The 72,089-nt window shown below is 42.4% G+C and overlaps 3 protein-coding genes and 1 non-coding gene across 5 annotated transcripts; 3 read left to right on the forward strand and 1 right to left on the reverse strand.

The window, feature by feature from the left end:
* Window positions 1–7,290: 7,290 nt before the first annotated feature.
* On the forward strand, window positions 7,291–11,205 carry LOC119277115 (factor of DNA methylation 2-like). Of its 2 annotated transcripts, none has more exons than XM_037558337.1 (8): window positions 7,291–7,503; window positions 7,699–7,886; window positions 8,243–8,397; window positions 9,257–9,439; window positions 9,558–9,773; window positions 9,865–10,124; window positions 10,473–10,524; window positions 10,777–11,205. In XM_037558337.1, the coding sequence occupies exons 2-7, from the start codon at window positions 7,712–7,714 to the stop codon at window positions 10,501–10,503; spliced, it is 1,020 nt and encodes a 339-aa protein (XP_037414234.1). In that variant the 5' UTR covers window positions 7,291–7,503; window positions 7,699–7,711; the 3' UTR covers window positions 10,504–10,524; window positions 10,777–11,205. The 2 variants fall into 2 exon arrangements, with proteins under 2 accessions (XP_037414234.1, XP_037414235.1); XM_037558338.1 differs by having other exon boundaries at window positions 9,260–9,439.
* Window positions 11,206–14,318: 3,113 nt separating this feature from the next.
* Window positions 14,319–19,332, forward strand: LOC119277118 (TLC domain-containing protein 4-like). The gene is made up of 9 exons (XM_037558340.1): window positions 14,319–14,479; window positions 15,819–15,982; window positions 17,184–17,272; window positions 17,361–17,496; window positions 17,590–17,664; window positions 17,774–17,895; window positions 17,989–18,064; window positions 18,702–18,761; window positions 18,851–19,332. The coding sequence occupies exons 2-9, from the start codon at window positions 15,845–15,847 to the stop codon at window positions 18,977–18,979; spliced, it is 825 nt and encodes a 274-aa protein (XP_037414237.1). The 5' UTR covers window positions 14,319–14,479; window positions 15,819–15,844; the 3' UTR covers window positions 18,980–19,332.
* A 41-nt stretch (window positions 19,333–19,373) lies between these two features.
* Window positions 19,374–21,770, reverse strand: LOC119277117 (uncharacterized protein At4g15545-like). The gene is made up of 9 exons (XM_037558339.1): window positions 21,424–21,770; window positions 21,262–21,330; window positions 21,126–21,179; window positions 20,935–20,998; window positions 20,753–20,839; window positions 20,282–20,602; window positions 20,115–20,160; window positions 19,940–20,018; window positions 19,374–19,852 (listed from the first exon to the last, which is right to left on the reverse strand). The coding sequence occupies exons 1-9, from the start codon at window positions 21,736–21,738 to the stop codon at window positions 19,760–19,762; spliced, it is 1,128 nt and encodes a 375-aa protein (XP_037414236.1). The 5' UTR covers window positions 21,739–21,770; the 3' UTR covers window positions 19,374–19,759.
* Window positions 21,771–22,314: 544 nt separating this feature from the next.
* Window positions 22,315–22,386, forward strand: TRNAD-GUC. Its single transcript has one exon. It is a non-coding gene; the product is annotated as a tRNA-Asp (tRNA).
* The last annotated feature ends 49,703 nt before the right edge of the window (window positions 22,387–72,089 follow it).

The following is a 72,089-nucleotide window of genomic DNA, read 5'->3' on the forward strand; positions in this document are numbered from 1 at the left end:
CTTATGTCAAAAGGCTTCAGCCTGATAAGCTCGAACCCAAGTCAGAGAAGTGCATCTTCATAGGATACCATACGGAAACAATTGGGTACACCTTCTACCATAGATCCGAAGGCAAGATTTTTGTTGCTAAGAATGGATCCTTTCTAGAGAAGGAGTTTCTCTCAAAAGAAGTGAGTGGGAGAAAAGTAGAACTTGATGAGGTAATTATACCCTCTTGAAAGAAGCGAGCAGATGGGAATGGTTTTATGTGGGGTCGGATGGGCTAGGTCCGATGTGACAGGCGTGCCCGGGCGCCCCATATCCGCCCTATATTTGGGCTGGATATGGAGGGTGCCGGTCAGCCCGGGCGTTTGAGAGCCGTTTGAGGGGTCACCTTGGTCAAAAAATCATGACCGGGCTGCTCGCCTAAACATATGAGGTGGGTTTGAGGCGCCGGGCTGTAGATGTTGTTGGAAATATGAGCAATTTTCCGAATGATTTTATTACCAGAAATACTAGATAAAGCATGACTAATATAGCAAATATAAAGCAAGTCATGCAATCTGACAAAGAGAAGGTAAACATTGTCTGCATATATGAACTTGAGGTAAACATATCTAGAACAGACACTAGATGAAGATGCTTATACCACATAGAACCTAACATATGTAGGGCAGAGACTAGAGCCAAGAACTCTAACAGAAAGGATAAGAACACGTACGGCACAGCAACAGCAGAAGCGCTGGACTTGGGGTCGATGTCCTTGCCTGCCATGTCGTCGAGGAGGTCGTGGACGTCAGGGAAGAAGTCGTCGTCGGGGAAGTAGTCGTCGGCGACCGGATCGTCCGTGATGAAACAACCAGTAGTCATGTTGAGCGCTCCCCAAAAACCTTATCACCCTTCTCCCATACAGGACTCAAAAGGTGCGGTCTCGGAGGCCTACTGTCCCAACGCGCGGTGCACGCCGCAAGCCGGGATGAGGAAGACAGCAGTAGCACAGAGTTTGGAAATATGTGGCGAGAGGAAGAGAACCTTCTGATGTGTCTCTCGGGAGAGGAGAGACTTCTCTTATATAGGCACAGCAGAGGGACGCGAACAGGCTGCGCCGGGAGGTGAAGCAACGGAGGGAGACGAAGTGAACAGGCAGCACGCGAAGAGGTGTGCCGTTCGTATTCATTATCCACTACCGCAAAACTTTTCAGCTCCCAGGTGACCTTTCGTATACCCATAGTGCGTGGAAAAAATTAGACATCGGCTCGGCTCATTCCCGCAACCCGCGGCGCGGCGCGGCGTGGCGTGTCGTGTCGTGCCGAGGCGTGGCGTGGCGAGGCGGGCGGCGGAGGAGGAGCGCGCGTGGATGTCCCTCTTGTTCTCATGCTCATACAAGTGGGGAAGGAGCCTTCCTTATAAAGAGGTCCAACTCCCTCTAAACTAGCAAGGTGGGACTAAACTTTAGTTCCACCTCTTGCCTTGCACAAATGGGCTGCGTGGGCCTCTAGGATTTATTAGGAATTTCTGAAACTACTATTGGGCTAGGCCTAAATAGGCAAAAATTCCAGCAATCCCCCACCAGATCCCAGAGGCACACAAAATTTGCCTTTGGTTCCAAAACATTGTTTTATATACCGGTGCTGTAGTGGAGACTGTTAAGTTGAACTTCCACCTAGAACTCTATGCTACACTAGTAAGCAACTTGAATAGTGGGCTGGGCCTTGAACTGCAAGTTTTCTGCGAAACTAGCTTCACATAAAGCCTTGACCGATAAGTGGCTACCGTGGGTCTTCCCCGCGGGTGGAGCTTATGCATCATACTCCGTGACCTTTCATGAGTTTACTAGAGAGAACCCTACTCTCATAGATTGGGACGTTTAACAATCAGACTCATATAGGTGCGTTCTTCAAAAGATGTTCTGCAGGACAACATTTCTGCTTCAAAGAGCCACTTAGAACACATTAAGATATACATCAACCTGCCATGCAGATTAGGAGAGTATTGCATCTTCATGGAGTGGTATTTTATCAGTAGGAATACTCTCCTCCCAGTTGACCAACAGCTTGTCTTCCACATCTAATTCACGGGATCTCCGATCACAAAGAATAGGTTACCACTGTGAACAACTCATATTGTGGGTCTCATACCCATCTCCCTCGATGCATTATCTATCACATTACGTGATAGACCCTTAGTAAAAGGATCTGCCAGATTTTTAGACGTTTGGACATAATCCAATGCAATAACTCCGGAGTTTTTCATTTTCCTGACAGACTTTAACCTTCTCTGAACGTGTCTTGATGACTTCATGTTATCCTTTGAGCTGCTCACTTTAGTGATCATAGTTTGATTGTCACAGTTCATAAGGATACCCGGTACAGGTTTCTCAACTACCCGCAAGTCATTCAAGAGCCGGCGAAGCCAATCTGCTTCGACCAGCTGTATCTAGTGTTGTGAGTTCTGCTTCCATTGTTGACCTCGTTAAGATGGTCTGCTTGCAAGACTTCCAAGAAACAGCGCCACCTCCATGAGTGAATACAAAACCGCTCATGGCCTTTATCTCATCAGCATTTGAGATCCAGTTTGAGTCACTATACCCTTCAAGCACCTTTGGATGCCCAGTGTAGTGAATTCCATAATTCGCAGTGCCTTTCAAATAACGCAAAACTCTCTCTAGAGCTTTCCAATGCACATCTCCTGGTTTTGAAACAAACCAACTCAGTTTGCTAACAGCAAAAGAGATGTCAGGTTTTGTAGCACTTGCTAAGTACATAAGCGAGCCAATAATCTGAGAATACTTCAATTGATCTCTAGCAATTCTTCGATTCTTTCAAAGTAGCACGCTAGCATCATATGGTGTTGGAGAGGGCTTGCAGTCACTATAGCCAAAGCGACTCAAGATCTTTTCCACATAGTGAGATTGAAGCAATGTAATCCCACCATCATCATCTCTCAACAACTTGATGTTCAGAATGACATCAGCCACTCCTAAATCCTTCATCTCAAAACAGCGAGATAGGAAATCCTTGACCTCCTTAATAACATTCAGATTTGTTCCGAAAATCAGTATGTCATCAACATACAAGCAAAGCATAACTCCCTCGCCCCCACCATGGCGATAGTACACACATTTGTCAGCTTCGTTCACAACAAAGCCTGCAGCAGTTAAAGTTCTTTCGAATTTCTCATGCCACTGCTTGGGTGCTTGCTTGAGTCCATACAAAGACTTCAGCAACTTGCACACTTTCCCTTCCTGACCATCTACTACAAACCCATCTGGTTGTTCCATATAAATTTCCTCATCCAACTCTCCATTTAGAAAAGTAGTCTTAACATCCATTTGATGAACGAGAAGACCATGTGAGGCAGCTAGTGAAAGTAGAACTCGAATAGTGGTCAGTCGAGCCACAGGTGAGTAAGTATCAAAGAAGTCTTCTCCTTCCTTTTGGGTATAACCCTTTGCCATGAGCCGAGCCTTGTACTTTTCAATAGTACCATCAGGCCTAAGCTTCTTCTTGAATACCCATTTGCATCATATAGGTTTGCACCCATAAGGACGATCAGTTATCTCCCAAGTTTGATTCGCCAAGATGGAATCCATCTCGCTACGAACCGCTTCCTTCCAGTAGTCTGCATCTTCCGATGCATAGGCCTCCGAAATAGAACTGGGAGTGTCATCTATGAGATACACAAGAAAATCATCACCAAAGGACTTTGCAGTCCTCTGTCTCTTGCTCCTAATAGGAACTTCATTGTTCTCCTCCACAGGACTTTCAAAGTGTTCCATCGAAATGGCAGGTTCGGTAATTGTAACTGGTTCCTGATTCGATGAACTAGGCATCTCCTGATTAGATGAGGTAGCCATATCCTTCATGGGAAAGATATCTTCAAAGAAAGTCGCATCATTCGACTCCATGATCGTACCGACATGCATGTCAGGTATCTCAGATTTTACAACCAAGAATCTATAGCCAATGCTATGAAAAGCATATCCCAGGAAAACACAATCCACAGTCTTTGGTCCAAGTTTCCGCTTCTTTGGAATTGGAACATTGACTTTCGCCAAACAACCCCATGTTCGCAGATAAGAGAGTTTTAACCTTTTCTTCTCCCATTCCTCGAATGGAGTTATCTCTTTGTTCTTTGTGGGGACTCGATTTAGGACATGGCACGCTGTCAATATCGCCTCCCCCCCCCCATGCCTTGGAGAGAACCGATGTGTCTAACATGGCGTTAACCAAATCAGTTAGAGTGGTTCTTTCTTTCGGCCACCCCATTTGACTGAGGTGAGTAGGGAGGCATCCTCTCATGGATTATACCATGTTCCACACAAAAAGCATCAAATTCATTGGAAAAATACTCTCTACCACGGTCAGACCTAAGCCTCTTGATTTTTCGATCAAGTTGGTTTTCCACTTCAGCTTTATAGATCTTGAAAAAGTTCAAAGCCTCATCCTTAGATTTCAGAAGATACACACGGCAGTATCTAGTGGAGTCGTCAATTAACGTCATGAAATATTTCTTTCCACCTTTTGTCAAAACACCATTCATTTCACATAGATCTGAATGTATAAGTTCTCGTGGTGCAAGATTTCTCGTCTCCGCAGTCACATGAGACTTACGGGGTTGCTTAGCTTGCACACACACTTGACACTTAGATCCCTTGACAGTGGTGAAACTAGGGATTAAGTTCAACTTCGCTAGTCGCGACATGCAACCAAAGTTAACATGACAAAGACGTGAATGCCACACATTTGATTCACTATTGTTGCAAATATGATTAACAACTTTATTGCAAACGTCTGATAAGGATAAACGAAACAGGCCTCCTGACTCATAGCCTTTACCAACAAAGGTTCCATACTTGGATATTACAAATTTATTTGACTCAGAGACAAGCTTATAGCCATCTCTACACAGAAGAGATCCGCTAACAAGATTTTTATTGACGGAGGGGACATAATGCACGTTCTTCAGCCGCACGATCCTCCCCGAAGTAAACTTCAGATCGACCGTGCCAACACCACGAACAGAAGCACTTGAACCGTTGCCCATCAGCACGGTTGAAGTCCCTGCGGTCTGATAAGACGAAAATATGGAAATATCACCGCATACATGCACATTAGCACCCGTGTCAATCAACCAGTCAGGAGAATGACATACTGAAAGAATAGTGGGAAATATACCATACCCAGCATTCTTCATGTCAGTGTCTCCAATGACAACATTAGCGGTCTTGCCGCCTTTCCCAGGATGACGCTTGTCATAGCGATTAGGGCAACTAGGAGCCCAATGATCAGGATCTCCACACACATGACAAGCACCTTTCTTCTTACCATTCTTCTTCTTGAAGTTCGTGTGTTGCACAACCTTGTTCTTCCCATCAAACTTTGCTTTACCATCAAACTTGCCCTTGTTCTTGAACTTGTGGGGTTGGAAGTTCTGCTTCTGTACCACATTGGCACTAGATCCTCCCTCAATACCTCGAGCACGTGTGTCCTTTGCTCTCGCCTTTTCTTCCACATCAAGAGTACCAATGAGATCTGGAATGGAAAACTCCTGTCTCTTATGTTTCAGTAAGGTAGCAAAGTTCCTCCATGAAGGAGGAAGCTTAGTGATGATACCCCCGGCAACAAACTTGTCTGGTAGCATGCAATTGAAGTGCTCAAGTTCTCTAGCAAATGACTGTATCTCATGAGCCTGCTCAACCACGGAGCGCTCTTCAGTCATCCTGTAATCATAGAATTGCTCCATGATATACAGCTCAGTGCCGGCATCCGAGACCCCAAACTTGGCCTCGAGTGCGTCCCACATATCTTTTCCATTATCAGTTGACACATAAGCATCAACTATGTTCTCTCCAAGAACACTCAAGAGCGCAGCCTTAAGCAAGGTATCCATTTTTTGAAAAGCTTGTGCCTGTTGGGCATCTTGCTCTCCTTCAGGTTTGCCAAGAGTGACGTCATAGCAGCTCATGGTCTGAAATCATAAGACTACTCTCACGCGCCACCTCTTATAGTGGATACCCTCAAACATAGGAGGTCTCGTGGAAGCAGCAAAACCACTCGGGGTAAATTGCCTATCATAAGGTTTTTGGATTGTTGGAAATATGAGCAATTTTCCGAATGATTTTATTACCAGAAATAATAGATAAAGCATGACTAATATAGCAATATAAAGCAAGTCATGCAATCTGACAAAGAGAAAGTAAACATCGTCTGCATATATAAACTTGAGGTAAACATATCTAGAACAGACACTAGATGAAGATGCTTATACCACATAGAACCTAACATATGTAGGGCAGAGACTAGAGCCAAGAACTCTAACAGAAAGGATAAGAACACGTACGACACAGCAACAGCAGAAGCGCTGGACTTGGGGTCGATGTCCTCGCCTGCCATGTTGTCGAGGAGGTCGTGGACGTCGGGGAAGAAGTCGTCGTCGGGGAAGTAGTCGTCGGCGACCGGATCGTCCATGATGAAACAGCCAGTAGTCGCGCTGAGCGCTCCCCAAAAACCTTATCACCCTTCTCCCGTACAGTACTCAAAAGGTGCGGTCTCGGAGGCCTACTGTCCCGACGCGCGGTGCACGCCGCAAGCCGGGATGAGGGAGACGAAGTGAACAGGCAGCACGCGAAGAGGTTTTCAGCTCCCAGGTGACCTTTCGTATACCCGTAGTGCGTGGCAAAAATTAGACATCGGCTCGGCTCGTTCCCGCAACCCGCGGCGCGGCGAGGTGTGCGGCGGAGGAGGAGCGCGCGTGGATGTCCCTCTTGTTCTCATGCTCATACAAGTGGGGAAGGAGCCTCCCTTATAAAGAGGTCCAACTCCCTCTAAACTAGCAAGGTGGGACTAAACTTTAGTTCCACCTCTTACCTTGCACAAATGGGCTGCGTGGGCCTCTAGGATTTATTAGGAATTTCTGAAACTACTATTGGGCTAGGTCTAAATAGGAAAAAATTCCAACAGATGCTCTTAGGGCTTTGATGCTCTGTCTGGTCTCGTTTTCCTATCTTCCTCCCGAAGACAGGAAAAGCGATTTAGCTTTCCGCCGCCAGGAACTCATGCTCGGCCGCCATTCTCCGTCGACGACCTCGGTCGTCAGTGGTGAGGGGGTCATCGTATCCATGCGTGTGGATAGTTTTAGGCCAAAGTAGCTTAGTTCTTTGGGTTGTTCATCGTCTTTTTTTTTTTTGAGAAAAAAGAAGACAACATACGAGGCTGCCAGCTGTTTCTCCGACTGACATGTGGGTCCCCAACGAGCGCCACTTCCGGGAAGGCAGCGAGCCCTCACCCCACGTTTACACGCACGCGCTTCTCCCTCGCCTTTCCTTCCCCTCCTCTTCTCCGTCTCGAGGAGAGAGACGAGAACTCAACCCCGAGCAGAGAGTACCAAACGCACAATGCAGTGAGCAATCAATCATACTCCCTCCCTCCCGGCGCCGTAGAAGAAGCAAGATAAGAACCAGGAGCGTCCGTCCTTCCGGCGAAGCCGCGCGGCATCTCTCCACTAGGCTGATTTCCTCTCTTGGTACGGAAGCCCTAACCTTTTCCCCCCTCCATTGAAAAAATTGCAAGAACCTGCATTTCCCCCCTCTTTTCACTAGGAATCCTGAGGGTTCCCGCGTTTGGTCATTTACTGAAGCGAGACAGTCGATTTCCACTCTATCCAGTGGATAAAACTCGAATTAATCTTTGCCGTGGCACTATGCTCGTGCACCTGCAGACTATCGGCGCTCATGGCAGAGACCGGAGATGCAAGTGGTGACTGGCTTGCGCGCCTCTCTGGACTCGGTTCATATGTTTGCTCCAAGATGAACTACCACGAGAATTGCAGTCTTCAATACGCCGGCATCCACACCGCGCTTCACGGAGTCCTCGAAGAAAAGGAGAAGGTGGAGCAAGAATATAAGGGTAACCGCTGCTCTGTTTGCTTAGGATCATCCTCATATGTTGTTTGCGCTATAATAACGGATTTTGTTGGCTTTTTTAAGCACCATTTCTCTGAGGGCAACATTTTAATCCTAGCCATCAAATCGAACAGCCGACGTTGCTCCAATGATGTTTATTCCAATCAGTTATTTGTTATCTGAAGCCCCCAAATAGTTACCAGCCAATCCTACCGATCTGTAATTACTCGCATTGTTTAGAAATCTCCTGTCACACACGCAAACAAAACTGTGCATTGGTCGAAAGCGTGCATTGCACTTGCACTAGTGATAAGAAAGCCGTGGCATCATTCTTACCATCTTTGATAATATCATGGACAGCAAGGCTTCACCTTATCGCTGCGAAGGAGGAGCTCGTTAGAAGGAATGAAGAGCTGGAAGCAGAGATTCAATCTTTAAAGAGAAAGCTCCAAGCAAGTGAGGCAAGTGATACGCCGGCACAGGGAAGTGGTCGTGAGCATAACCAGTCTGGAAGGGTAAGTAAATACTTATCTGTGAATGTGATAATTCTAAGTCAATGTGTTCAGTGATCTGATTTCTTATCATACTAGGGATACTGTTTTACTGGTCTTTACTGCTTTGGAAGAATGTGATGCCATGAATGCTTATAGATCCTTTGCAAGATAGTTCTGCTCATCTAATTACAGCAACTATTTTGCAAAACAATTATTCTGCACATTTTGAGTTGCACTTTTATGCCTTGTTGGCTCCCTCGTGTGATCGTGTCTATGCTCTTTTAGAAGTGTTCTTCATTTTACTGATTGCAATTATCATCTTGTTGGATATTTATGTGAAGTACTGTAAAAAAATTGAGTGCATTTTGGGTCACTCATTGCTAGACTAGTATAATGAGTGGCCATTCTCGGAAGCGGATTTGTAGCACCCGGGTGCTCCACACCCCTATACGAACATTAAATTCAAAAAAAAAAACCCGAGAAATTTGGAAAAAATTCTGAGATTTTGGGATATCAAACCTGGGTTCCCGATCTGCTCCTGTGTGAAATTTCGTGAAAAATACCAGAAAATGTATTCGTGGCAAAAAAGACAAAAATTTCCTATGTATAGAAAAAAACTGGTTGGATAGATTTTTGTTCGGACAGTATTTCCTTCGCCATGGATACGTTTTCTGGTATTTTTTCATGAAATTTCACACGGGAGTAGATTGAGATACCAGGTTTGATATCCCCAAATTTCAGTTTTTTTTATTTTTTTGGTATTTTTTACATTTAATATTCGTATAGGGATGTGGAGCACCCAGGAGCTCCTGTGTATTTTCCGGCCATTCTCTTGCTTTTTCTATTCTGCCATACTTACCCCGCTACATCACAATAAAAGCAGGTGCAAATAACATCAGTGCAGAAAAGAAAACGGCAATCTGAGGGACATGCTGGTGAAGATGCTGAGGAGCATGAGGCTGCGGAAATTCTGTGTGTTATGAACAATCATGAACAAGGTTTGAGTGCTGAGCTTCGCGATGTTAGAGAAGAAACTTCAAATATCAACGCTGAGCTCATCAAGGTTCAGTCATATCCATAATCATTTTCACCCTCTTATCAATATTAGATACTACACGCATTCCTGTCAAACCATGCGGAAGATTACGAAATTAAAATTGACATTATAAGTTGATGTCCAGGGATTTCTTGATATGGGTGGTGTTGGTAGACAGAATATCACCGTAAAGTACATGGGGCAGTTGAGTGAGAGGCCATTCCTACTGGCATGCCTTCGGAAGTTTCTCTGCAAAGAAGCCGAGGCGGAAGCTTCTCGGCTGTGCAAATTTTGGCAGGAGCAGCTCATGAACCCAGACTGGTATCCCTTCAAGAGTGACACAATTGGAGGCATTTCTGAGGTATGCTGAGTTCTTGTGCAGACTATAGCTTATGGTCCACCGGTTCTTGGAGGTGACAAGTTATGTGCTACATCGCTACTTGTGTGATTAGGAGACTATTAATGACGATGACGTTAAACTACAAGAGCTGCGGGCTACGTGGGGGGAAGAGTCTTACAAGGCATTGGTGAAGGCTTTGGTGAATAGTTTCTTGGAGTTAAAGGAATGTGGCAAGCTGAGTGACAGAACCATTGTAGCCCAGCTTTGGAATTTCAAAGAGGACAGGAAGGCTACTCTCAGTGAGAGTGTTGAGTACGTGTGCAGCAAAGTGAAGAGCCTCAGCAACGAGAATGTCAGGACCTCGACTTGCGGGTACGTATGATTGTATAAGATTCAGTTTGTTAAGTGTACCTTTGCTAGAATCATACAGGCATGCAGCGCCAGCAGTCCTGATTCGATTGGAGCATTGAAATCATAGTTGTAGGTTTCTATATCTGTAATCAGCTTAATGAAACAAAAATCCTACTGGTCCAATGTATTTCAATGGCCTTTTTAAAGGCATGGTACAGAGACTTATTATATGGCCAAGAAAACAGACTTGGTTGGGTGTATATATACCGAGAAATGGACTTTATGATGCATGCAAACTTTGTTATAACTACTGTAGTACTTATGTGAATTCACACAAAAATTCATTAGAACTTGTTTCTGTATGTGCAGGAAAAGGGGCCGTGGTGGTGGACGAGCATGAAGACACTAACAAAAAGAATAGGTGCTGTACTTTGTACTTTTAAAGACGCTATTATGAGTCATCGTACCTTTTAAGAAAGTGTTTTTCTGTAGAAAAAATTATCCGAAGCTGAGTCCAGAAAGAACATTTCAACTGAAATTTTGGTGTCCACCTCATGGTAACCTCAGTAGCAATGCAGGCACAAGTGCCTTAGTTGATGCTGTTGTATGTTGCAGATAGATTGTCCCTGTCTACTGAATTATCACCATGCCAATTTTATTTTAAATTGCGCAGGGAACTTACTCAGGCTGTCAGTGTCTGGGTACAAAACATAGAAGCGCTAACTCATGGTGAAGAACTGAAGACTGAAGAACCTTTTTCTTATTTTGGCAAACAAAGACTGAAGAACCTGACCTTAGCAAGGAAGGAAGCCCGAAAAGAGCATATCGCAGAACAACGCTATGGTTGTTTCGATGTTTTCTTCTATCCGTTTCGAACCATCTAGAATGGCCTTGTACTCGGCATGTTTCGAATTTCATCTCAGCTTCGGTATCGTGTTAAGCTCTGAACTTACTATGGATTCACACCGATGGCTGAATGTCGGATGCATAACAGTAAACCTGAATAGCATATACTAGGATGTGCGTATCATTGGACGACTATTTGTTGCAAGCACGTGCTGTTTTTTCAGGGAAAACGTCGGGGTAGTTGCATGTTGCAGAAGTTGTGGTGTTTTCCTTTTCGCTGTAGTTTTGCCTGTCCCTGTCATGTTTTTTTAGATGAACACGGAGCAGATCGTCGTGTTTGTCAAAGTGGTTGGCGGAGTTTATTGCACAGATGCTATAAAAATGTTGCACCCCGAACTTCTGGGTATTCGGCTCTGATGGGAAATATCGACCCAACTAAGCAGTGGCCGGGGGAAATCCTCCTCGAGAAAACTAAGCAGTGGCCGCATTTTTTCTCATGAACAGCCCTGGTGATTGCCTTGCCCCCTGTCTTTCTAGTACAATTTACTGAAAACGACTAGCGATTGAAAATGACAGAGAGCTGATAGCATCCAATTCGTACAGGAGAGGTGTAGTTGCGCAAGTCAGAACTCCAATCAGATACCACGACAGAGGAAAGTGAGGCACATCTTCTCGAATCTCCAATGCTTTAGCTTGAAGCGAAGATCCTAACCAGGGAAGTTTACTGACGGAAGCCTACTGACTTATGTGTCCCCATGAAAAAGAAGACCCGAATGACACGCCGGCGGCAGCTCAGGAAAGTTATTCGAGCGAACTCCGTGTTCTGGGAGTGTACCCTCAAGAAGCTACTATCACTTTCGGACGCAGCTATTCTCAGCTCGACCTTATATGCTCCCTAATAAACAGTAAAATCGAAAAAATAGTAAAAAAAATCAAAAAATTCTAATTTTTTTATGTGCAAACTTTGACAAATGTTCTCGGTTCTTGGAAATTTTCATCCCGAAATAACATTTGTGGAGGTCGTGGTAAAAAAAAAATCAACACTCCAAATATGCTATTTTTAAAAGCATTTTGGAGTGTTTTTTTTGCCATGACTTCCACGAATTTTATTTCAGGATTAAAATTTACAAGCGCTGAGAACATTTGTCAAAGTTAGCAACCAAAAAATTTCAGATTTTTTCAAATGGTTTTTCATTTATTTTTTCTGAATTTACTGTTCATCGAGAGTAGAAGGGGACTTTCGTTTTCAGTCATGCTAAAAATGGCATGTTAGCAGAAAAATTGTCAGGAATTTACTATGCTGTAGGAGAGTAATTGCCATGCATTTCCACGGATTTGCCATGATGCAACATGAAGAATTGTCAGTCAAAAAAGAAAATTTCCAACTTGTTTGGATTTGCCATGCTGGCAGAAGAAAAAAATCATGCTACATCTAAGGAAAACTGATTAAAACCATCATGCTCCAAAAACAGATTTTGTCATCCCAAATGTGTTCGCTCATACTGCCATCCTCTTGAGCGAACCGTTTAGTGTCGTCGGCTCGTAGTTTATCCAGAGGGGTGCACGTGAGCGAATAACTGACACGTGCCTCGCCAAAAAACAAACAAGCTGAGCTGCCGTCTTATCGTTAACATTCAGAGAAAAAAGGCTTATGTGTTCACGGTGAGCCCTACCTTGAAAATGACCCTATCCATCTACCCGTGCCTCTAATATATTTTCGTACGATAGGTGTAGCATATTTCAATTTGAAGAATGTAATGATTTGCTATGACATTGCAGCCAATTCATAAATATTGATTGAGTGCATGGTGGAATGGTGCCAAGGAGGAATGTTGTAACCAATATAGATTGAGTGCCAATACCACATTTTTTAACCTTTAGAGACAGTGTTAGCCGCAGAGCATGTAAGTTCCAATTATTTCCAAATACACTATGAAGTCCGATTCTATGATTTCCCTCTATGAATGGACGACTAGATAGCCCATCTCTTGCAAGGCTTAATTTTACGGACTATAGTGGTTGTGAAGCTTTAATCTATAGGTCAGTTTTGCCCTATCTTTTTTCGAGATTTCAAATTTGAGTGCATGCCAATCCCCCAAAGTTTATGCGGGGATAGCTACTCACCCATTCAAAATCCTTCCTGTCCAACTTTGTTTGAGTCTTCGCTAAGGTGGAGTTGTGTCGTCTGATCTGGGCCATGGAGTAATTTTTTCCTTACGCATTTCTTCCTTATGTGGTTATGTTGGTCCCGCCTGATACTGGTCCCATAGGACAGACATGTCGTGGTGGCCTCCAGATCTAGGTGATGGTGGCGGGAGCGAGGACTGGAGAAGGTAAAATGAGGAAACGACCATTGGGGACCTTCAGACCCGGTCATTGGCGGGGGAAGTCAATCTTTATGGATGTGCATGAAAAAAGTAGGTCATAGAGAGCTCGATAACTAGGCGGCGGGCAACGTCTAATTAATAGTAAGGGTGGCGGCCCGCTGTAGAAGGAAAAAAAGAGAGCGAGGATGGCGGGTTTGTGGTAGAAAAAATCGGTGAACAAGGTGGTGATGGCATCCATCCATGGTGGGTGGTATGAAGCGAGTTATAGACCGGGAGGTGGCTCAGAGGAGGGTGAATTGAGGAATAGATATATATTTCAAGATTATACAAAGAAATTGTATGTCATCCATAAAATATTGTCTTTTTCATCAATTCAAGGGGGTATGGATGAAATGGCTAGGAGTATGCAACTTACAACTAAAAGGTTCTGGGTTCATCTAAGCTGAAGAGGAAGGGTCATGATAATGTTGTCGATGAGCTTGACAAACATATAATGAACAAAAAGACCACCCACTATTACAATCTGCCATACAATTCCACCCAACTATTAATATCGGCTTTGCAAAAGATCATCTGAATGTGCCCTAAAGTATTGCACATCTAAGTCACATGTCATTGATTTTATCTGGAGATCCGTGCGGGTATTAATGTGCCCTAGGCAGACCCTATTAATATTCCTCCTTCAACATCAAAAACCATTCTTACCCGGAAAAATAAAAACATCGAAAACCATTCTTGCCCCCTCAGCTCAGTTCTTTATATGAAAAATTATCATGATGCTAACTTATACTGATTTTAATTCCTAATTTAAAAAAAGACCATTCAATTACGGCCGTCTCATTTTTTTCATCACAGGTCATTTTTAATCTCCACTGACATTTTGATTTTTGACGCCCCCCCTTGAAATGCATCTGCTACAACACTGCTTGCCCCCTCGGCCCAGCTCGAAATTATTTTTTCTCTCCCCCTCCCATGGCAGGGCATCCTAAATATAAATTGGCCATTTATAATCCCGTCAGGCCATCTCCCTCTCGCCCCCGTCATTCTCCTTTTCCTTTGTGGCTTGCGCAACGGGCGAGGCGAGGCGAGGCGTGGTGCCGGAGGAGGCGAAATATAGCCACCCTCTCCATCCAATCCACCCGGCCCCCGATTGCTTTGCACCGCCGGAACCTCGCCCTCCCGGCCGACCGCCGTAACCGCAAGGTACTAATGCCTTCTCCTCCCGCTCCCGCTCCCGCCTGCTCTGCCCGCCCGCCGTCTTGTCGATTTTCCCCGCCGATCGATCATGTCCCGCCGCAAAAATCGTGGGGCGCGACGTGGTTCCGAGGTGCGTCCCGCTTTCGTCCCGGCCCCTGCTTCGGGATGCCACGTTCGGGATATGGCGAGGGTTGGGGGTCGGCCGTGGTCGCGTAGATGGTGTACGCCCTCTGTTTTCCGGTGGGCTTGATGGCTCCGATGATGGAGTTTTGGGCGTCGATCGCGTGCCCCCGCCGCCCCTGCGCAATGCGACGACGGGAGGTTTCGCCTGTTTCGCTCTCTCTCTCTCTCGCCGTTTCCTCAGATTTTTGGTTTCGGTTATTATCGGTCGCGCGCGGCGGCGTGCCTTCCTGGACTCGGGGCTGTTTCCTTTTGATCGCTCTGGTGTTTTCTTTCGGGCGACGGTGCGTGCCATTGTCGTCCGGGCATCGATTCCGTGCCCCAATTGGTCGCAACGTGCGGATGTTTTCCGCCGAGCTGGCGGTTTGAGTGACGCTGCAAAAGGTTGCCCCTCTTGCGCACCTTTTCTGACCCCCATCCCTTCTTGATTCCTTCGTGCGCTTTGTGCGTTGCCTTATTTAGTCAGGTTTATGGACGTACCTTCTCCGTGTTACTTATCCTCGAGTACTATTTTCGTGCGAGTTGTTGCGCGTGATTACAGGTGCCACACGCTGTTATGAGTTGTTTTGGATTCGATACATTCTCCAATATAGTACCTGAATTTTAGTGTTTAGAGGGATGGCTGTCAAGCATGCAATTAGCTGCTATCGTTTTGGATTCGTAGCTGGCTCCATGTTGACGGGGACCTCAACCATTATCTTACTTAAACTGTGGCTCTAGCAATTGTTAATAGGATCCATTCATTGGCTTCGGCAGTACGCTGTTGCTTTATTCACAGCTTCCAGTCTTTCAGTATAGAGTATAGAGTATAGACTCAATCTCTGGTGCATGCTTCTGCTTGCTATTTTATTCTAGTGAAAGTGACACATGACAGGGATTGATTATTTATTTGGCTTCAGTGTCGCATTTTAAGACATGGATGGCTTCTTCATGTGGTCGGGTTCGTCTACTTTACCATTATGCATTCAAGTGACAGTTGGGTGTTGTACTTCATGGAAGATTATTCCGAGTACTGTTTAGCAATGACCCATATCTTGGTTGTTCTTCTACGGTCAACTGGATGTCACACAAAAACTATTTTTAATCTTAGCGTGGACATTTTATAATTCTGGCTTCTCTATTGCTCAAAATGTACCTTGTTATGTGACTTTGTCTCTTTCATCAGGTTGCTGAGTCAAGATATAGGAATTGATGGATCTGTCCACAACCTCTGTTATGGCGGCTAAGGCCTACTCGTACAAAGCAGAGTCACTGGTTAAGGAATACCTTCTTGCAGATGCATATGTTTCGTACACTGCTATGCTTGGTGGGATCCTGATGTGCAAGATGGTATTATTTGCTCCCCTCTTATTTGTTGACATTTATGATCATGTCACCTGTGAATTTAGTGATGCTCACATGATTCATGTATTTAGATGGAAGAAACAAATAGATGTTAGTTTTTGCATTTTTGCTTAACTTCACTATGTGAAAATTGTGGACTACCGAACACCATTTGTACTATATACTCCCTCCGTTCCTAAATATAAGTCTTTGTAGAGATTTCACTACGGACTACATACGGAGCAAAATGAGTGAATGTAAACTTTAAATGCATCTATATACATCCGTATGTGCTTCATAGTGGATTCTCTACAAAGACTTATATTTAGGAACGGAGGGAGTATATGGCTATTAGTATAAGCAGGTTTCTGTAAAGATCTAATGTAGGATATGCAAATTCTCAGTTTAGCCTGAGAGGCTGAGATCTAATTAGGAATATGTCGATGGCTACCCACCACATCCGATCCTAATCCGCGTATGCATCTGAAATCAGTTGAAGTTATGTAAGTTTTAAACTCACATGCAAGCTGTGATGAATTTTCAGATTAGAGTCATGAAATAGATTTAAAAGTTTGTTTTGCTTGTAACGTTTTTGTTTTTGTTTAGTATGAGCAGTTAAGTTCTTCAGTAAAATTTGGATACTCAATACAAGATTTTCAAAACCAAGCATGTTACAGTTTAGCTAACAAAAATCAACCTAATCCTATCAATATAATAACCATTTTTTAATCAATATTTGGCTACCATGGGAAACAGAAGTTGAATCAAAATGTATATATGTTTTTAATCTGTATTATACAGGTTACCTCAGTGTATTTCCATATATATGTAATATTGCAATAATTTCCTTTTATTTGCCCTTTGTGTGTGCCTGTGTATGCCAGGATCCCTTACAATACCTTGTGTACCATCTGTATCCTTTAGGCAATAGTGGTATGTGTATGTAGTAAGTTATTAACTATTCTGCGATGTAAAAAAGTAGATAGCAGCATGCAGATGATAATCATCAGTTCTACCATTGTTTTCAGAGTTTGACTTTTCAAAACCCTTTGCACTCACTCACTCACACTACCACCTATGAGTTTCTCTTGTTTTATTTTACATTTATGTTAACCCTGAAATTCTTGCATGGAACAAGTTATGATTGATCTCAGTGTACCAGAACTCTAGCTACTTTCTTGGCTACAAATTCCCTTTTGGTTTGCAGGTCTATGACATCACACACTTAGTCAGCTCATTCTTCTACAAGTGTTATGCTTCTCTTACAAAAGCCCAAAAGCTTGAGTGGAACAACAGGTGAAGCCTTCTGTCTGCAAAATTTATGTCCAATTTCACCCTGTGCTTATTGACATATCTACTTAGACCGATCTTTTACCTATTCTAGGGGCATCTCCACTGTCCATGCAATTTTCATCACATTCATGTCAGTGTACCTAGTATTCTTCTCCGACCTATACTCTGATAAGCTGGATGGACCAGTAACTTTCCGGAGTTCAAACCTCTCTAATATTACACTAGCGGTAAAGTACTACTATTTTGTTCCCATTCAAGAAATGCCTATGTTGGCATGCATTTTCTATTTGCCTCATATCGGCCTAATTTCATTTGTCCAGGTATCTGTTGGGTACTTCATCACTGACATTGCTATGATATTTTGGGTTTATCCTTCCCTAGGTGGAATGGAGTATGTAAGTGCCCTTATGTGATATTTCTTCCTTGACACACGTTAATATTCATTGTATTTGTTCAATTGTCGTTGCTGCATTTTTGTATTCACTATGGGTTGACCATTGCCAGGTTCTTCATCACTTCCTGTCACTTGTTTCCATAGTCTATTCTGTGAATTCTGGGGAAGGCCAGTTGTATACATACATGGTTCTCATCTCTGAAGGAACCACACCTGGAATTAACCTCCGCTGGTATTTGCTTTGATTCAATGAATGCACAATATTTCTGGGTCATTATTGTTATTTCATTCGGTCTGATCTTTCCGGTTACCTTCTGTTATGAAGGTATCTTGATACTGCTGGACTGAAAAGATCCAAGGCCTATGTTGTGAACGGTAGCTTTATGGTTGTTGCATGGCTGGTAAGTGGAAGTTTCTACAAAGTAGTTATAGGATTCACGGTATTTCACGCAACTGATCACAAGTTAATTAGTCTTCACTCTTCAGTATGCCTCAATGTGTGCATACATGAATGAACATTTCAAATTGTATAGCCAGATCAAAACAATTATTTTGTTATGTGAATTTGCTTCAAGCTAAGGTTTGTCTACTCCTTTATACACTCTATTCCACTATGCCCTTTTTAAAATTACAGCTAGTGGAATACCTCAAGCTTCTTTATAATAGATGAAGTCTTTTATTGTGTTTGTGTTCTTCATAACTCACATCGGACATTTGCTAACTCGTCTTGGGGACTGGGATACAGTATTAGCAATTGGTCTTGTGATTTTAGAGAAACTTATCGTACAAGTTGAAATATTAATGCTATTGTACCCCCAGATGTTTCTGTGCCGAGGCCATACTGTAATTTAGTTTAGCAATGCTCTCTTCAGTAGGTTTTCCCTAGGTTGTTTGGCTTTGTCTTCGGTTTCTGTTTCTTGCTAGGCCCTTGGTGTGTAACTGTTTCTGCTTCCGTTTTTTTTCTTTTGGCTTGCTTTACTTTGGTCTTGTTTTACCACAATTTTCTCTCTAACGTAGTCAACCATTTGTGTAATACAGGTGGCACGGATAATTCTATTCATCTACTTGTTCTACCACATCTACTTCCACTATGATGACGTAATTCCTACTTGTGTGACAGCATGTAACTATGTGACAAATATCACATCGATGACTCTGAAACTAAATTTGATCTGAATTATTGACAGGTGATGCAGATGCGGACCTTCAGCCGCGTTCTGATATTTGGCGTGCCCACAATACTACTCATCATGAACACGATATGGTTTGCAAAGATCTTGAGAGGCCTTAAAAAGACGCTAACTAAGAGGGAGTGAGGAGGAGAAGAATAGCAGATGCAAGCTCATGGCAGCCCATCTACAAAAACCATCATCCTGCCTTACAGTCACATAAAATTACATATACTCCCCGAGTAAAACTAGATAGTGCGACTCGCAGCACAAACTAAAACCCCATGTACATAATCCAGAAGTATGCTTGAGCACGGCCTCAAATTTTCCACGGATATTCTCCGTCTTGTACATATACCGGTCTGGATATTGCTTAGGAAGCTTCAAACTGCGTGTGCATTGGGTGCTTCTAAGCCTCCGTCGACCACTGACACTGAGATAGTCGTTGGTCATCAAAAGTGACCTTTGAAAGGTTGAAATCTGGCATCTGCTTCTAGTTACGACTTACGACTCTGAATGTGAAGACGGTATTCTTCTTGACTTTCAGAATCTGAATTGTAGTGGTTCGTTCTCTTATCATTGCAAGTAAACCCTGTTCAATCTTGGTGCGTGGCTCTGTAGCCAACTGCTTGTGATCACTACCATGTGTGACGCACATGACCCCCTTTGATCTGTTTTCCATTTATAGTGCAAAAAAGTGTCTGATTACAACAAGGAGCGTAAAGCACAACCTGTCTGGAACGCAGGAGAGCTGCTCCAGGGGTTTATGTTTGACGCGTGCAGTTCTTCGTATGATAAAGAAATGATGATTATTCTTTTCTTTTGCGATGAGCAGATGATTATTCTGCATACAAAGTGCACATAACTTTCACTTGCTGCATTGCATTCAGCTCATGATCAGCTGTGGTATATATTGGTGTGTGTGTGTTACGTGAGGCTGCGGCTAAGTAGGCCCTGAAATGAGAGGAGGAGGTCCTTGTTTTCTGCGCCGAAGATCTGGTCCGCCTTCTCGAGGGTCTCCTGCACCACCACACCAATATAGTACACCTCAAGATCTGTATCCGAAAGAAACCACGGATCCAGCTGGAAACTGAAAGTGAGGGTTACCTCTTGGGATTGCCTGTGAGCGTTCAGCTCCTTGATGTTGGCGAGGAAAGCAGCAAACTGTTCGTATGACAGACGGCTCCTGCGGATGAAGCAAAAAAAAAAAAAGAGGAGGGAAATAAGTTGTTGCCATGCCATGTTTTTCTGTCAAAACAAAACGAGAGGTACCGAGTGGTACCTTGCTTGACGGAAGAACTCCTTGCCATCTATCCTTGTCGTGCGTCCTGAAAAAACCCCAGAAGAACAACGTCCTTATGTGTGGAGAAAATGAAGAACAATCTCCAGATGAACGAGCTGAATGCTGAACTCCTGGAACAAAAAAAAGAAGAACGTTCGTTCGAGTACCTGAGACTGAGTGCCCACGAGGGGGTGAATTGGCCGCAGAGGACATCTTGCTGGAGGGGAGCCACGCCGACATCGCCATGTGGCCTTCGAGCCGCGGGGAACTGGCGGTGCCGGCGCCGCTGCTGCCGGACGACAGCTTCGGCGACACGGCCGTGGAGTACCGTCTAGGGGACGAGGCGCGGGACGCCAGCTTCGGGGACACGGCGGTGGAGTATCTCCTGGTGGAGGCCGCGGAGGAGGACCTCTGCTTCGGCGACGGGTCGGCCATGAGGCGCGGGGTCATGTGCGTGATGGTGAGCTTCTGCTCGAACGGCCTTGCCACTGTCAACGTGCACACAAGAGAAGTACCGTATAGCTGTTCAGAACTCTGTCGTTGTGCTTCACTGCAGATAATATTATAGTAGAATGTTGTTGATCGTAACTACTTCCTCCGTTTCAAAATAGATGTATTTTGGAACGGAGGTAGCGTACCTTCCTGGTTTACGCTTTCGGCTTCGGAAGATCCGTCGGCTCGTGTGGTGGATGCAGGAGCAGGATTATTGCTCGCGGACGCGTCGTCTTCGGGGAGGTCGATGGGCACAGATGGAACACAATGAGCTGCTAGAGATGAAAATTGTCCACGAGGGAGAGCAGTGATCATGATGTATATATACCTCTCCAGGAACTTGCTTTGGCGACCGATTGCTCACATGTTCTGATGTCGACTGTCTCCTGACTCTGCAGAGAAGGACACATCATGACTAATACTAGCAATACATACATACACTGTCACTGATCTTCGGTTACAGAGCACGGCAACAGAGGCCATTGCCTGGCAGAAACGGGGGACAGAGGAGGAACTTACTGAAGAATTATCGTCCCCCAGTGACTGCATCAGGTGCCTCTTGAATGTCTCCAGCTGCAAGTGTGATCGCAGAAAAGTTAGTAGTAACCGCGAGCACAACAGCCGTGTGATCGCAGACGATCACAAATGGCGTCACCTTGGCGAGGTCCCTGGCCAGCTTCCTGGACGTCTGGACGAGCGAGTCCCTCTCCTTCACCAGCTTAGCCTACGCGACAAGAAGAAGAAGACCAACGACAAAATCTCAGCACCAGCTGGCAACCGGCAAAACCGGAGCGGCGAGGCGATCGGGGTCACGTACGTTGTCTTCGAGGACGACGCGGAGGCGGGCGTCGGCGTCGTGGAGGGCCTGGTCGAGCGCGCCGGCCCTGTCGGCGAGCTCCGCGGCGAGGCGGTCCTTGTCGGCCAGCTTCTGGCGGAGGCGCGCGGCCTCGTGCTCCAGGCGGGAGGCGCGCGCGGCCACGGCCACGGCGGTGATCTTGCGGGCCACCTCCAGCTGGTCGTACGGGTCCGGCGGCAGCGCGGCCACGATGGCCTCGGACAGCCCGGCGCCCTCGGCGGGGGGTGGAGGCGCCGGCGCGGCCGGGGCGGCGTGGGCGCCGGGAGTCTGCGTCATCGGGCGACTGGGGTTGGAATGGAGTGCCGGACGTGGTGGTGGTAGTGGTGGTGAGATCCGAAGCGGGGAGGAGGAGGTTATCGGGGGGCGGGAAGGAAGGAATGTGGTGCTGCTGCTAGTGGAGGTGGCGGTCGAGGAGAGGAGCGCGGCCGTCGCTTTGCGTTTGAATATGCATCTTGCACGTCGAGTTCCGTCTTGGCTCTTGGAAAGCGCCAGCCACGTCCCATCCGGGGAAGATACGAAAAATCCCTTCGAAACAGCTAGATATCATATGTTCCCGTACGTTTAGTATTTCCGCTCTCGATGAAGGCTCGGTACGTGCCGGCGCTGGATGTACTGCTGGTCGCTCCCGAAAGGCACCGACGACCGTGGCCACCACGAGGTTCCTGCCGCCGGTGAGGCTCGCTCTTGGCTCTTGAGCGTCCGGGCATGCCATTCATGGAGACACTGCTGCAGCTGGTCCCAACTGGCAACAGGCATGGCACGGGTAGGAGTATGTATGTACAGTACACCGAACCAAAGCCGAGTTCGAAATTGATTTCTATAGTACACGGAATTGACGATTTGAACAATTCAGTCGTTGTAGTATAGTGGTAAGTATTCCCGCCTGTCACGCGGGTGACCCGGGTTCGATCCCCGGCAACGGCGTTAATTTTTTCGCTTGATGGCGGTTTAGTTCCTTGTATCCAGTTTTTGTCCCTCGGTCTTTTTTTTTTGCCCGCTCGGTCGATGTGGGCTCATTGCTCATTGGGCCATACACTGGAGCCCGGGTACTCCTCACGTGACTTCCTCAAAACGTGTATTTGTCTTTTTGCTATATAAAATTCCCTTAAAAAATACTCCCTCCGTCCAGAAATACTTGTCGGAGGAATGGATGTATCTAGACATATTTTAGTTTTAGATACATCCATTTTTATGCATTTCTCTGACGAGTATTTCCGGACAGAGGGAGTACTATATAAAACCCCCTAAAAAGTACTATATAAAAATAGTAAATTTATTTCAATAATTCATATAATCATTTTAATGATTTGTAAAATCTTAGCCTGTTTAAAAATATACTTTAGAGAAAAATTATTGTATGTGGAAAAAATTATACTCACATACATCAAAATAATATTCGTGCATTCAAATATGATGTTCATATATTTAAAATTATTCTTGTGAAATGTCCATATAATTCAAAAAAATGTCTGTGTTCAAAAATTAATAAACGTTAACATGTTCAAAAAAGTGATCATGTAAAATAGTACTCCCTTCGATCCAAAATAAGTAGTGTCGCAGTTTTGAACTACCTTAGTTCAAAATTGCAACACTTATTTTGGAGAAGGGAGTATGTTTTAAAGTGTGGGACCTAGCAAAGGAGAAATCACCACAGCGACGTCTTGCGAACGTCTAGTGTCACTTTTGTTCAGATGCTCCCGCTCAGAAAAAAATTCAAAACAAATACTTAAAAAATTCAAAAAAATTCAATTTTTTTTGTGTAGTAGATAATTTGTTGCCTAAGGTCCGCTGCAAAATTCAACTCATTTGGACATTTGAGCAGCTCTCGGCAAAAAAAGATAAATTTGGTCAGAACAGTTCGTGAATAGTAAACTTTTTTACAGACCCCGATTTTGTCTTTTTTGCCTAGAGATGCCCAGATGTCCAAACGAGTTGAATTTTGCAGCGAAACTCACGCATCAAATTATCTACCACAAAAAAATTGAATTTTTTTAAATTTTTCTAGTATCTGTTTTGAATTTTTTTCTCAGCGCGGGTGCAGCTGAGCCCGGGAACCAAATTGGCCTTCTCCGAAAGTAGCAGTGATCTCGACCAAGAAAGTAAGGACTCACCAAACTCACTCCGCCTGCTTCCCTAAGTACTTTGCAAGTGATAAGCGTGAAAGTAAAGACCAATGGCAGCCAACAAGCAAAGCGGCATATGTGCAACATGTTTTATGAAGGATCCACGAAGGTCTTCTGGCACCCTACATGGCTTTGAATATCCGCAAATACAACCATGAAAAAAACCGTATGTGTAACCACATTAACAAACTTATGTACGTACATTATAACAATGGCAGAGACGTATACACAAGTACACGACTGCAGGCATGGTAGCCAAGCACGAACGTGATAACAAACATGGATATATACGTGTCAGAAAGGTCAAACACAATGACCCCGAAATTATCCTTAGCCAGGACATTGAAGTTAAGGAAGTACATGCTACAGCTTATCTGAAAATGTGTATCCATTAATTTCATACCCCGTGTGCAGTCATGATGGCCTTCTCTAAAAAACAGTGTGAAATGGGGAAGGGTTGGGACACATGGGGCACGTGGGCCTCGGTTTTCCAACTAAATCATCTATCTACAGCCTTAGGCTGTGCATAAAAACAAACAAACAAAAAGAATCAAAAACCCAACCAAACCCAAAATAAATAAACTGAATTCATCAGTTTTTGAGTTTGCAACTGAAAATTTGGTTTCTAGATTTGGCTACCCGTTTTAGTAAATCGGATTTGGTTTCTAGCCTCGGTTAGCCTTTTTTTAGCTTCGGTTAGCCGCAAGACTGAAGAATCCCATGTGTGCCCACATGAGCGGGCTTTCAGGCCGTTGATCGTGTAGGACTTGAGGCCCAGTACTCCAATAGACCTAGTCCATCCCCAAATATGAATTTGACCCAGAAGTAATTAGGAAAGCTATTGTTGAAATGACCATCGAAGACGAGCATCCTTTGCTCATACGAAAAGGTTGAGTTTTACCGAAAAAGGGTTTCCTCCCGCTTTGTATTTCAAAGTAACCCACCATTGTACACATCGCAATGCCGGGGCGAGCAGCACATCAAGCCCAAAGAAAAAGAAAAGGAAATAAATGCCAACAACCATAGCTCGACAAAACGCTGAAGACCCGCGACTGCTGCGCCCTCCAGAAACAAACCACCACAGCCCGAGGCTTCGATCTACCGCGAACTAAGCAACACCTCCAAGAAGGGATGCGACGCCTGATAACCCACTAGTATAGGGGATAATTGTAGCATCTTTCGATAAGTAAGAGTGTCGAACCCAACAAGGAGCTAAAGGTAGAACAAATACTCTCTCAAGTCCTATCTGCCACTGATATGACTCTACGCACGCTTAGTGTTCATTTTACCTAGAACAAGTATGAAACTAGAAGTACTTTGTAGGTGTTGTTGGATAGGTTTGCAAGATAATAAAGAACACGTAAATAAAAAGTAGGGGTTGTTTAGATAAAGAAGCAATAAAGTAAATATAACGAGTGTGGAAAAGTGATGGTAGGAGTTGTGAAATTGTCCATAAGCAATTGACTACGTTACTAGACCGGTAATTACTATTGCAATTCTATTTGAGGAGAGGCATAAGCTAACATACTTTCTCTTCTTGGATCATATGCACTTATGATTGGAACTCTAGCAAGCATCCGCAACTACTAAAGATCATTAAGGTAAAACCCAACCATAGCATTAAAGTATCAAGTCCCCTTTATCCCATATGCCAACAACCTACTTACTCGGGTCTGTGCTTCTGTCACTCACGCCACCCATCATAAGCAAATCATGAACATATTGCAAACCCTACAGCGGGAATCTGCTACCTCTTGAGCACTGCGTTGGATTTCCCCGAAGAGGAGAGGATGATGCAGCAAAGTAGCATAAGTATTTCCCTCAGTTTTTGAGAACCAATGTATCAATCCAGTAGGAGACCACACACAAGTCCCTCGTACCTACACAAAACGATAACAACTCGCAACCAACGCTTAGGGGTTGTCAATCCCTTCACGGTCACTTACGAGAGTGAGATCTAATAGAGATAATATTTTTGGTATTTTTGATAGATAGATGCAAGGTAAAAAGTAAAGGCAAAGTAAAAACAAAGCAAGTAAATAAAGTGATGTAGATTGATATTATGAGAATAGACCCGGGGGCAATAGGTTTCACTAGTGGCTTCTCTCAAGAGCATAAGTATTCTACGGTGGGTGAACAAATTACTGTTGAGCAATTGACAGAATTGAGCATAGTTATGAGTATATCTAGGCAATGATCATGTATATAGGCATCACGTCCAAAACAAGTAGATCGAAACGATTCTGCATCTACTACTATTACTCCACTCATCGACCGCTATCCAGCATGCATCTAGAGTATTAAGTAAAAACAGAGTAACGCCGTAAGCAAGATGACATGATGTAGAGGGATAAGTTCATGCAATATGATAAAAACCCCATCTTGTTATCCTCGATGGCAACAATACAATACGTGCCTTGCTGCCCCTTCTGTCACTAGGTAAGGACACCGCAAAATTGAACCCAAAGCTAAGCACTTCTCCCATTGCAAGAACTACCAATCTAGTTGGCCAAACCAAAAAGGATAATTCGAAGAGACTTGCAAATATAACTCAATCATACATAAAAGAATTCAGAGAAGAATCAAATATTTTCCATAAATAATACTGGATCATAAACCCACAATTCATCGATCTCAACAAACACACCGCAAAAAGAAGATTACATCGAATAGATCTCCACGAGAGAGGGGGAGAACATTGTATTGAGATCCAAAAAGAGAGAAGAAGCCATCTAGCTACTAGCTATGGACCCGAAGGTCCGAAGTAAACTACTCACACTTCATCGGAGGGGCTATGGTGATGATGTAGAAGCCCTCCATGGTGGATGCCCCCTCCGGCGGAGCTCCGGAACAGGCCCCAAGATGGGATCTCGTGGATACAGAAGGTTGCGGCGGTGGAATTAGGTTTTTGGCTCCTGTTCTGATCGTTCGGGGATACGTAGGTATATATAGGAGGAAGGAGTACGTCGGTGGAGCTCCGAGGGGCCCACGAGGTAGGGGGCGCGCCCAGGGGGGGCGCCCTCCTCCCTCGTGACCTCCTCGGACACTGCTTGGAGTAGGGTCCAAGTCTCCTGGATCACGTTCGGTTCGAAAATCACGATCCCGAAGGTTTCATTCCGTTTGGACTTTGTTTGATATTCTGTTTCTTTGAAATACTGAAAAAGGCAAAAAACAGCAATTCTGGGCTGGGCCTCCGGTTAATAGGTTAGTCCCAAAAGTAATATAAAAGTGGAAAATGAAGCCCAATATAGTCCAAAACAGTAGATAAAGTAGCATGGAGCAATCAAAAATTATAGATACGTTGGAGACGTATCAGAATCCCTCACGCTTGCGCGACACGGAGGGCACAATAGGACAACACCATTAATAAAACATGCAATTCAAACCAATCATATCAATTCATCAATCACCGTTAGGACAACGAAAATCTACTCAGACATCATAGGATGGCAACACATCATTGGATAATAGTATGAAGCATAAAGCACCATGTTCAAGTAGAGGGTATGGCGGGTTGCGGGAGAGTGGACCGCTGGATAGAGATGGGGGAAGGTGATGGAGATGTTGGTGAAGATGGCGGAGGTGTTGGTGAAGATCGCGGTGATGGTGATGGCCCCCGGCGGCGTTCCAGCGCCACCGGAAGCAAGGGGGAGAGAGCCCCCCTTCTTCTTCTTCTTCTTCCTTGACCTCCTCCCTAGATGGGAGAAGGGTTTCCCCTCTGGTCCTTGGCTCCCATGGCGTGGGAGGGGCGAGAGCCCCTCCGAGATTGGATCTATCTCTCTGTCTCTCTCTGTTTCTGCGTTCTGGGATTCTGCCCTTGCACCGTTTCTTTTATATCCGGAGATCCGTAACTCCGATTGGATTGAAACCTTCGCCCAGATCTTTTTCCAAGAATTAGCTTTCTTGCGGCCAAAGAAGGGCATCAACCGCCTTACGAGGGGCCCACGAGGGTGGGGGCGCGCCCACCTGGAGTGGGCGTGGGCCCCTGTCTCGTGGCCACCTCGGGCACCGTCTCGCGTTGATTTTACTTCCCAAAAATCACAAATATTCCAAAATAATTCTCCGTTCGTTTTTATCCCGTTTGGACTCCGTTTGATATGGGGTTTCTGCGAAACATAAAACATGCAACAGACAGGAACTGGCACTAGGCACCGGATCAATATGTTAGTCCCAAAAATAATATAAAAAGTTGCCAAAAGTATATGAAAGTTGAATAATATTGGCATGGAACAATCAAAAATTATAGATACGACGGAGACGTATCAGCATCCCCAAGCTTAATTCCTGCTCGTCCTCGAGTAGGTAAATGATAAAAAAGATAATTTTTGATGTGGAATGCTACCTAGCATAATCTTGATCATGTAATTAATCATGGCATGAATATTAAGACACGAGTGATTCAAAGCAATAGTCTATCATTTGACATAAAAACAATAATACTTAGGGCATCCCAACAAACAATCATGTCTTTTAAAATATCAATGCTAAAGAACGATATCCCTACAATATCATACAGTTAGGCCATGCTTCATTTTCATCACACAAAATACTCCCATCATGCACAACCCCGGTTTCAGCGAAGCAATTGGTTCATACTTTTTAACGCGCTTCAGCTTTTTCAACTCTTACGCAATACATGAGCGCAAGCCATGGACATAGCACTATAGGTCGAGTAGTATATGATGGTGGAGGTTTATGTGGAGAGACAAAAAAGGAGAAAGTCTCACATTGACGCGGCTAATCAACGGGCTATGGAGATGCCCATCAATTGATGTCAATGCGAGGAGTAGGGATTGCCATGCAACGGATGCACTAAGAGCTATAAGTGTATGAAAGCTCAAACTGGAAACTAAGTGGGTGTGCATCCAACTTGCTTGCTCATGAAGACCTCGGGCATTTGAGGAAGCCCATCATCGGAATATACAAGCCAAGTTCTATAATGAAAATTCCCACTAGTATATGAAAGTGATAATTCAAGAGACTCTCTATATGAAGAACATGGTGCTATTTTGAAGCACAAGTGTGGTAAAAGGATAGTAACATTGCCCCTCCTCTCTTTTTCTCTCATTTTTCTCTCTCTCTTTTTTTTGAATAGGCTTCTTTGGCCTCTCTCCTTTTTTTATTTAGGCTTCATTGGCCTCTCTTTTTTTATTAAGTCTGGAGTCTCATCCCGACTTGTGGGGGAATCATAGTCTCCATCATCCTTTCCTCACCTGGGCAATGCTCTAATAATGATGGTCATCACACTTTTATTTACTTACAACTCAATATTACAACTCGATATCTCGAACAAAGATATGACTCTATATGAATGCTTCCGGCGGTGTACCGGGATGTGCAATGATCTAGCATAGCAATGACATCAAAAAACGGACAAGCCATGAAAACATCATGCTAGCTATCTTACGATCATGCAAAGCAATATGACAATGAATGCTCAAGTCATGTATATGATGATGGAAGTTGCATGGCAATATATCTCGGAATGGCTACGGAAATTCCATGATAAGTAGGTATGGTGGCTGTTTTGAGGAAGATATAAGGAGGCTTATGTGTGATAGAGCATATCATATCACGGGGTTTTGATGCACCGCCGAAGTTTGCACCAACTCTCGAGGTGAGAAAGGGCAATGCACGGTACCGTAGAGGCTAGCAAATTGCAGAAAGGTAAGAGTGCGTATAATCCATGGACTCACATTAGTCATAAAGAACTCATATACTTATTGCAAAAGTCTAATTGCCCTCAAAGCAAAGTACTACTACGCATGCTCCTAGGGGAAGGGTTGGTAGGAGTTAACCATCACGTGATCCTGACCTCCACACATAAGGAAGACAATTAAAAGAGCACCCCATGCAACAAATTTGTCACACAACTTTTACCATACGTGCATGCTACAGGAATCACAAACCTCAACACCAATATCCTTACTAAACACAACCATCTATGAGAACCTCCCACATATTATCATCTCTATATCGCAAAACTATTGCAAGGAATCAAACATATCATATTCAGTGATCTACAAGTTTATGTAGGATTTTATGACTAACCATGTGAATGACCAATTCCTGTCATCTCTCTAAATTGATATAAGTGAAGCAAGAGAGTTTAATTCTTTCTACAAAAGATATGCCCACGCTCTAACAAATATAAGTGAAGCAAAAGAGCATTCTACAAATGGCGGTTTTCTATGCGAAGAGAAACAGGCCATCCAAACATCAAATGATATAAGTGAAGCACATGAAGCATTCTATAATGCCATACTCAAAAGATTTAAGTGAAGTGCAATGAGCATTCTATAAATCAACCAAGGACTATCTCATACCAGCATGGTGCATAAAAGAAAAGTGAAAACTAAATGCAAAAGACGCTCCAAGACTTGCACATATCGCATGAACGAAACGAATACGAAAACATACCGATACTTGTTGAAGAAAGAGGGGATGCCTTCCGGGGCATCCCCAAGCTTAGACACTTGAGTCTCCTTGAAATTTACTTGGGGTGCCTTGGGCATCCCCAAGCTTGAGCTCTTGCCTCTCTTCCTTTTCCTCATCTCGAGACCTCCTCGATCAAACACTTCATCCACACAAAACTTCAACAGAAAACTCGGTAAGATCCGTTAGTATAATAAAGCAAATTACTACTCTAAGTACTGTTGCAAACCAATTCATATTTTGTTTTTGCATTTTTCCTACTGTAATATAGCTTTTCCATGGCTTAATCCACTAATAGAAATTGATAGTTGCATCAAAACAAGCAAACTATGCATCAAAAACAGAATCTGTCAAAAACAGAACAGTCTGTAGCAATATGAACATTCACCATACTTCTGGTACCCCAAAAATTCTAACAAAATTATTAAAAATAAAACATTTGTACAGAAAGACAGTGCAAAAAGAATCAGAACCAGTTGACATTCCAGTTAAAAATGTAAAATCACGCACTACAGCCAAAGTTTCTGTCCTGCACCGTACAAACCAACAAGCATTGTAAACATCCTAAAGGCAAACCTTGGCACATTATTTTTATAATACAATGGAATTGTACAAGGGGATAATTATTTTTGATGAAAAGTTTCTGTAATTAAGATTCACAAAGTTTCAGTGAGCATGAACAAAGTTTAAGGAGCTCTCCCACTTCAACAATGCTTGTCTCTCTCACTTTCACTTTCCTTTTTGAAAAGTTTTGGGTTTCCCTCTTTTTTTTAAACTTTATGAAAGCACTCAACGGAAATAAATGACTCTCTAAAACTTCCGGGTTGTCTCCCTGGCAGCGCTTTCTTTAAAGCCATTAAGCTAGGCATAAAGTGCTCAAGTACTGGATCCATCTGGATCCCAAGGTATATCAAAGCCAATTTTAATTAACAATGATTTGTGATTTAGTAGTGAGCAGAAAGTAACATATATCAGGCAACAACGAAGTCTAACTCTCTTCCTATGCATCGGCATGTCATAAAAGAACAATTCATGCACACATAGTAAAGGTCAATGCATAGTATAAACAGTTTCTTGCAATTTTATCATATTGGAAACATAGAGATGTGGACATATAGTTCCTCTCTCATAATAATTGAAAGTAGGAGCAGCAAGCAGATGCACATCACATTCATCAAAATTATCATGTGCAATGGTAAAAGGCAACCCATCAATATAATTCTTAATAAGCACAAACTTCTCCAATATAGTGTAGTTTGGAGAATTCAAAAAGATAATAGGGCTATCATGCGTGGGTACAATATAGCAACAATTTCATGTTTCACATAAGGAACTATAGCAAGTTCATCTCCACAAGCATAATTCAATTGGCATCTTGGCCACAAGCATAGCAAGCATCATCAAAAAGGGGTATTTCAAGAGAATCAACGGGATCATAACAACCTTCATAGCAATCATCCTTCGGTAAGCACGAAGGGGAATTAAACGATGTATGAGTTGAAGAGTTACTCTCATTAGAAGGTGGGCACGGGTAGCTAATCCGCTCTTCTTCCTTTTGTTCTTCACTCTCCTCATCATCTTTTTCATCCAATGAGCTCACAGTTTCATCAATTTCTTCTTCCATAGCTTCCTGCAAAATATTAGTCTCTTCTTGGACAGCAGAGAATTTCTCAATATATGGTTTAACATAGGCATTAGAAGCATAATTATCATAACAATATTCAAGTATGGAAAAAAAATTAGATTTATAGAGAGTACATCATACTTTTCAATCAAAGAAGCAATTTTATAAGCACCCTTAAAAGCAACAAATTCTTCAATTTGTTGAACATCATAGTAATTATAAACACCCTTAACATACGAAGATACGATTCCATTATCACTAGACAAGCATTGATAGGGAAGGTGTTTCTTAGGGTTTTCAGAACAACAAGTAAAATCATATAGTTCACATAAAGTCCAAGCATAGCATTGCAAACGATGAATTTGATCTAGTAAAAGATTTCCTTTTTCAGATATGCGGTGTCGCACATAACAAGCATGCTCATCTAAAGATTTGCCCTAAACTAAGCTAGTTGGGGTTTCAGCACGAGCACATAGGGATCGAAGATGATCCAAGTAAAAAGCTTCAAGAGTGTGATAGATTTTGAGTGGTTCTTCAACCATTGGTATGGTAGGTACAACTAATTTTTTTGGTATTTTGCGTTTCCTACCCATAACTAAAGATAGAAAAAAACTAAGAACGGCAAATAAAAATTACTTAGTGATAAAGCAAACAAGCACACACGAGAATATTCACCCCACGCTATGACTCCCCGGCAACGGCGCCAGAAAAAGGTCTTGATAACCCACAAGTATAGGGGATAAGTGTAGCCTCTTTCGATAAGTAAGAGTGTCGAACCCAATGAGGAGCTAAAGGTAGAACAAATACTCTCTCAAGTCCTATCTGCCACTGATACGACTCTACGCACGCTTAGTGTTTGCTTTACCTAGAACAAGTATGAAACTAGAAGTACTTTGTAGGTGTTGTTGGATAGGTTTGCAAGATAATAAAGAACACGTAAATAAAAAGTAGGGGTTGTTTAGATAAAGAAGCAATAAAGTAAATATAACGAGTGTGGAAAAGTGGTGGTAGGAGTTGTGAAATTGTCCCTAAGCAATTGACTACGTTACTAGACCGGTAATCACTATTGCAATTCTATTTGAGGGAGAGGCATAAGCTAACATACTTTCTCTTCTTGGATCATATGCACTTATGATTGGAACTCTAGCAAGCATCCGCAACTACTAAAGATCATTAAGGTAAAACCCAACCATAGCATTAAAGTATCAAGTCCCCTTTATCCCATATGCAAACAACCTACTTACTCGGGTCTGTGCTTCTGTCACTCACGCCACCCACCATAAGCAAATCATGAACATATTGCAAACGCTACAACGGGAATCCCTCACGCTTGCGCGACACGGAGGGCACAATAGGACATCACCAATAATAAAACATAGAATTCAAACCAATCATAGCAATTCATCAAACACCGGTAGGACAACGAAAATCTACTCAGACATCATAGGATGGCAACACATCATTGGATAATAATATGAAGCATAAAGCACCATGTTCAAGTAGAGGGTACAACGGGTTGCGGGAGAGTGGACCGCTGGATAGAGATGGGGGAAGGTGATGGAGATGTTGGTGAAGATGGCGGAGGTGTTGGTGAAGATCGCGGTGATGATGATGGCCCCCGGCGGCGTTCCGGCGCCACCGAAAGCAAGGGGGAGAGAGCCCCCCTTCTTCTTCTTCTTCCTTGACCTGCTTCCTAGATGGGAGAAGGGTTTCCCCTCTGGTCCTTGGCTCCCATGGCGTGGGAGGGGCGAGAGCCCCTCCGAGATTGGATCTATCTCTCTGTCTCTCTCTATTTCTGCGTTCTGGGATTCTGCCCTGGCACCATTTCTTTTATATCCGGAGATCTGTAACTCCGATTGGATTGAAACCTTCGCCCAGATCTTTTTCCAAAAATTAGCTTTCTTGCGGCCAAAGAACGGCATCAACCGCCTTATGAGGGGCCCACGAGGGTGGGGGGGCGCCCACCTGGAGTGGGCGTGAGCCCCTGTCTTGTGGCCACCTCGGGCACCATCTCGCAGTTGATTTTACTTCCCAAAAATCACAAATATTCCAAAATAATTCTCCGTCCGTTTTTATCCCGTTTGGAATTCGTTTGATATGGGGTTTCTGCGAAACATAAAACATGCAACAGACAGGAACTGGCACTGGGCACTAGATCAATATGTTAGTCCCGAAAATAATATAAAAAGTTGCCAAAAGTATATGAAAGTTGAATAATATTGACATGGAACAATCAAAAATTATAGATACGATGGAGACGTATCAACGCCGACGACGCTGCTGCCCGGACAAGTCCTAGGGTTTCCCTAGTACGCGGAGAGAGGTGGGGAATAGATACTACCGACAGCCTCCAAGAAGGGATAGTGGCACTCGCCGGTGTCACTGCATCGGAGCCGGATGAACCGGCAAGGATTTCTCCCACACGCCAAACTCCACCGGCCAACTGGAGCCGACCTGCCAAACGACCGCCCAACACCATGCGCCATCACGGTTGCGCCGCCACCAACGCCGTCTCGCTGCGAGAAGCACCATGAGGCCAAGAAGACCGGAGAGAAGATCCAAGCGAAGGGAGCAACAGCACCAAGGCCGAGCGGGAGGGAACCACCTCCACCGCCATCGTGCGGGAGGCCCGCGCCTCAGGCACCGTCGCGGTAGTCGTCCAGACACGGCAACGGGGCATACCAGGCCACCCCTGGCCCGGCCAGGCCTGAAACGGGCCCCCTAAGCCCCAACGGCCGCACTGAGCCAACACCCCGCCGTTCATCGCCGCTCCCCTACCTCCCCGGAGTCACGCCATAGACCCCTCCCGCCGTCGGCCCGCCCAGGCCCAGATGAGGCCCGAAGGGCCCAGATCTGCGCCGAGCATCGCTGCCACGCCGTGCCGCTGCGCCACCCCACCACCAACAATGGTGCCGCCGCCCAGCCGCCCGCCCATGTCGTGACGAGGAACCCCGCCGCCAGCCAGATCACCGCCGCCTAGGAGCACCCCCCGGTGCAGCTCTGCCCCGCGCCGGAGAGCCACCAGGAGGGAAAAGACAGGGGGCCGCCGCCACCAGCGTCCCCTGGGCCAGGCCGACCGCGGGCGCTAGCGACAATGGCGGGGAGGGGGGAAGAGGGGGCTGGAGGAAGAGGAGGGCGCCGCGTGGACGGACGCCCACGGGGGCGACGCGGTCGCGAGAGGGGAGTATAGGCTCACGGGCTTCATAATTTTGAGTCGGTTATTATTGATACGTCTCCAACGTATCTATAATTTTTATTATTCTATGCTATTATATCATCTATTTTGGATGTTTAATGGGCTTTAATATCCTATTTTATATTATTTTTGGGACTAACCTTTTAACCGAGGTCCTAGTGCCAGTTTCTGTTTTTTTTTTTGCCTATTTTAGAGTTTTGCAGAAAATGAATACCAAACGGAATGAAACCTTTGCGATGATCTTTCTTGGACAGAAAGCAAACCAGAAGACTTAGAGATGAAGTCGAAGACGTGACGAGGAGGCCACGAGGCAGGAGGGCGCGCCCAGGGGGTAGGCGCGCCCCCACCCTCGTGGGCCCCTCGTAGCTCCACCGACCTAGTTCTTTCGCCTATATATACTCGTATACCCTAAAAGCATCAAGGGGAGCCATGAAACCACTTTTCCACCGCCGCAACCTTCTGTATCCGTGAGATCCCATCTTGGGGCCTTTTCTGGCGTCCTGCCGGAGGGGGAATCGATCACGGAGGGCTTCTACATCAATACCATTACCTCTCCGATGAAGCGTGAGTAGTTTACCATAGACCTTCGGGTCCATAGTTATTACCTAGATGGCTTCTTCTCTCTCTTTGATTCTCAATACAAAGTTATCTTCGATGTTCTTGAAGATCTATTCGATGTAATACTCCTTTGCGGTGTGTTTGCCGAGGTCCGATGAATTGTGGATTTATGATCAAGATTATCTATGAATATTATTTGGTTCTTCTCTAAATTCTTATATGCATGATTTGATATCTTTGCAAGTCTCTTCGAATTATCGGTTTAGTTTGGCCTACTAGATTGATCTTTCTTGCCATGGGAGAAGTGCTTAGCTTTGGGTTCAATCTTGCGGTGTCCTTTCCCAGTGATAGTAGGGGCAGGAAGGCACGTATTGTATTGTTACCATCGAGGATAAAAAGATGGGATTTATATCATATTGCTTGAGTTTATCCCTCTACATCATGTCATCTTAGTTAATGCGTTACTCCATTCTTATGAACTTAATACTCTAGATGCATGCTGGATAGCGGTCGATGTGTGGAGTAATAGTAGTAGATGCAGGCAGGAGTCAGTCTACTTGACACGGACGTGATGCCTATGTTCATGATCATTGCCTTAGATGTCATCATAATTATGCGCTTTTCTATCCATTGCTCGACAGTAATTTGTTCACCCACCATAATACATGCTATCTCGAGAGAAGCCACTAGTGAAACCTTTGGCCCCCGGGTCTCTTTTCCATTATATTGCATCTCTTTTCCATATTATTCAATCTCGTTTACTATTTTGCAATCTTTACTTTCCAATCTATATATCAAAAAAACCAAAAATATTTACTTTACTATCTCTATTAGATTTCACTTTTGCGAGTGACCGTGAAGGGATTGACAACCCCTTTATCGCGTTGGTTGCAAGTTCTTGATTGTTTGCGCAGGTATTCCATGATTTGTGCATTGTCTCCTACTGGATTGATACCTTGGTTCTCAAAACTGAGGAATATACTTATGCTACTTTGCTCCATCACCCTTTCCTTTTCAAGGGAAAACCAACTCAAGCTCAAGAGGTAGCAATTATTATTTACAAAAGGTTGAGTTTTAGAAAATAGTGGCAAAGGCTTGTTCTCTTTTCTCTATGCCCTCTAGAAAAACTACCATTAGAGATCTTGTATGCATTTATTTATCTTGAACATAGACATATGCACTATATGAAATTCTACAACCTTATAGTGAAAGCTGCAATCACTTATGAAAAAGTATTTGTAAGGTATGAGGAAGAAGACACTTTGTATTTAGTCGATCTAAATAGTGAGAAAGGTCTCAGGCCTTTGGTTAAAATAATTGGGAGAATGCTAAGAAGATGACATAATTTCTTGGTTTTTTTATGGTATCACTGTTGGTGTTTCCTCCACACTTCATGTGACCGCCAACGAATTCTTTCATGAGATTGATGAAGTCAATATGTTGCTGGAAGGATGGGCTAATAGTGAAGATCCTTTGCATAAGGCAATGGCAAAGCGAACGCAAGATAGGTATTGTAAGTATTGGGGACAGTGGCACGAGAAGAGGTCTTATATTGAGAGTGAGAATGGGGAGGGGAAAGGGACTTGCTCATATTTATTGTGGGTGTTCTTGATCGAAGATACTGATATGTCTCCAACGTATCTATAATTTTTGATTGTTCCATGCTATTATATTATCCATCTAGGATGTTTTATATGCATTTATATGCTATTTTATATGATTTTTGGGACTAACCTATTAACCTAGAGCCCAGTGCCAGTTTCTGTTTTCTCCTTGTTTTTGAGTTTTACACAAAAGGAATACCAAACGAAGTCCAATTGACGTGCCAATTTTGATGATTTTTTATGGACCAAAAGAAGCCCCTGTAGTGAAATAGTTAGGCCAGAAGAGTCCCAGGCTGCCCACGAGGGTGGGGGGTGCGCCCACCCCCCTGGGCGCGCCCCCTGTCTCGTGGATAGCCCGGAGACCTCTCTGACTTGTTCCCGACGCCAAAAATTCCCATAAATACTGAAACCTCCAGAACATAACCTAGATTGGGAGTTCCGCCGCCGCAAGCCTCTGTAGCCACCAAAAACCAATTGGGACCCTGTTCCGGCACCCTACCGAGGGGGATCCCTCATCGGTGGCCATCTTCATCATCCCGGCGCTCTCCATGACGAGGAGGGAGTAGTTCACCCGCGGGGTTGAGGGTATGTACCAGTAGCTATGTGTTTGATCTCTCTATCTCTCTCTCTCTCTCTCTCTCTCTCTCGTGTTCTTGATATGGCACGATCTTGATGTATCGCGAGCTTTGCTATTATAGTTGGATCTTATGATGTTTCTCCCCCTCTACTCTCTTGTAATGGATTGAGTTTTCCCTTTGAAGTTATCTTATCGGATTGAGTCTTTAAGGATTTGAGAACACTTGATGTATGTCTTGCATGTGCTTATCTGTGGTGACAATGGGATATTCACGTGATCTACTTGATGTATGTTTTGGTGATCAACTTGCGGGTTCAGAGACCTTCTGAACTTATGCATAGGGGTTGGCACACGTTTTCGTCTTGACTCTCCTGTAGAATCTTTGGGGCACTCTTTGAAGTACTTTGTGTTGGTTGAATAGATGAATATGAGATTGTGTGATGCATATCGTATAATCATGCCCACGGATACTTGAGGTGACATTGGAGTATCTAGGTGACATTAGGGTTTTGGTTGATTTGTGTCTTAAGGTGTTATTCTAGTATTAACTCTATGATAGATCGAACGGAAAGAACAGATTCGTGTTATTTTACTACGGACTCTTGAATAGATCGATCAAAAAGGATAACTTTGAGGTGGTTTCGTACCCTACAATAATCTCTTCGTTTGTTCTCCGCTATTAGTGACTTTGGAGTGACTCTTTGTTGCATGTTGAGGGATAGTTATATGATCCAATTATGTTATTATTGTTGAGAGAACTTGCACTAGTGAAAGTATGAACCGCAGGCCTTATTTCCTAGCATTGCAATACCGTGCGTGCTCACTTTTATCATTAGTTACCTTGCTATTTTTATAATTTCAGATTACAAAAAACTATATCTACCATCCATATTGCACTAGTATCACCATCTCTTCACCGAACTAGTGCACCTATACAATTTACCATTGTATTGGGTGTGTTGGGGACACAAGAGACTCTTTCTTATTTGGTTGCACGGTTGTTTGAGAGACCATCTTCATCCTACGCCTCCCATGGATTGATAAACCTTAGGTCATCCACTTGAGGGAAATTTGCTACTGTCCTACAAACCTTTGCACTTGGAGGCCCAACAACGTCTACAAGAAGAAGGTTGTGTAGTAGACATCAAGCTCTTTTCTGGCGCCGTTGCCGGGGAGGCGAGGTAAGCGGCACTAACACCCCGTCAACTAAGATCTTTTCTGGTGCCGTTGCCGGGGAGGTGAGTGCTTGAATGTATATCTTTAGATCTTGCAATCAAATCTTTTTGTTTCTTGTTTTATCACTAGTTTAGTCTATAAAAGAAAATTCCAAAAATTTGGAATTGAGGGTGCCTCATATGCTTCATCTTTTTAATGTCTTCCGTGAAAATAAGGATTCCGAAAATTGTGCTCAAGTACTAGAAGAAGAATTACATAGAATGCTTGGCATAAAATATGTGAATGATGAGCATGATTGCAATGTTGTTAGTATGAATTCTTTGAATACCCATGTTGCTAATGATATGCAAAGCCACAAGCTTGGGGATGCTATGTTTGATGAATATGATATTTTTTGTCCCCCAAGTTTTGATGAGAAAATTTATTATGATGAAATCATGCCTCCTATTTATGATGATTATTGTGATGATACGTATTCCATAAAGAATAGACATAACTGATACGTCTCCAACGTATCTATAATTTTTTATTGTTCCATGCTATTATATTACCCCTTTTGGATGTTTATGGGCTTTATTTTACACATTTATATCATTTTTGGGACTAACCTACTAACCGGAGGCCCAACCCATATTGTTGTTTTATTGCCTGTTTCAGTATTTCGAAGAAAAGGAATATCAAACGGAGTCCAAATGGAATGAAACCTTCGGCAAAGTTATTTTTGGAACAGAACCAATCCCGGGAACTTGGAGTGCGAGCCAGGGGATCATCGAGGAGGCCACGAGATAGGGGGGCGCGCCCTACCCTCTCGTGGGCCCCTCGAGGCTCCCCCGACTGACTTCTTTCGCCTATATAAGTCTACGTACCCTAAAAACATCGGAAAACGAAGATAGATCGGGAGTTCTGCCGCCGCAAGCCTCTGTAGCCACCAAAAACCTCACGAGAGCCCATTCTGGCACCCTGCCGGAGGGGGGATCCCTCACCGGTGGCCATCTTCATCATCCCGGCGCTCTCCATGACGAGGAAGGAGTAGTTCACCCTCGGGGCTGAGGGTATGTACCAGTAGCTATGTGTTTGATCTCTTTCTCTCTCTCGTGTTCTCTCTGTGGCATGATCGTGATGTATCGCAAGCTTTGCTATTATAGTTGGATCTTATGATGTTTCTCCCCCTCTACTCTCTTGTGATGAATTGAGTTTCCCTCTTGAAGTTATCTTATCGGATTGAGTCTTTATTTGAGAACACTTGATGTATGTCTTGCCGTGTTTATCTGTGGTGACAATGGGATATCACGTGCCACTTGATGTATGTTTTGGTGACCAACTTGCGGGTTCCGCACATGAACCTATGCATAAGGGTTGGCACACGTTTTCTTGACTCTCCGGTAGAAACTTTGGGGCACTCTTTGAAGTACTATGTGTTGGTTGGATGAATCTGAGATTGTGTGATGCATATCGTATAATCATGCCCACGGATACTTGAGGTGACAATGGAGTATCTAGGTGACATTAGGGTTTTGGTTGATTTGTGTCTTAAGGTGTTGTTCTAGTACGAACTCTTGAATAGATTGATCCGAAAGAATAACTTTGAGGTGGTTTCGTACCCTACCATAATCTCTTCGTTTGTTCTCCGCTATTAGTGGCTTTGGAGTGACTCTTTGTTGCATGTTGAGAGATTGTTATATGATCTATCTATGTTATTATTGTTGAGAGAACTTGCACTAGTGAAAGTATGAACCCTATGCCTTGTTTCCTATCATTGCAATACCGTTTACGCTCACTTTTATCATTAGTTACCTTGTTGTTTTTATATTTTCATATTACAAATACCTCTATCTACCATCCATACTGCACTTGTATCACTATCTCTTCGCCGAGCTAGTGCACCTATACAATTTACCATTGTATTGGGTGTGTTGGGGACACAAGAGACTCTTTGTTATTTGGTTGCAGGGTTGTTTGAGAGAGACCATCTTCATCCTATGCCTCCCACGGATTGATAAACCTTAGTTCATCCACTTGAGGGAAATTTTTTACTGTCCACAAACATGTTCACTTGCAGGCCCAAAAACGTCTACAAGAAGAAGATTGTGTAGTAGACATCAAGCTCTTTTCTGGCGCCGTTGCCGGGGAGGCTAGGTAAGCGGTACTCACACCCCGTCAACTAAGCTCATTTCTGGTGCCGTTGCCGGGGAGGTGAGTGCTTGAAGGTATATCTTTAGATCTTGCAATCGAATCTTTTTGTTTTTTGTTTTATCACTAGTTTAGTTTATAAAAGAAAACCACAAAAAATGGAGTTAAGTTTGTCTCATACGCTTCATTTTTTTAATATCTTTCGTAAGTATGATGAAAAGGAAAATTGTGCTCAAGTGCTAGAAGATGAATTCATTAAAATGTTTGGTACTAGATCCTTGTATGATTGCAATGTTGTTAGTATGAATTCCTTGAATATCCATGATGCTAATGATATGCAAAGCCACAAGCTTGGGGAAGCTATGTTTGATGAAGATGATATTTTTTGTCCCACAAGTTTTGATGGGTAAATTTATTATGATGAAAGCATGCCTTCTATTTATGATGATTTATATTGATGAAAGTATGTTTAGAAGAGTGTCAACTTTAGAAAGTAGTTGTCCCACTATTTTGGAGGATGTTGAATCTTATTGTGATGAACATGAAAGTGGATTTGGAAGAGTGTCAACTTTATTTAGTGATGATTCCACTATTTCGGAAGAGGTTCCAATTGATTATGAGAACAAAGTTGCTATCTATGATGATTATTGTGATGACTTATATGCTATTAGGAATAATGATAACCATGAACCTTGTCATCATGATTTTAGTTTTCAATTGGATTATGCCTCACATTATAATTATTTTATTGAGTTCGATCCCCGGCAACGGCGTTAATTTTTTCGCTTGATGGCGGTTTAGTTCCTTGTATCCAGTTTTTGTCCCTCGGTCTTTTTTTTGCCCGCTCGGTCGATGTGGGCTCATTGCTCATTGGGCCATACACTGGAGCCCGGGTACTCCTCACGTGACTTCCTCAAAACGTGTATTTGTCTTTTTGCTATATAAAATTCCCCTAAAAAATACTATATAAAACCCCCTAAAAAGTACTATATAAAAATAGTAAATTTATTTCAATAATTCATATAATCATTTTAATGATTTGTAAAATCTTAGCCTGTTTAAAAATATACTTTAGGGAAAAATTATTGTATGTGGAAAAAATTATACTCACATACATCAAAATAATATTCGTGCATTCAAATATGACGTTCATATATTTAAAATTATTCTTGTGAAATGTCCATATAATTCAAAGAAATCTCTGTGTTCAAATATTAATAAAGGTTAACATGTTCAAAAAAGTGATCATGTAAAATAGTACTCCCTTCGATCCAAAATAAGTAGTGTCGCAGTTTTGAACTACCTTAGTTCAAAATTCCAACACATATTTTGGAGAAGGGAGTATGTTTTAAAGTGTGGGACCTAGAAAAGGAGAAATCACCACAGCGACGTCTTGCGAACGTCTAGTGTCACTTTTGTTCAGATGCTCCCGCTCAGGAAAAAAATTCAAAACAAATACTTAAAAATTCAAAAAAATCCAATTTTTTGTGTGTAGTAGATAATTTGTTGCCTAAGGTCCGCTGCAAAATTCAACTCATTTGGATATTTGAGCAGCTCTCGGCAAAAAAGATAAATTTGGTCAAAACAGTTCGTGAATAGTAAACTTTTTTACAGGCCCCGATTTTGTCTTTTTTGCCTATAGATGTTCAAATGTCCAAACGAGTTGAATTTTGCAGCGAAACTCACGCATCAAATTATCTACCACAAAAAAAATTAAATTTTTTTGAATTTTTCTAGTATTTATTTTGATTTTTTTTCTCGGCGCGGGTGCAGCTGAGCCCGGGAACCAAATTGGCCTTCTCCGAAAGTAGCAGTGATCTCGACCAAGAAAGTAAGGACTCACCAAACTCACTCCGCCTGCTTCCCTAAGTACTTTGCAAGTGATAAGCGTGAAAGTAAAGACCAATGGCAGCCAACAAGCAAAGCGGCATATGTGCAACATGTTTTATGAAGGATCCACGAAGGTCTTCTGGCACTCTACATGGCTTTGAATATCCGCAAAAACAACCATGAAAAAAACCGTATGTGTAACCACATTAACAAACTTATGTACGTACATTATAACAATGGCAGAGACGTATACACAAGTACACGACTGCAGGCATGCTAGACAAGCGCGAATGTGATAACAAACTTGGATACATATGTGTCAGAAAGGTCAAACACAATGACCCCGAAATTATCCTTAGCCAGGACATTGAAGTTAACGAAGTACATGCTACAGCTCATCTAAAAATGTGTATCCATTAATTTCATGCCCCGTGTGCAGTCATGATGGCCTTCTCTAAAAAACAGTGTGAAATGGGGAAGGGTTGGGACACATGGGGCACGTGGGCCTCAGTTTTCCAACTAAATCATCTATCTACATGCAGCCTTAGGGCTGTGCATAAAAACGAACAAAAAAAAGAATCAAAAACCCAACCAAACCCAAAATAAATAAACTGAATTCATCGGTTTTTGAGTTTGCAACTGAAAATTTGGTTTCTAGATTTGGCTACCCGTTATAGTAAATCGGATTTGGTTTCTAGCCTCGGTTAGCCTTTTTTTAGCCTCGGTTAGCCGCAAGACTGAAGAATCCCGTGTGTGCCCACATGAGCGGGCTTTCAGCCCGTTGATCGTGTAGGACTTGAGGCCCAGTACTCCAATAGACCTAGTCCATCCCCAAATAGGAATTTGACCCACAAGTAATTAGGAAAGCTATTGTTGAAATGACCATCGAAGACGAGCATCCTTTGCTCATACGAAAAGGTTGAGTTTTACCGAAAAAGGGTTTCCTCCCGCTTTGTATTTCAAAGCAACCCACCATTGTACACATCGCAATGCTGGGGCGAGCAGCACATCAAGCCCAAAGAAAAAGAAAAGGAAATAAATGCCAACAACCATAGCTCGACAAAACGCTGAAGACCCGCGACTGCTGCGCCCTCCAGAAACAAACCACCACAGCCCGAGGCTTCGATCTACCGCGAACTAAGCAACACCTCCAAGAAGGGATGCGACGCCTGATAACCCACTAGTATAGGGGATAATTGTAGCATCTTTCAATAAGTAAGAGTGTCAAACCCAACAAGGACCTAAGGTAGAACAAATACTCTCTCAAGTCCTATCTACCACTGATATGAATCTACGCACGCTTAGTGTTCATTTTACCTAGAACAAGTATGAAACTAGAAGTACTTTGTAGGTGTTGTTGGATAGGTTTGCAAGATAATAAAGAACACGTAAATGAAAAGTAGGGGTTGTTTAGATAAAGAAGCAATAAAGTAAATATAACGAGTGTGGAAAAGTGATGGTAGGAGTTGTGAAATTGTCCCTAAGCAATTGACTACGTTACTAGACCGGTAATTACTATTGCAATTCTATTTGAGGGAGAGGCATAAGCTAACATACTTTCTCTTCTTGGGTCATATGCACTTATGATTGAAACTCTAGCAAGCATCCGCAACTACTAAAGATCATTAAGGTAAAACCCAACCATAGCATTAAAGTATCAAGTCCCCTTTATCCCATATGCAAACAACCTACTTACTCGGGTATGTGCTTCTGTCACTCACGCCACCCATCATAAGCAAATCATGAACATATTGCAAACCCTACAGCGGGAATCTGCTACCTCTGGAGCACTGCGTTGGATTTCCCCGAAGAGGAGAGGATGATGCAGCAAAGTAGCATAAGTATTTCCCTCAGTTTTTGAGAACCAAGGTATCAATCCAGTAGGAGACCACGCACAAGTCCCTCGTACCTACACAAAACGATAGCAACTCGCAACCAACACTTAGGGGTTGTCAATCCCTTCACGGTTACATACGAGAGTAAGATCTGATAGAGATAATATTTTTGGTGTTTTTGATAGATAGATGCAAGGTAAAAAGTAAAGGCAAAGTAAAAACAAAGCAAGTAAATAAAGTGATATAGATTGATATTATGAGAATAGACCCGGGGGCCATAGGTTTCACTAGTGGCTTCTCTCAAGAGCATAAGTATTCTACGGTGGGTGAACAAATTACTGTTGAGCAATTGACAGAATTGAGCATAGTTATGAGTATATCTAGGCAATGATCATGTATATAGGCATCACGTCCAAAACAAGTAGATCGAAACGATTCTGCATCTACTACTATTACTCCACTCATCGACCGCTATCCAGCATGCATCTAGAGTATTAAGTAAAAACAGAGTAACGTCGTAAGCAAGATGACATGATGTAGAGGGATAAATTCATGCAATATGATAAAAACCCCATCTTGTTATCCTCGATGGCAACAATACAATACGTGCCTTGCTGCCCCTTCTGTCACTGGGTAAGGACACCGCAAGATTGAACCCAAAGCTAAGCACTTCTCCCATTGCAAGAACTACCAATCTAGTTGGCCAAACCAAAAAGGATAATTCGAAGAGACTTGCAAAGATATCTCAATCATACATAAAAGAATTCAGAGAAGAATCAAATATTTTCCATAGATAATACTGGATCATAAACCCACAATTCATCGGTCTCAACAAACACACCGCAAAAAGAAGATTACATCGAATAGATCTCCACGAGAGAGGGGGAGAACATTGTATTGAGATCCAAAAAGAGAGAAGAAGCCATCTAGCTACTAGCTATGGACCCGAAGGTCTGAAGTAAACTACTCACACTTCATCGGAGGGGCTATGGTGATGATGTAGAAGCCCTCCGTGTTGGATGCCCCCTCCGGCGGAGCTTCGGAACAGGCCCCAAGATGGGATCTCGTGGATACATAAGGTTGCAGCAGTGGAATTAGGTTTTTGGCTCCTGTTCTGATCGTTCGGGGATACGTAGGTATATATAGGAGGAAGGAGTACGTTGGTGGAGCTCCGAGGGGCCCACGAGGTAGGGGGCGCGCCCAGGGGGGCGCGCCCTCCTCCCTCGTGACCTCCTCGGACACTGCTTGGAGTAGGGTCCAAGTCTCCTGGATCACGTTCGGTTGGAAAATCACGATCCCGAAGGTTTCATTCTGTTTGGATTCCGTTTGATATTCTGTTTCTTCGAAATACTGAAAAAGGCAAAAGAACAGCAATTCTGGGCTGGGCCTCCGGTTAATAGGTTAGTCCCAAAAGTAATATAAAAGTGGAAAATAAAGCCCAATATAGTCCAAACTAGTAGATAAAGTAGCATGGAGCAATCAAAAATTATAGATACGTTGGAGACGTATCAGAATCCCTCATGCTTGCGCGACACGGAGGGCACAATAGGACAGCACCAATAATAAAACATGCAATTCAAACCAATCATATCAATTCATCAATCACCGGTAGGACAACGAAAATCTACTCAGACATCATAGGATGGCAACACATCATTGGATAATAATATGAAGCATAAAGCACCATGTTCAAGTAGAGGGTACGGCGGGTTGCGGGAGAGTGGACCGCTGGATAGAGATGGGGGAAGGTGATGGAGATGTTGGTGAAGATGGCGGAGGTGTTGGTGAAGATCGCGGTGATGATGATGGCCCCCGGCGGCGTTCCGGCGCCACCGGAAGCAAGGGGGAGAGAGCCCCCCTTCTTCTTCTTCTTCCTTGACCTCCTCCCTAGATGGGAGAAGGGTTTCCCCTCTGGTCCTTGGCTCCCATGGCGTCGGAGGGGTGAGAGCCCCTCCAAGATTGGATCTATCTCTCTGTCTCTCTCTGTTTCTGCATTCTGGGATTCTGCCCTTGCATCGTTTCTTTTATATCCGGAGACCCGTAACTCCGATTGGATTGAAACCTTCGCCCAGATCTTTTTCCAAAAATTAGCTTTCTTGCGGCCAAATAAGGGCATCAACCGCCTTACGAGGGGCCCACGAGGGTGGGGGCGCGCCCACCTGGAGTGGGTGTGGGCCCCTATCTCGTGGCCACCTCGGGCACCGTCTCGTGTTGATTTTACTTCCCAAAAATCACAAATATTCCAAAATAATTCTCCGTCCGTTTTTATCCCGTTTGGACTCCGTTTGATATGGGGCTTCTATGAAACATAAAACATGCAACACACAGGAACTGGCACTAGGCACCGGATCAATATGTTAGTCCCAAAAATAATATAAAAAGTTGCCAAAAGTATATGAAAGTGGAATAATATTGGCATGGAACAATCAAAAATTATAGATACGACGGAGACGTATCAGCATCCCCAAGCTTAATTCCTGCTCGTCCTCGAGTAGGTAAATGATAAAAAAGATAATTTTTGATGTGGAATGCTACCTAGCATAATCTTGATCATGTAATTAATCATGGCATGAATATTAAGACACGAGTGATTCAAAGCAATAGTCTATCATTTGACATAAAAACAATAATACTTAGGGCATCCCAACAAACAATCATGTCTTTTAAAATATCAATGCTAAAGAACGATATCCCTACAATATCATACAGTTAGGCCATGCTTCATTTTCATCACACAAAATACTCCCATCATGCACAACCCCGGTTTCAGCCAAGCAATTGGTTCATACTTTTTAACGCGCTTCAGCTTTTCAACTCTTACGCAATACATGAGCGCAAGCCATGGACATAGCACTATAGGTGGAGTAGTATATGATGGTGGAGGTTTATGTGGAGAGACAAAAAGGGAGAAAGTCTCACATTGACGCGGATAATCAACGGGCTATGGAGATGCCCATCAATTGATGTCAATGCGAGGAGTAGGGATTGCCATGCAACGGATGCACTAAGAGCTATAAGTGTATGAAAGCTCAAACTGGAAACTAAGTGGGTGTGCATCCAACTTGCTTGCTCATGAAGACCTCGGGCATTTGAGGAAGCCCATCATCGAAATATACAAGCCAAGTTCTATAATGAAAATTCCCACTAGTATATGAAAGTGATAATTCAAGAGACTCTCTATATGAAGAACATGGTGCTATTTTGAAGCACAAGTGTGGTAAAAGGATAGTAACATTGCCCCTCCTCTCTTTTTCTCTCATTTTTCTCTCTCTCTCTTTTTTGATTAGGCTTCTTTGGCCTCTCTCCTTTTTTTATTTAGGATTCGTTGGCCTCTTTTTTTTATTAAGTCTGGAGTCTCATCCCGACTTGTGGGGAATCATAGTCTCCATCATCCTTTCCTCACTGGGGCAATGCTCTAATAATGATGGTCATCACACTTTTATTTACTTACAACTCAATATTACAACTCGATATCTCGAACAAAGATATGACTCTATATGAATGCTTCCGGCGGTGTACCGGGATGTGCAATGATCTAGCATAGCAATGACATCAAAAAACGGACAAGCCATGAAAACATCATGCTAGCTATCTTACGATCATGCAAAGCAATATGACAATGAATGCTCAAGTCATGTATATGATGATGGAAGTTGCATGGCAATATATCTCGGAATGGCTACGGAAATTCCATGATAAGTAGGTATGGTGGCTGTTTTGAGGAAGATATAAGGAGGCTTATGTGTGATAGAGCATATCATATCACGGGGTTTTGATGCACCGCCGAAGTTTGCACCAACTCTCGAGGTGAGAAAGGGCAATGCACGGTACCGTAGAGGCTAGCAAATTGCAGAAAGGTAAGAGTGCGTATAATCCATGGACTCACATTAGTCATAAAGAACTCATATACTTATTGCAAAAGTCTAATTGCCCTCAAAGCAAAGTACTACTACGCATGCTCCTAGGGGAAGGGTTGGTAGGAGTTAACCATCACGTGATCCTGACCTCCACACATAAGGAAGACAATTAAAAGAGCACCCCATGCAACAAATTTGTCACACAACTTTTACCATACGTGCATGCTACAGGAATCACAAACCTCAACACCAATATCCTTACTAAACACAACCATCTATGAGAACCTCCCACATATTATCATCTCTATATCGCAAAACTATTGCAAGGAATCAAACATATCATATTCAGTGATCTACAAGTTTATGTAGGATTTTATGACTAACCATGTGAATGACCAATTCCTGTCATCTCTCTAAATTGATATAAGTGAAGCAAGAGAGTTTAATTCTTTCTACAAAAGATATGCCCACGCTCTAACAAATATAAGTGAAGCAAAAGAGCATTCTACAAATGGCGGTTTTCTATGCGAAGAGAAACAGGCCATCCAAACATCAAATGATATAAGTGAAGCACATGAAGCATTCTATAATGCCATACTCAAAAGATTTAAGTGAAGTGCAATGAGCATTCTATAAATCAACCAAGGACTATCTCATACCAGCATGGTGCATAAAAGAAAAGTGAAAACTAAATGCAAAAGACGCTCCAAGACTTGCACATATCGCATGAACGAAACGACTACGAAAACATACCGATACTTGTTGAAGAAAGAGGGGATGCCTTCCGGGGCATCCCCAAGCTTAGACACTTGAGTCTCCTTGAAATTTACTTGGGGTGCCTTGGGCATCCCCAAGCTTGAGCTCTTGCCTCTCTTCCTTTTCCTCATCTCGAGACCTCCTCGATCAAACACTTCATCCACACAAAACTTCAACAGAAAACTCGGTAAGATCCGTTAGTATAATAAAGCAAATTACTACTCTAAGTACTGTTGCAAACCAATTCATATTTTGTTTTTGCATTTTTCCTACTGTAATATAGCTTTTCCATGGCTTAATCCACTAATAGAAATTGATAGTTGCATCAAAACAAGCAAACTATGCATCAAAAACAGAATCTGTCAAAAACAGAACAGTCTGTAGCAATATGAACATTCACCATACTTCTGGTACCCCAAAAATTCTAACAAAATTATTAAAAATAAAACATTTGTACAGAAAGACAGTGCAAAAAGAATCAGAACCAGTTGACATTCCAGTTAAAAATGTAAAATCACGCACTACAGCCAAAGTTTCTGTCCTGCACCGTACAAACCAACAAGCATTGTAAACATCCTAAAGGCAAACCTTGGCACATTATTTTTATAATACAATGGAATTGTACAAGGGGATAATTATTTTTGATGAAAAGTTTCTGTAATTAAGATTCACAAAGTTTCAGTGAGCATGAACAAAGTTTAAGGAGCTCTCCCACTTCAACAATGCTTGTCTCTCTCACTTTCACTTTCCTTTTTGAAAAGTTTTGGGTTTCCCTCTTTTTTTTAAACTTTATGAAAGCACTCAACGGAAATAAATGACTCTCTAAAACTTCCGGGTTGTCTCCCTGGCAGCGCTTTCTTTAAAGCCATTAAGCTAGGCATAAAGTGCTCAAGTACTGGATCCATCTGGATCCCAAGGTATATCAAAGCCAATTTTAATTAACAATGATTTGTGATTTAGTAGTGAGCAGAAAGTAACATATATCAGGCAACAACGAAGTCTAACTCTCTTCCTATGCATCGGCATGTCATAAAAGAACAATTCATGCACACATAGTAAAGGTCAATGCATAGTATAAACAGTTTCTTGCAATTTTATCATATTGGAAACATAGAGATGTGGACATATAGTTCCTCTCTCATAATAATTGAAAGTAGGAGCAGCAAGCAGATGCACATCACATTCATCAAAATTATCATGTGCAATGGTAAAAGGCAACCCATCAATATAATTCTTAATAAGCACAAACTTCTCCAATATAGTGTAGTTTGGAGAATTCAAAAAGATAATAGGGCTATCATGCGTGGGTACAATATAGCAACAATTTCATGTTTCACATAAGGAACTATAGCAAGTTCATCTCCACAAGCATAATTCAATTGGCATCTTGGCCACAAGCATAGCAAGCATCATCAAAAAGGGGTATTTCAAGAGAATCAACGGGATCATAACAACCTTCATAGCAATCATCCTTCGGTAAGCACGAAGGGGAATTAAACGATGTATGAGTTGAAGAGTTACTCTCATTAGAAGGTGGGCACGGGTAGCTAATCCGCTCTTCTTCCTTTTGTTCTTCACTCTCCTCATCATCTTTTTCATCCAATGAGCTCACAGTTTCATCAATTTCTTCTTCCATAGCTTCCTGCAAAATATTAGTCTCTTCTTGGACAGCAGAGAATTTCTCAATATATGGTTTAACATAGGCATTAGAAGCATAATTATCATAACAATATTCAAGTATGGAAAAAAAATTAGATTTATAGAGAGTACATCATACTTTTCAATCAAAGAAGCAATTTTATAAGCACCCTTAAAAGCAACAAATTCTTCAATTTGTTGAACATCATAGTAATTATAAACACCCTTAACATACGAAGATACGATTCCATTATCACTAGACAAGCATTGATAGGGAAGGTGTTTCTTAGGGTTTTCAGAACAACAAGTAAAATCATATAGTTCACATAAAGTCCAAGCATAGCATTGCAAACGATGAATTTGATCTAGTAAAAGATTTCCTTTTTCAGATATGCGGTGTCGCACATAACAAGCATGCTCATCTAAAGATTTGCCCTAAACTAAGCTAGTTGGGGTTTCAGCACGAGCACATAGGGATCGAAGATGATCCAAGTAAAAAGCTTCAAGAGTGTGATAGATTTTGAGTGGTTCTTCAACCATTGGTATGGTAGGTACAACTAATTTTTTTGGTATTTTGCGTTTCCTACCCATAACTAAAGATAGAAAAAAACTAAGAACGGCAAATAAAAATTACTTAGTGATAAAGCAAACAAGCACACACGAGAATATTCACCCCACGCTATGACTCCCCGGCAACGGCGCCAGAAAAAGGTCTTGATAACCCACAAGTATAGGGGATAAGTGTAGCCTCTTTCGATAAGTAAGAGTGTCGAACCCAATGAGGAGCTAAAGGTAGAACAAATACTCTCTCAAGTCCTATCTGCCACTGATACGACTCTACGCACGCTTAGTGTTTGCTTTACCTAGAACAAGTATGAAACTAGAAGTACTTTGTAGGTGTTGTTGGATAGGTTTGCAAGATAATAAAGAACACGTAAATAAAAAGTAGGGGTTGTTTAGATAAAGAAGCAATAAAGTAAATATAACGAGTGTGGAAAAGTGGTGGTAGGAGTTGTGAAATTGTCCCTAAGCAATTGACTACGTTACTAGACCGGTAATCACTATTGCAATTCTATTTGAGGGAGAGGCATAAGCTAACATACTTTCTCTTCTTGGATCATATGCACTTATGATTGGAACTCTAGCAAGCATCCGCAACTACTAAAGATCATTAAGGTAAAACCCAACCATAGCATTAAAGTATCAAGTCCCCTTTATCCCATATGCAAACAACCTACTTACTCGGGTCTGTGCTTCTGTCACTCACGCCACCCACCATAAGCAAATCATGAACATATTGCAAACGCTACAACGGGAATCCCTCACGCTTGCGCGACACGGAGGGCACAATAGGACATCACCAATAATAAAACATAGAATTCAAACCAATCATAGCAATTCATCAAACACCGGTAGGACAACGAAAATCTACTCAGACATCATAGGATGGCAACACATCATTGGATAATAATATGAAGCATAAAGCACCATGTTCAAGTAGAGGGTACAACGGGTTGCGGGAGAGTGGACCGCTGGATAGAGATGGGGGAAGGTGATGGAGATGTTGGTGAAGATGGCGGAGGTGTTGGTGAAGATCGCGGTGATGATGATGGCCCCCGGCGGCGTTCCGGCGCCACCGAAAGCAAGGGGGAGAGAGCCCCCCTTCTTCTTCTTCTTCCTTGACCTGCTTCCTAGATGGGAGAAGGGTTTCCCCTCTGGTCCTTGGCTCCCATGGCGTGGGAGGGGCGAGAGCCCCTCCGAGATTGGATCTATCTCTCTGTCTCTCTCTACAGGAATCACAAACCTCAACACCAATATCCTTACTAAACACAACCATCTATGAGAACCTCCCACATATTATCATCTCTATATCGCAAAACTATTGCAAGGAATCAAACATATCATATTCAGTGATCTACAAGTTTATGTAGGATTTTATGACTAACCATGTGAATGACCAATTCCTGTCATCTCTCTAAATTGATATAAGTGAAGCAAGAGAGTTTAATTCTTTCTACAAAAGATATGCCCACGCTCTAACAAATATAAGTGAAGCAAAAGAGCATTCTACAAATGGCGGTTTTCTATGCGAAGAGAAACAGGCCATCCAAACATCAAATGATATAAGTGAAGCACATGAAGCATTCTATAATGCCATACTCAAAAGATTTAAGTGAAGTGCAATGAGCATTCTATAAATCAACCAAGGACTATCTCATACCAGCATGGTGCATAAAAGAAAAGTGAAAACTAAATGCAAAAGACGCTCCAAGACTTGCACATATCGCATGAACGAAACGAATACGAAAACATACCGATACTTGTTGAAGAAAGAGGGGATGCCTTCCGGGGCATCCCCAAGCTTAGACACTTGAGTCTCCTTGAAATTTACTTGGGGTGCCTTGGGCATCCCCAAGCTTGAGCTCTTTCCTCTCTTCCTTTTCCTCATATCGAGACCTCCTCGATCAAACACTTCATCCACACAAAACTTCAACAGAAAACTCGGTAAGATCCGTTAGTATAATAAAGCAAATTACTACTCTAAGTACTGTTGCAAACCAATTCATATTTTGTTTTTGCATTTTGCCTACTGTAATATAGCTTTTCCATGGCTTAATCCACTGATAGAAATTGATAGTTGCATCAAAACAAGCAAACTATGCATCAAAAACAGAATCTGTCAAAAACAGAACAGTCTGTAGCAATATGAACATTCACCATACTTCTGGTACCCCAAAAATTCTAACAAAATTATTAAAAATAAAAAATTTGTACATAAAGACAGTGAAAAAAGAATCAGAACCAGTTGACATTCCAGTTAAAAATGTAAAATCGTGCAATACAGCCAAAGTTTCTGTCCTGCACCATACAAACCAACAAGCATTGTAAACATCCTAAAGGCAAACCTTGGCACATTATTTTTATAATACAATGAAATTGTACAAGGGGATAATTATTTTTGATGAAAAGTTTCTGTAATTAAGATTCACAAAGTTTCCGTGAGCATGAACAAAGTTCAAGGAGCTCTCCCACTTCAACAATGCTTGTCTCTCTCACTTTCACTTTCCTTTTTGAAAAGTTTTGGGTTTCCCTCTTTTTTTAAACTTTATGAAAGCACTCAACGGAAATAAATGACTCTCTAAAACTTCCGGGTTGTCTCCCTGGCAGCGCTTTATTTAAAGCCATTAAGCTAGGCATAAAGTGCTCAAGTACTGGATCCATCTGGATCCCAAGGTATATCAAAGCCAATTTTAATTAACAATGATTTGTGATTTAGTAGTGAGCAGAAAGTAACATATATCAGGTAACAACGAAGTCTAACTCTCTTCCTATGCATCGGCATGTCATAAAAGAACAATTCATGCACACATAGTAAAGGTCAATGCATAGTATAAACAGTTTCTTGCAATTTTATCATATTGGAAACATAGAGATGTGGACATATAGTTCCTCTCTCATAATAATTGCAAGTAGGAGCAGCAAGCACATGCACATCACATTCATCAAAATTATCATGTGCAATGGTAAAAGGCAACCCATCAATATAATTCTTAATAAGCACAAACTTCTCCAATATAGTGTAGTTTGGAGAATTCAAAAAGATAATAGGGCTATCATGCGTGGGTGCAATATAGCAACAATTTCATGTTTCACATAAGGAACTATAGCAAGTTCATCTCCACAAGCATAATTCAATTGGCATCTTGGCCACAAGCATAGCAAGCATCATCAAAAAGGGGTATTTCAAGAGAATCAACGGGATCATAAAAATCTTCATAGCAATCATCCTTCGGTAAGCACGAAGGGGAATTAAACGATGTATGAGTTGAAGAGTTACTCTCATTAGAAGGTGGGCACGGGTAGCTAATCCGCTCTTCTTCCTTTTGTTCTTCACTCTCCTCATCATCTTTTTCATCCAATGAGCTCACAGTTTCATCAATTTCTTCTTCCATAGCTTCCTGCAAAATATTAGTCTCTTCTTGGACAGCAGAGAATTTCTCAATATATGGTTTAACATAGGCATTAGAAGCATAATTATCATAACAATATTCAAGTATGGAAAAAATTTCAGATTTATAGAGAGTAGCATCATACTTTTCAATCAAAGAAGCAGTTTCATAAGCACCCTTAAAAGCAACAAATTCTTCAATTTGTTGAACATCATAGTAATTATAAGCACCCTTAACATACGAAGATACGATTCCATTATCACTATACAAGCATTGATAGGGAAGGTGTTTCTTAGGGTTTTCAGAACAACAAGTAAAATCATATAGTTCACATAAAGTCCAAGCATAGCATTCCAAACGATGAATTTGATACAGTAAAAGTTTTCCTTTTTCAGATATGAGGTGTCGCACATAACAAGCATGCTCATCTAAAGATTTGCCCTAAACTAAGCTAGTTGGGGTTTCAGCACGAGCACATAGGGAAGATGATCCAAGTAAAAAGCTTCAAGAGTGTGATAGATTTCGAGTGGTTCTTCAACCATTGGTATGGTAGGTACAACTAATTTTTTTTGGTATTTTGCGTTTCCTACCCATAACTAAAGATAGAAAAAAACTAAGAATAGCAAATAAAAATTACTTAGTGATAAAGCAAACAAGCACACACGAGAATATTCACCCCATGCTATGACTCCCCGGCAACGGCGCCAGAAAAAGGTCTTGATAACCCACAAGTATAGGGGATAAGTGTAGCCTCTTTTTATAAGTAAGGGTGTCGAACCCAACGAGGAGCTAAAGGTAGAACGAATACTCTCTCAAGTCCTATCTGCCACTGATACGACTCTACGCACGCTTAGTGTTCGCTTTACCTAGAACAAGTATGAAACTAGAAGTACTTTGTAGGTGTTGTTGGATAGGTTTGCAAGATAATAAAGAACACGTAAATAAAAAGTAGGGGCTGTTTAGATAAAAAAGCAATAGAGTAAATATAATGAGTGTGGAAAAGTGGTGGTAGGAGTTGTCAAATTGTCCCTAAGCAATTGACTATGTTACTAGACCGGTAATCACTATTGCAATTCTATTTGAGGGAGAGGCATAAGCTAACATACTTTCTCTTCTTGGATCATATGCACTTATGATTGGAACTCTAGCAAGCATCCGCAACTACTAAAGATCATTAAGGTAAAACCCAACCATAGCATTAAAGTATCAAGTCCCCTTTATCCCATATGCAAACAACCTACTTACTCGGGTATGTGCTTCTGTCACTCACGCCACCCACCATAAGCAAATCATGAACATATAGCAAACCCTACAGCGGGAATCCCTCACGCTTGCACGACACGGAGGTCACAATAGGACAACACCAATAATAAAACATGCAATTCAAACCAATCATAGCAATTCATCAATCACCGGTAGGACAACGAAAATCTATTCAGACATCATAGGATGGCAACACATCATTGGATAATAATATGAAGCATAAAGCACCATGTTCAAGTAGAGGGTACAGCGGGTTGCAGGAGAGTGGACTGCTGGATAGAGATGGGGGAAGGTGATGGAGATGTTGGTGAAGATAGCGGAGGTGTTGTTGAAGATCGCGGTGATGATGATGGCCCCCGGCGGCGTTCCGGCGCCACCGGAAGCAAGGGGGAGAGAGCCCCCCATCTTCTTCTTCTTCTTCCTTGACCTCCTCCCTAGATGGGAGAAGGGTTTCCCCTCTGGTCCTTGGCTCCCATGGCGTGGGAGGGGCGACAGCCCCTCCGAGATTGCATCTATCTCTCTGTCTATCTCTATTTCTGCGTTCTGGGATTCTGCCCTGGCACCGTTTCTTTTATATCCGGAGATCCGCAACTCCGATTGGATTGAAACCTTCGCCCAGATCTTTTTCCAAAAATTAGCTTTCTTGCGGCCAAAGAAGGGCATCAACCGCCTTATGAGGGGCCCACGAGGGTGGGGGCGCCCACCTGGAGTGGGCGTGGGCCCCTGTCTCGTGGCCACCTCGGGCACCGTCTCGCATTGATTTTACTTCCCAAAAATCACAAATATTCCAAAATAATTCTCCGTCCGTTTTTATCCCGTTTGGAATCCGTTTGATATGGGGTTTCTGCGAAACATAAAACATGCAACAAACTTGAACTGGCACTGGGCACTGGATCAATATGTTAGTCCCGAAAATAATATAAAAAGTTGCCAAAAGTATATGAAAGTTGAATAATATTGACATGGAACAATCAAAAATTATAGATACGATGGAGACGTATCAACGCCGACGCTGCTGCTGCCCGGACAAGTCCTAGGGTTTCCCCAGTGCACGGAGAGAGGTGGGGAATAGCTACTACCGACAGCCTCCAAGAAGGGATAGTGGCACTCGCCGGTGTCACTCCATCGGAGCCGGATGAACCGGCAAGGATTTCTCCCACACGCCAAACTCCAACGGCCAACCGGAGCCGACCAGCCAAACCACCGCCCAACACCATGTGCCATCACGGTTGCGCCGCCACCAACGTCGTCTCGCTGCGAGAACCACCATGAGTCCAAGAAGACCGGAGAGAAGATCCAAGCGAAGGGAGCAACAACACCAAGACCGAGCGGGAGGGAACCACCTCCACCGCCATCGTGCGGGAGGCCCGCGCCTCAGGCACCGTCGCGGTAGTCGTCCAGACACGACAATGGGGCATACCAGGCCACCCCTGGCCCGGCCAGGCCCGAAACGGGCCCCCTAAGCCCCAACGGCCACACTGAGCCAGCACCCCGCCGTTCATCGCCGCTCCCCTGCCTCCCCGGAGTCACGCCACAGACCCCTCCCGCAGTCGGCCCGCCCAGGCCCAGATGAGGCCCGAAGGGCCCAGATCTGGGCCGAGCATCGCTGCCACGCCGCGCCGCTGCGCCACCCCACCGCCAACGAAGGCGCCGCCACCCAGCCGCCCGCCCGCGCCGTGACGAGGAACCCCGCCGTCAGCCAGATCACCGCCGCCTAGGAGCACCCCCTGGTGCAGCTCTGCCCCGCGCCGGAGAGCCACCAGGAGGGAAAAGACAGGGGGCCGCCGCCACCAGAGTCCCCTGGGCCAGGCCGACCGTGGGCGCTAGCGACGGTGGCGGGGAGGGGGGAAGAGGGGGCTGGAGGAAGAGGAGGGCGCCGCGTGGACGGACGCCCACGGGGGCGACGCGGTCGCGAGAGGGGAGGATAGGCTCACGGGCTTCATAATTTTGAGTCGGTTATTATTGATACGTCTCCAACGTATCTATAATTTTTTATTATTCCATGCTATTATATCATCTATTTTGGATGTTTAATGGGCTTTAATATCCTATTTTATATTATTTTTGGGACTAACCTATTAACCGAGGTCCTAGTGCCAGTTTCTGTTTTTTTTGCCTATTTTAGAGTTTTGCAGAAAATGAATACCAAATGGAATGAAACCTTTGCGATGATCTTTCTTGGACAGAAAGCAAACCAGAAGACTTAGAGACGAAGTCGGAGACGTGACGAGGAGGCCACAAGGCAGGAGGGCGCGCCCAGGGGGGTAGGCGCGCCCCCACCCTCGTGGGCCCCTCGTAGCTCCACTGACCTAGTTCTTTCGCCTATATATACTCTTATACCCTAAAAGCATCAAGGGGAGCCATGAAACCACTTTTCCACCGCCGCAACCTTCTATATCCGTGAGATCCCATCTTGGGGCCTTTTCGGGCGTCCTGCCGGAGGGGGAATCGATCACAGAGGGCTTCTACATCAACACCATTACCTCTCCGATGAAGCGTGAGTAGTTTACCACAGACCTTCGGGTCCATATTTATTACCTAGATGGCTTCTTCTCTCTCTCTGATTCTCAATACAAAGTTCTCCTCGATGTTCTTGGAGATCTATTCGATGTAATACTCTTTTGCGGTGTGTTTGCCGAGGTCCGATGAATAGTGGATTTATGATCAAGATTATCTATGAATATTATTTGGTTCTTCTCTGAATTCTTATATGCATGATTTGATATCTTTGCAAGTCTCTTCGAATTATCGGTTTAGTTTGGCCTACTAGATTGATCTTTCTTGCCATGGGAGAAGTGCTTAGCTTTGGGTTCAATCTTGCGGTGTCCTTTCCCAGTGATAGTAGGGGCAGGAAGGCACGTATTGTATTGTTGCCATCGAGGATAAAAAGATGGGATTTATATCATATTGCTTGAGTTTATCCCTCTACATCATGTCATCTTGGTTAATGCGTTACTCCATTCTTATGAACTTAATACTCTAGATGCATGCTGGATAGCGGTCGATGTGTGGAGTAATAGTAGTAGATGCAGGCAGGAGTCAGTCTACTTGACACGGATGTGATGCCTATGTTCATGATCATTGCCTTAGATCTCATCATAATTATGCGCTTTTCTGTCAATTGCTCGACAGTAATTTGTTCACCCACCATAATACATGCTATCTCGAGAGAAGCCACTAGTGAAACCTTTGGCTCCCGGGTCTCTTTTCGATTATATTGCATCTCTTTTCCATATTATTGAATCTCGTTTGCTATTTTGCAATCTTTACTTTCCAATCTATATATCAAAAATACCAAAAATATTTACTTTACTATCTCTATTAGATTTCACTTTTGCGAGTGACCGTGAAGGGTTTGACAACCCCTTTATCGCATCGGTTGCAAGTTCTTGATTGTTTGCACAGGTATTCCATGATTTGTGCATCGTCTCCTACTGGATTGATACCTTGGTTCTCAAAACTGAGGAAAATACTTACGCTACTTTGCTCCATCGCCCTTTCCTTTTCAAGGGAAAACCAACTCAAGCTCAAGAGGTAGCAATTATCATTTACAAAAGGTTGAGTTTTAGAAAATAGTGGCAAAGGCTTGTTATCTTTTCTCTATGCCCTCTAGAAAAACTACCATTAGAGATCTTGTATGCATTTATTTTGGAGAGAAGCCAAGCTCAAACAGTTTTTTCATGAAATCATGTGAAAGGGTGTGCCTCACAACTGTTTGTTGGACTTCTCAACAACAAGATAGCTACATGGTAGTCACAACACATTTTATTGATGGTGATTGGAAACTACACAATACGGTTGTTAGTTTATTCCTAGTAAAGGTCATAAGGGAGAATATATTGAGAAGTCCTTGGAGAAATTCTTGATGCAGTGGGGTATTGACAAGGTTATGACAATAACAATTGATAATCATAGCGCCAATGATGGTGGTGTAACTTACATCGGAAAGAAAATGAGAAAATCAAAAGAAACATTGCTAATGGTAATTCTCCACACGAGGTGTGTTGCCATATTATTAATTTGATTGTTTCTGGTGGCCTTAAAGACATAGATGAGTCAATTAAGCGTGTGCGTGCTGCAGTAAGGTTTATCAGAAATGGGAGCTCTAGGTTGACCAAATTAAAAAAAACGTTGAACTAGAGAAGGTGTATAGCAAGGCATTCTTGAACATAGACATATGCACTATATGAAATTCTACAACCTTATATTGAAAGCTGCAATCACTTATGAAAAAGTATTTGTAAGGTATGAGGAAGAAGACACTTTGTATTTAGTTGATCTAAATAGTGAGAAAGGTCTCAGGCCTTTGGTTAAAATAATTGGGAGAATGCTAAGAAGATGACATAATTTCTTGGTTTTTTTATGGTATCACTGTTGGTGTTTCCTCCACACTTCATGTGACCGCCAACGAATTCTTTCATGAGATTGATGAAGTCAATATGTTGCTAGAAGGATGGGCTAATAGTGAAGATCCTTTGCATAAGGCAATGGCAAAGCGAACGCAAGATAGGTATTGTAAGTATTGGGGACAGTGGCACGAGAAGAGGTCTTATATTGAGAGTGAGAATGGGGAGGGGAAAGGGACTTGCTCATATTTATTGTGGGTGTTCTTGATCGAAGATACTGATATGTCTCCAACGTATCTATATTTTTGATTATTCCATGCTATTATATTATCCATCTAGGATGTTTTATATGCATTTATATGCTATTTTATATGATTTTTGGGACTAACCTATTAACCTAGAGCCCAGTGCCAGTTTCTGTTTTCTCCTTGTTTTTGAGTTTTACACAAAAGGAATACCACACGAAGTCCAATTGACGTGCCAATTTTGATGATTTTTTAGGACCAAAAGAAGCCCCTGGAGTGAAATAGTTAGGCCAGAAGAGTCCCGGGCTGCCCACGAGGGTGGGGGGTGCGCCCACCCCCCTGGGCGCGCCCCTGTCTCGTGGACAGCCCGGAGACCTCTCTCACTTGTTCCCGACGCCAAAAATTCCCATAAATACTGAAACCTCCAGAACATAACCTAGATTGGAGTTCCGCCGCCGCAAGCCTCTGTAGCCACCAAAAACCAATTGGGACCCTGTTCTGGCACCCTGCTGGAGGGGGATCCCTCATCGGTGGTCATCTTCATCATCCCGGCACTCTCCATGACGAGGAGGGAGTAGTTCACCCTCGGGGTTGAGGGTATGTACCAGTAGCTATGTGTTTGATCTCTCTCTCTCTCTCTCTCTCTCTCTCTCTCTCTCTCTCTCGTGTTCTTGATATGGCACGATCTTGATGTATCACGAGCTTTGCTATTATAGTTGGATCTTATGATGTTTCTCCCCCTCTACTCTCTTGTAATGGATTGAGTTTTCCCTTTGAAGTTATCTTATCGGATTGAGTCTTTAAGGATTTGAGAACACTTGATGTATGTCTTGCATGTGCTTATCTGTGGTGACAATGGGATATTCACGTGATCTACTTGATGTATGTTTTGGTGATCAACTTGCGGGATCAGAGACCTTCTGAACTTATGCATAGGGGTTGGCACATGTTTTCGTCTTGACTCTCCTGTAGAATCTTTGGGGTACTCTTTGAAGTACTTTGTGTTGGTTGAATAGATGAATCTGAGATTGTGTGATGCATATCGTATAATCATGCCCACGATACTTGAGGTGACATTGGAGTATCTAGGTGACATTAGGGTTTTGGTTGATTTGTGTCTTAAGGTGTTATTCTAGTACGAACTCTATGATTGATCGAACAGAAAGAATAGCTTCGTGTTATTTTACTACAGACTCTTGAATAGATCGATCAGAAAGGATAACTTTGAGGTAGTTTCGTACCCTACAATAATCTCTTCGTTTGTTCTCCGCTATTAGTGACTTTGGAGTGACTCTTTGTTGCATGTTGAGGGATAGTTATATGATCCAATTATGTTATTATTGTTGAGAGACCTTGCACTAGTGAAAGTATGAACCTTAGGCCTTGTTTCCTAGCATTGCAATACCGTGCGTGCTCACTTTTATCATTAGTTACCTTGCTGTTTTTATAATTTCAGATTACAAAAAACTATATCTACCATCCATATTGCACTTGTATCACCATCTCTTCACCGAACTAGTGCACCTATACAATGTACCATTGTATTAGGTGTGTTGGGGACACAAGAGACTCTTTGTTATTTGTTTGCAGGGTTGTTTGAGAGAGACCATCTTCATCCTACGCCTCCCACGGATTGATAAACCTTAGGTCATCCACTTGAGGGAAATTTGCTTCTGTCCTACAAACCTTTGCACTTGGAGGCCCAACAACGTCTAGAAGAAGAAGGTTGTGTAGTAGACATCAAGCTCTTTTCTGGCGCCGTTGCCGGGAAGGCGAGGTAAGCGGCACTAACACCCCATAAACTAAGCTCTTTTCTGGTGCCGTTGCCGGGGAGGTGAGTGCTTGAAGGTATATCTTTAGATCTTGCAATCGAATCTTTTTGTTTCTTGTTTTATCACTAGTTTAGTCTATAAAAGAAAATTACAAAAAATGGAATTGAGGGTGCCTCATATGCTTCATCCTTTTAATGTCTTCCGTGAAAATAAAATTGATTGTTCCATGCTATTATATTACCCCTTTTGGATGTTTATGGGCTTTATTTTACACATTTATATCATTTTTGGGACTAACCTACTAACCGGAGGCCCAGCCCATATTGTTGTTTTATTGCCTGTTTCAGTACTTCGAAGAAAAGGAATATCAAACGGAGTCTAAATGGAATGAAACCTTCGGCAAAGTTATTTTTTGGAACAGAACCAATCCCGGGAACTTGGAGTGCGAGCCAGGGGATCATCGAGGAGGCCACGAGACAGGGGGCGCACCCACCCCCTCTGGGAGCACCCTACCCTCTCGTGGGCCCCTCGAGGCTCCCCCGACCGACTTCTTTCGCCTATATAAGTCTACGTACCCTAAAAACATTGGAGAACGAAGATAGATCAGGAGTTCTGCCGCCGCAAGCCTCTGTAGCCACCAAAAACCTCTCGGGAGCCCATTCTGGCACCCTGCCGGAGGGGGGATCCCTCACCGGTGGCCATCTTCATCATCCCGACGCTCTCCATGACGAGGAAGGAGTAGTTCACCCTCGGGGCTGAGGGTATGTACCAGTAGCTATGTGTTTGATCTCTCTCTCTCTCTCTCGTGTTCTCTCTATGGCACGATCCTGATGTATCGCGAGCTTTGCTATTATAGTTGGATCTTATGATGTTTCTTCCCCTCTACTCTCTTGTGATGAATTGAGTTTCCCTCTTGAAGTTATCTTATCGGATTGAGTCTTTATTTGAGAACACTTGATGTATGTCTTGTCGTGTTTATCTGTGGTGACAATGGGATATCACGTGCCACTTGATGTATGTTTTGGTGACCAACTTGCGGGTTCGGCACATGAACCTATGCATAGGGGTTGGCACACGTTTTCTTGACTCTCCGGTAGAAACTTTGGGGCACTCTTTGAAATACTATGTGTTGGTTGGATGAATCTGAGATTGTGTGATGCATATCGTATAATCATGCCCATGGATACTTGAGGTGACAATGGAGTATCTAGGTGACATTAGGGTTTTGGTTGATTTGTGTCTTAAGGTATTATTCTAGTACGAACTCTTGAATAGATTGATCCGAAAGAATAACTTTGAGGTGGTTTCGTACCCTACCATAATCTCTTCGTTTGTTCTCCGCTATTAGTGGCTTTGGAGTGACTCTTTGTTGCATGTTGAGGGATTGTTATATGATCCATCTATCTTATTATTGTTGAGAGAACTTGCACTAGTGGAAGTACGAAACCTATGCCTTGTTTCCTATCATTTCAATACTGTTTACGCTCACTTTTATCATTAGTTACCTTGTTGTTTTTATATTTTCAGATTACAAATACCTCTATCTACTATCCATATTGCACTTGTATCACTATCTCTTCGCCGAACTAGTGCACCTATACAATTTACCATTGTATTGGTTGTGTTGGGGACACAAGCGACTCTTTGTTATTTGGTTGCAAGGTTGTTTGAGAGAGACCATCTTCATCCTATGCCTACCATGGATTGATAAACCTTAGGTCATCCACTTGAGGGAAATTTGCTACTGTCCTACAAACCTGTTCACTTGCAGGCCCAAAAACGTCTACAAGAAGAAGGTTGTGTAGTAGACATCAAGCTCTTTTCTGGCGCCATTGCCGGGGAGGCTAGGTAAGCGGTACTCACACCCCGTCAACTAAGCTCTTTTCTGGTGCCATTGCCGGGGAGGTGAGAGCTTGAAGGTATATCTTTAGATCTTGCAATCGAATCTTTTTGTTTCTTGTTTTATCACTAGTTTAGTTTATAAAAGAAAACCACAAAAAATGGAGTTAAGTTTGTCTCATACGCTTCATCTTTTTAATATCTTTCGTAAGTATGATGAAAAGGAAAATTGTGCTCAAGTGCTAGAAGATGAATTCATTAAAATGTTTGGTACTAGATCCTTGTATGATTGCAATGTTGTTAGTATGAATTCCTTGAATATCCATGATGCTAATGATATGCAAAGCCACAAGCTTGGGGAAGCTATGTTTGATGAAGATGATATTTTTTGTCCCCCAAGTTTTGATGGGCAAATTTATTATGATGAAAGCATGCCTCCTATTTATGATGATTATATTGATGAAAGTATGTTTAGAAGAGTGTCAACTTTAGGAAGTAGTTATCCCACTATTTTGGAGGATGTTGAATCTTATTGTGATGAACATGAAAGTGGATTTGGAAGAGTGTCAACTTTATTTAGTGATGATTCCACTATTTTGGAAGAGGTCCCAATTGATTATGAGAACAAAGTTACTATCTATGATGATTATTGTGATGACTTATATGCTATTAGGAATAATGATAACCATGAACCTTGTCATCATGATTTTAGTTTTCAATTGGATTATGCCTCATATTATAATTATTTTGTTGAGTTTGCTCCCACTACTATTCATGAGAAGAATTTTGCTTATGTGGAGAGTAGTAAATTTTATATGCAAGTAGGTCATGAAAAGAATGCTTTAGGTGCTGGTTATATTGTTGAATTTATTCATGATGCTACTGAAAATTATTATGAGAGAGGAACATATGCTTGTAGGAATTGCAATAATGTCAAGTTTCCTCCCTATGTGTTGAAAGTTTTGAAGCTATGCTTGTTTTACCTTCCTATGCTAATTGATTATTGTTCCCATAAGTTTTTTGCTCACAAAATACCTATGCATAGGAAGTGGGTTAGACTTAAATGTGCGAGTCATATGCTTCATGATGCTCCCATTATGTTTCAATTCTTATCTTTTAGGTGAGCATCATTGTCACCATCATGCCTAGCTAGAAAGGCATTAAATAAAAGCGCTTGTTGGGAGACAACCCAATATTTATCTTACTGTTTTTGTGTCTTCACATGATTATTCTACTGTAGTAATCATGTTTTATAGCTTTTGTTTCAATAAAGTGCCAAGTAAGACCTTTAGGATAGCTTACGGTGATAGTTGTGTTGATCCAGCTGAAAATCAGAAACTTTTGCATCCAGTAAATTAGTTTTGTTAATTCACAGAAACGTTATCCTGATCTGATCATTTTTGCTCTGGATTGGTACACAAATTTCTTAGGACTTCCTAATTTGGTAGGATTTTTGGAGTTCCAGGAGTATATGTTTGATACAGATTACTACAGACTGTTCTATTTTTGACAGATTCTGTTTTCTATGTGTTGTTTGCTTATTTTGATGAATCTATGAGTAGTATCAAAGGGTATGAACCATAGATAAGTTGGAATACAGTAGATATTACACCAATATTAATTTAGAATGAGTTCATTACAGTACCTAAGTGGTTGTTTTATTTTCTTATACTAACGGAGCTTATGAGTTTTCTGTTGAGTTTTGTATTGTGAAGTTTTCAAGTTTTGGGTAAAGATTCGATGGACTATGGAATAAGGAGTGGAAAGAGCCTAAGCTTGGGGATGGCCAAGGCACCCCCAAGGTAATATTCAAGGACAACCAAGAGCCTAAGCTTGGGGATGCCCCGGATGGCATCCCCTCTTTCGTCTTCGTTCATCGGTAACTTTACTTGGAGCTATATTTTTATTCACCACATGATATGTGTTTTGCTTGGAGCGTCATTTTCTTTTGTTAGTATTTGCTTGCTGTTATTTAGAATAATGTTTTACATATTTATTTTCAATAAAAAATGTTAAGGATAACCTTTACCATGCTTATTTTGCTAGTATACATGTTGCTGTTTGAAAACAGAAAGTTTACCGCTGTTGCAAAAATTCCCTAGAAAAGTCAGAGAATAATATAATGTTGAAACTTTTTGCATAATTAGCTCGGATAAATCTTATACATCTTAGTATTTTTCTCATAATTTTTGGAGTTAGGGAAGTATTGATACTCTTGCATTCTTTACAGACTATACTGTTTTGGCAGATTGCTGTTATGGTTGCATTGTTTGCATATGTTTGCTTGTTTAATGATTCTATTTGAGGATAGGAGTATTAAATATGCAGAGGAATTTAGTATGCAATGTTGAATAATAATTTTAGTGATTTATTACAGTAGAAAATTATAAGGTTTTGCATTGGTTTATACTAACCTATCTCACGAGTTCTTGTTGAGTTTGGTGTGGATGAAGCTTTTTGACAAACCATGACATGAGAGGAATTAAGGAGACACAAAATTTCAAGCTTGGGGATGCCCAAGGCACCCCAAGATAATATTTCAAGAAGTCTCAAGCATCTAAGGTTGGGGATGCCCCGGTAGGCATCCCACCTTTCTTCTTCAACAACTATCGGTTAGTATCGGTTGAGCCTAAGTTTTTGCTTCTTCACATGAGTTGTGCTATCCTTGCAATGTCATTTTATTTTGTTTTGCTTGCTGTTTGAATACAATACCAAGATCTGAAATTCCTTAATGTTAGAGAGTCTTCACATAGTTGCACAATTATTCAACTACTCATTGATCTTCACTTATATCTTTCGGAGTAGTTTGTCATTTGCTCTCGTGCATCATTTATATCTTTTATAGCACGGCGGTGGTTTTATTTTGTAGAAATTGCTAGTCTCTCATGCTTCACTTATATTATTTTGAGAGTCTTTTAGAACAGCATTGTATTTTCTATGGTTACAAATTTGGTCCTAGAATGATGAGCATCCAAGTTGGGTATAATAAAAACTATCATAGAAAGTGAATTGGATGCTATGATCAATTTGATACTTGATAATTGTTTTGAGATATGGAGGTAGTGATATTAAAGTCATGCTAGTTGAGGTGATTATGAAAAATGCTTGTGTTGAGGTTTGTGATTCCCGTAGCATGCATGTATGGTGAACCGCTTTGTGATGAAGTTGGAGCACAATTTTATTTATTGATTGTCTTCCTTATGAGTGGCGGTCGGGGACGGGCGATGGTCTTTTCCTACCAATCTATACCCCTAGGATCATGCGCGTAGTGCTTTGGTTTTTGATGACTTCTAGATTTTTGCAACAAGTACATGAGTTATTTTGACTAATGTTGAGTCCATGGATTATACGCACCTCACCCTTCCACCATTGCTAGCCTCTCTTGTGTCGTGCAACTTTCACCGGTACCATACACCCACCATATACCTTCCTCAAAACAGCCACCATACCTACCTATTATGGCATTTCCATAGCCATTCCGAGATATATTGCCATGCAACTTTCCACCGTTCCGTTCATATGACACGCATTACTTCTGTCATATTGCATTTTGCATGATCATGTAGTTGACATCGTATTTGTGGCAAGGCCACCTTCATAATTTTCATACATGTCGCTCTTGATTCATTGCATATCCCAGTACACCGCCGGAGGCATTCATATAGAGTCATATCTTGTTCTAGCTTTGAGTTGTAAATCCATAAAAGTGTGATGATCTTCATTATTAGAGCATTGTCCTAGTGAGGAAAGGATGATGAAGACTATGATCCCCCCACAAGTCGGGATGATACTTCGGACTTTAAAAAAAGAAAAAAAAAGAGAAAGGCCAAAAAGAAAAAAAGGAAAGGCCAAAGAAAAAAAAGAAAAAAAAGAAAAGAAAAGAAATAAAATGATAGAAAAAGAGAGAAGGGACAATGCTACTATCTCTTTTTCTACACATGTGCTTTAAAGTAGCACCATGATCTTCATGATAGAGAGTCTCCTATGTTGTCAATTGCATATACTAGTGGGAATTTTTCATTATAGAACTTGGCTTGTATATTCCAATGATGGGCTTCCTCAAAATGCGCTAGGTCTTCGTGAGCAAGCGAGTTGGATGCACACCCACTTAGTTTCTTTTGTTGAGCTTTCATATATTTATAGCTTTAGTGCATCTGTTGCATGACAATCCCTACTCACTACTACGTCTTGAGCTTGCGTTGGTTTTCCTTGAAGAGGAAAGGGTGATGCAGTAATAGTAGCGTAAGTATTTCCCTCAGTTTTTGAGAACCAAGGTATCAATCCAGTAGGAGGCTCCTCAAAAGTCCCACGCACCTACACAAACAAACAAAGAACTCGCAACCAACGCAATAAAGGGGTTGTCAATCCCTTCACGGCCACTTGAGAAAGTGAGATCTAATAAAGATAGTATGATAAGATAAATATATTTTTGGTATTTTATAATATAGATGCAAAATGTAAAGATGCAAATAAAAGTAGACTGAAAGCAAATATGATAAGAGATAGACCCGGGGGGCATAGGTTTCACTAGTGACTTCTCTCAATATAGCATAAGTATTACGGTGGGTGAACAAATTACTATCGAGCACTTGATAGAAAAGTGAATAATTATGAGATTATCTAGGCATGATCATGTATATAGGCATCACGTCCGTGACAAGTAGACCAACTCCTGCCTGCATCTACTACTATTACTCCACACATCGACCGACTCCTGCCTGCATCTAGAGTATTAAGTTCATAAGAATAGAGTAACGCTTTAAGCAAGATGACATGATGTAGAGGGATAAAATCAAGCAATATGATATAAACCCCATCTTGTTATCCTCGATGGCAACAATACAATACGTGCCTTGCAACCCTTTCTGTCACTGGGTAAGGACACCGCAAGATTGAACCCAAAGCTAAGCACTTCTCCCATGGCAAGAAAGATCAATCTAGTAGGCCAAACCAAACTGATAATTCGAAGAGACTTGCAAAGATAACTCAATCATACATAAAAGAATTCAGATAAGATTCAAATATTATTCATAGATAAACTTGATCATAAACCCACAATTCATCGGATCTCGACAAACACACCGCAAAAAAGAGTTTACATCGAATAGATCTCCACAAGAGAGGGGGAGAACATTGTATTGAGATCCAAAAAGAGAGAAGAAGCCATCTAGCTAATAACTATGGACCCGTAGGTCTGTGGTAAACTACTCACAACTCATCGGAGGGGCTATGGTGTTGATGTAGAAGCCCTCCGTGGTCGATTCCCCCTCCGACGGAGCGCCGGCGAAGGCTCCAAGATGGGATCTCGCGGATACAGAAGGTTACAGCGGTGGAAATTGTGTTTCGGGTGCTCCTTGGATGTTTTCAGGGTACGTAGGCTTATATAGGAGGAAGAAGTACATCGGTGGACGCCCGAGGGGCCCATGAGACAGGGGGCGCACCCTATAGGGGGGAGGCGCCCTCCTATCTCGTGGAGGCATTGGCTGCTTCTTGACTTGCACTCCAAGTCCTCTGGATCATGTTCGTTCCAAAAATCATGCTCCCGAAGGTTTCATTCCGTTTGGACTCCGTTTGATATTCCTTTTCTTCGAAATACTGAAATAGGCAAAAAAACAGCAATACGGGTTGGGCCTCCGGTTAGTAGGTTAGTCCCAAAAATGATATAAATGTGTAAAATAAAGCCCATAAACATCCAAAAGGGGTAATATAATAGCATGGAACAATCAAAAATTATAGATACGTTGGAGACGTATCAAGCATCCCCAAGCTTAATTCCGGCTCGTCCTCGAGTAGGTAAATGATAAAAAGAGAATTTTTGATGTGGAATGCTACCTAGCATAATTTGGCTCGTCCTCGAGTAGGTAAATGATAAAAAGAGAATTTTTGATGTGGAATGCTACCTAGCATAATTCTCAATGTAATTTTCTTTATTGTGGCATGAATGTTCAGATCCAAATGATACAAAATAAAAGTTCATATTAACATGAAAATGGTGATACTTCAAGCATACTAATCAAAGTAATCATGTCTTCTCAAAATAACATGGCCAAAGAAAGTTATCCCTACAAAATCATATAGTCTGGCTGTTGCTCTATCTTCATCACACAAAGTATTTAATCATGCACAACCCCGATGACAAGCCAAGCAATTGTTTCATACTTTAATAATCTCAAACTCTTTCAACTTTCACGCAATACATGAGCGTGAGCCATGGACATAGCACTATATGTGGAATAGAATGGTGGTTGTGGAGAAGACAAAAAAGGAGAAGATAGTCTCACATCAACTAGGCGTATCAACGGGCTATGGAGATGCCCATCAATAGATATCAATGTGAGTGAGTAGGGATTGCAATGCAACGGATGCACTAGAGCTATAAATATATGAAAGCTCAACAAAAGAAACTAAGTGGGTGTGCATCCAACTTGCTTGCTCACGAAGACCTATGGCACTTTGAGGAAGCCCATCATTGGAATATACAAGCCAAGTTCTATAATGAAAAATTCCCACTAGTATATGAAAGTGACAACATATGAGACTCTCTATCATGAAGATCATGGTGCTATTTTGAAGCACAAGTGTGGAGAAAGAGATAGTAGCATTGTCCCTTCTCTCTTTTTCTCTCATTATATATATTTTTTCCTTTTTTTTCTTTTTCTCTTTTTTTCTATTTTTTTCTTTCTTCGGCCTTTCTCTCTTTTTTTGGCCTTTCTTTTTTTTCTTTTTGTAAAGTCCGAAGTCTCATCCCGACTTGTGGGGGAATCATAGTCTTCATCATCCTTTCCTCACTAGGACAATGCTCTAATAATGAAGATCATCACACTTTTATGGATTTACAACTCAAGAATTACAACTCAAAGCTAGAACAAGATATGACTCTATATGAATGCCTCCGGCGGTGTACCGGAATATGCAATGAAACAAGAGTGACATGTATGAAAATTATGAAGGTGGCCTTGCCACAAATACGATGTCAACTACATGATCATGCAAAGAGCAATATGACAAAAGTAATGCATGTCATATGAACAGAACGGTGGAAAGTTGCATGGCAATATATCTCGGAATGGCTACGGAAATGCCATAATAGGTAGGTATGGTGGCTGTTTTGAGGAAGGTAAATGGTGGGTGTATGGTACCGGCGAAAGTTGCATGACACAAGAGAGGCTAGCAATGGTGGAAGGGTGAAAGGGCGTATAATCCATGGACTCAACATTAGTCAAAAGAACTCATATACTTGTTGCAAAAATCTAGAATTCATCAAAAACCAAAGCACTATGCGCATGCTCCTAGGGGGATAGATTGGTAGGAAAATACCATCGCTCGTCCCCGACCGCCACTCATAAGGAAGACAATAAATAAATAAAATTGTGCTCCAACTTCATCACAAAGCGGTTCACCATACGTGCATGCTATGGGAATCACAACCCTTAACACAAGTATTTTTCATAATCACCTCAACTAGCATGACTCTAATATCACTACCTCCATATCTCAAAACAATCATCAAGCATCATATTGATCATAGCATCCAATTCTTTTCTATGATAGCTTTTATTATACCCAACTTGGATGCCTACCATTCTAGGACCAATTTTATAACCATAGCAAATACCATGCTGTTCTAAAAGACTCTCAAAAAAATATAAGTGAAGCGTGAGAGACTAGCAATTTCCTCAAAATTAAGGCACCACCGTGCTCTAAAAGATATAAGTGAAGCACTAGAGCAAAAACTATCAAGCTCAAAAGATATAAGTGAAGCACATAGAGTATTCTAGCAAATTCTAATCAAGTAGGCTTCTTCCAAAAGGTGTGTATAGCAAGGATGATTGTGGTAAACTAAAAAGTAAAGACTAATATAATACACGACGCT

This window comes from Triticum dicoccoides, chromosome 3B, assembly GCF_002162155.2.
Source record: "Triticum dicoccoides isolate Atlit2015 ecotype Zavitan chromosome 3B, WEW_v2.0, whole genome shotgun sequence".
Taxonomy (NCBI): Eukaryota; Viridiplantae; Streptophyta; class Magnoliopsida; order Poales; family Poaceae; genus Triticum; species Triticum dicoccoides.

What these genes read in the sequence shown, in the direction of transcription:
- LOC119277117 (XM_037558339.1), bottom strand. Translation starts at nt 21,738, where the DNA reads ATGACGCAGACTCCCGGCGCCCACGCCGCCCCGGCCGCGCCGGCGCCT. An exon ending in GCGTCGTCCTCGAAGACAAC is followed by an intron (nt 21,331 to 21,423) that starts GTACGTGACCCC and finishes CTTGTCGCGTAG; the next exon opens with GCTAAGCTGGTGAAGGAGAG. An exon ending in GAGTTCTTCCGTCAAGCAAG is followed by an intron (nt 20,019 to 20,114) that starts GTACCACTCGGT and finishes CTTCATCCGCAG; the next exon opens with GAGCCGTCTGTCATACGAAC.
- LOC119277118 (XM_037558340.1), top strand. Translation starts at nt 15,845, where the DNA reads ATGGATCTGTCCACAACCTCTGTTATGGCGGCTAAGGCCTACTCGTAC. An exon ending in AAGCTTGAGTGGAACAACAG is followed by an intron (nt 17,273 to 17,360) that starts GTGAAGCCTTCT and finishes TACCTATTCTAG; the next exon opens with GGGCATCTCCACTGTCCATG. An exon ending in TTATGGTTGTTGCATGGCTG is followed by an intron (nt 18,065 to 18,701) that starts GTAAGTGGAAGT and finishes TGTGTAATACAG; the next exon opens with GTGGCACGGATAATTCTATT.
- LOC119277115 (XM_037558337.1), top strand. Translation starts at nt 7,712, where the DNA reads ATGGCAGAGACCGGAGATGCAAGTGGTGACTGGCTTGCGCGCCTCTCT. An exon ending in TCAACGCTGAGCTCATCAAG is followed by an intron (nt 9,440 to 9,557) that starts GTTCAGTCATAT and finishes GTTGATGTCCAG; the next exon opens with GGATTTCTTGATATGGGTGG. An exon ending in CAATTGGAGGCATTTCTGAG is followed by an intron (nt 9,774 to 9,864) that starts GTATGCTGAGTT and finishes TTGTGTGATTAG; the next exon opens with GAGACTATTAATGACGATGA.